The sequence below is a fragment of the Phoca vitulina genome, unplaced genomic scaffold (assembly GCF_004348235.1).
Source record: "Phoca vitulina isolate PV1807 unplaced genomic scaffold, GSC_HSeal_1.0 scaffold73, whole genome shotgun sequence".
Lineage (NCBI taxonomy): Eukaryota > Metazoa > Chordata > Mammalia > Carnivora > Phocidae > Phoca > Phoca vitulina.
This window is the reverse complement of record NW_022589776.1, coordinates 1,285,260-1,357,348: the sequence shown is the minus strand read 5'-3', so window position 1 is coordinate 1,357,348 and position 72,089 is coordinate 1,285,260. Positions and strand designations below refer to the sequence as shown.

The window sequence follows — 72,089 nt, the reverse complement described above, 5'->3', positions numbered from 1 at the left end:
ACCTAGAGAGAGCCTGTCTGGCATGGGGCTGAATTTGGGGTGGAGTGGGCCCTACACTTCTGAGACAAGGCTCGACACTCTGACCATTTCTACTTTGTCTCTCTGTGGTCTTGCTTTACCTTGCTTTCTCTGACAGCTTTTTATACCAGTCTTAATGATCATATCCTCATTTTACCTTTAAAGGTTATTGAAAAGGTACCATTTGGTGACCGTTTGGAAGGGTCACCCCCACTTCAGTTGGCACTGATTTTCCACTGCCGTATTTTCTTACCAGATGGAATGCCATGAGGGAGAAGGGGCATTCTGATGTTAGGGTGTACAATGGGATGGTGGAAGAGGCTGCTGCACCTGGTGGGCTCAGGGAAGGAATTTTCCAGGCATTTAAGCTAAACCTCTAAACTTTGCTAATTTTGGATCAGTTCTTCCTGTGAGGTCAGCATGGGGGAAATGCTCTTGATTACTCTTCACCTTTGGATTTCCGGGATCAAGATCTTTACTGCCTGATTATATCGTGTGTGGTTATTTTTTTTTTTTTTTCACTGAGACAACTAACTTTCCCTGATTAAGGTTGGGACTTTTTCTCTTTGGTCATTTCAGACCCTTTCAGTGGACTTTTTGTATCTTGTCTTTTGCCTCTGATGTTTCCTTTACTCAATCAGACTTTATTTCATGTCTCACTGGCTTCTCCCCTGCCCTAATTTTTAGATGTCAGAGAGTATCCAGGATAGGCTATTGGGTTCTCATTCTGGAATGCAGTCTTAACAGTGAGAGACAAAACTAAGGTCAAAGCTGGAGGCTGATTGGAGGGAGAACATATACCTTCTAAATGGGTTCTTTTAGTAGGAGTAATCCAGGATCATAATGTTACAGTATTTCTAGCTTTGGAGATGATCAACTATAACATTAGCTAACACTTACCACACAGGTATTATATGTTACATCATGCAAATTGCCTATCTTGCCGCACTTGACTTTCACTCAAACCCTGAGCAGGAAACTTTCCATTTTCACGAGGACAAAATCAAGGCTTAGAGAATTTAAGGGCCTTGCCAAAGGGTCACACAACTAGCAAATGATGGTTGTGGGGTTAGGATTCAGCCATCTTAACCTCTACACTGCTGTGTGAAGGAAGATATCACATGGGGTGAGTCAGCCAAATGACCTTAATCTTGTTACATAACCTGTCTGTGTTTTTCCTCATCTGTAAAATGGGAAGAAGAAAATGACTCTTGGAGTCATCTTAAGCACCTCTGTGGTGCTTAAATGAGGAGCTGTCCAAAACAGATCTCTTGATTTGCAAACTGCCTCCTCAAACTGCTTCTCTATGGTCTTCCTCTTAACTCAGTCAATGGCACCAATACTTAGTGACTCAGTCAAGTCATCCAGAAATCATCTTTGATTCCTCGAGTTCCTTCACTTGTCATATTTAATCCAGTAAGCCTTCTTGCTCCACCTGCAAAGTACATCCCAAATCTGATCATTTGTCAAAATCTCTACTGCCACAACCCTAGTAGTCAAGGTGCTTCACATCTTGCCAGGATTACTGTGTCTTACTGCTTATAGAAGTTAGTATTAATTCATCTCCCACACAAGTAGAAAAAGAAAACAAACAGAACTCCCCCCACTTTTTTTCTTAAGTAGTAACTAGAAGACCAATAGAAAATATTTTTTACTAACCTTGCAATAACAGAATCCCACATTTTTTTTTAAATTTTTTTTATTGTTATGTTAATCCCCATACATTACATCATTAGTTTTAGATATAGTGTTCCATGATTCATTGTTTGTGCATAACACCCAGTGCTCCATGCAGAACGTGCCCTCCTCAATACCCATCACCAGGCTAACCCATCCTCCCAACCCCCTCCCCTCTAGAACCCTCAGTTTGTTTTTCAGAGTCCATCGTCTCTCATGGTTCTTCTCCCCCTCCAATTTCCCCCCCTTCATTCTTCCCCTCCTGCTATATTCTTCTTCTTCTTTTTTTCTTTCTTAACATCTATTGCATTATTTGTTTCAGAGGTACAGATCTGAGATTCAACAGTCTTGCACAATTCACAGCGCTTACCAGAACACATACCCTCCCCAGTGTCCATCACCCAGTCACCCCATCCCTCCCACCCCACCCCCCACTCCAGCAACCCTCAGTTTGTTTCCTGAGATTAAGAATTCCTCATATCAGTGAGGTCATATGATACATGTCTTTCTCTGTTTGACTTATTTCGCTCAGCATAATACCCTCCAGTTCCATCCACGTCGTTGCAAATGGCAAGATCTTATTCTTTTGATGGCTGCATAATATTCCATTGTATATATATACCACATCTTCTTTACCCATTCATCTGTTGATGGACATCTTGGCTATTTCCACAGTTTGGCTATTGTGGACATTGCTGCTATAAACATCGGGGTGCACGTAGCCTTTCGGGTCCCTACTTTTGTATCTTTGGGGTAAATACCCAGTAGTGCAATTGCTGGATCGTATGGTAGCTCTATTTTCAACTTTTTGAGGAACCTCCATACTGTTTTCCAGAGTGGCTGCACCAGCTTGCATTCCCACCAACAGTGTAGGAGGGTTCCCCTTTCTCCGCATCCCCGCCAACATCTGTCATTTCCTGACTTGTTCATTTTAGCCATTCTGACTGGTGTGAGGTGCTATCTCATTGAGGTTTTGATTTGGATTTCCCTGATGCCGAGCGATATTGAACACTTTTTCATGTGTCTGTTGGCCATTTGGATGTCTTCTTTGGAAAAATGTCTGTTCATGTCTTCTGCCCATTTCTTGATTGGATTCTTTGTTCTTTGGGTGTTGAGTTTGATGAGTTCTTTATAGATTTTGGATACTAGCCCTTTATCTGATATGTCATTTGCAAATATCTTCTCCCATTCTGTCAGTTGTCTTTTGGTTTTGTTGACTGTTTCCTTTGCTTTGCAAAAGCTTTTTATCTTGATGAAGTCCCAATAGTTCATTTTTGCCCTTGCTTCCCTTGCCTTTGGTGATGTTTCTAGGAAGAAGTTGCTGTGGCTGAGGTCGAAGAGGTTGCTGCCTGTGTTCTCCTTTAGGATTTCGATGGACTCCTGTCTCACATTGAGGTCTTTCAACCATTTGGAGTCTATTTTTGTGTGTGGTGTAAGGAAATGGTCCAGTTTCATTCTTCTGCATGTGGCTGTCCAATTTTCCCAACACCATTTGTTGAAGAGACTGTCTTTTTTCCATTGGACATTCTCTCCTGCTTTGTCAAAGATGAGTTGACCATAGAGTTGAGGGTCCATTTCTGGGCTCTCTATTCTGTTCCATTGATCTATGTGTCTGTTTTTGTGCCAGTACCATACTGTCTTGATGATGACAGCTTTGTAGTAGAGCTGGAAGTCTGCAATTGTGATGCCGCCAGCTTTGCTTTTCTTTTTCAACATTCCTCTGGCTATGCGGGGTCTTTTCTGGTTCCATACAAATTTTAGGATTATTTGTTCCATTTCTTTGAAGAAAGTGGATGGTATTTTGATGGGGATTGCATTGAATGTGTAGATTGCTCTAGGTAGGATTGACATCTTCACAATATTTGTTCTTCCAATCCATGAGCATGGAACGTTTTTCCATTTCTTTGTGTCTTCCTCAATTTCTTTCATGAGTATTTTATAGTTTTCTGAGTACAGATCCTTTGCCTCTTTGGTTAGATTTATTCCTAGGTATCTTATGGTTTTGGGTGCAATTGTAAATGGGATTGACTCCTTAATTTCTCTTTCTTCTGTCTTGCTGTTGGTGTATAGGAATGCCACTGACTTCTGTGCATTGATTTTATATCCTGCCACTTTACTGAATTCCTGTATGAGTTCTAGCAGTTTTGGGGTGGAGTCTTTGGGATTTTCCACATAAAGTATCATATCATCTGCAAAGAGTGAGAGTTTGACTTCTTCTTTGCCAATTCGGATGCCTTTGATTTCTTTTTGTTGTCTGATTGCTGTGGCTAGGACTTCCAATACTATGTTGAATAGCAGTGGTGATAGTGGACATCCCTGCCACATTCCTGACCTTAGGGGGAAAGCTCTCAGTTTTTCCCCATTGAGAATGATATTCGCTGTAGGTTTTTCATAGATGGCTTTTATGATATTGAGGTATGTACCCTCTATGCCTATACTCTGAAGAGTTTTGATCAAGAAAGGATGCTGTACTTTGTCAAATGCTTTTTCTGCATCTATTGAGAGGATCATATGATTCTTGTTCTTTCTTTTGTTAATGTATTGTATCACGTTGATTGCTTTGCGGATGTTGAACCAACCTTGTAGCCCAGGGATAAATCCCACTTGGTCGTGGTGAATAAACCTTTTAATGTACTGTTGGATCCTATTGGCTAGTATTTTGGTGAGAATTTTTGCATCCATGTTCATCAGGGATATTGGTCTGTAATTCTCCTTTTTGATGGGGTCTTTGTCTGGTTTTGGGATCAAGGTAATGCTGGCCTCATAAAATGAGTTTGGAAGTTTTCCTTCCATTTCTATTTTTTGGAACAGTTTCAGAAGGATAGGTATTAATTCTTCTTGAAATGTTTGGTAGAATTCCCCTGGGAAGCCATCTGGCCCTGGGCTTTTGTGTTTTGGGAGATTTTTGATGACTGCTTCAATTTCCTTAGTGGTTATAGGTCTGTTCAGGTTTTCTATTTCTTCCTGGTTCAGTTTTGGTAGTTGATACATCTCTAGGAATGCATCCATTATTTCCAGGTTATCTAATTTGCTGGCTAGAGTTGCTCATAATATGTTCTTATAATTGTTTGTATTTCTTTGGTGTTGGTTGTGATCTCTCCTCTTTCATTCATGATTTTGTTGATTTGGGTCATTTCTCTTTTCTTTTTGATAAGTCTGGCCAGGGGCTTATCAATCTTGTTAATTCTTTCAAAGAACCAGCTCCTAGTTTCGTTGATCTGTTCTACTGTTCTTTTGGTTTCTATTTCATGGATTTCTGCTCTGATCTTTATTATTTCTCTTCTCCTGCTGGGTTTAGGCTTTATTTGCTGTTCTTTCTCCAGCTCCTTTAGGTGTAGGGTTAGGTTGTGTACTTGAGACCTTTCTTGTTTCTTGAGAAAGGCTTGTATTGCTATATACTTTCCTCTTAGGACTGCCTTTGCTGTATCCCAAAGATTTTGAATAGTTGTGTTTTCATTTTCATTGGTTTCCATGAATTTTTTAAATTCTTCTTTAATTTCCTGGTTGACCCATTCATTCTTCAGTAGGATGCTCTTTAGCCTCCATGTATTTGAGTTCTTTCCGACTTTCCTCTTGTGATTGAGTTCTAGTTTCAAAGCATTGTGGTCTGAAAATATGCAGGGGATGATCCCAATATTCTGGTACCGGTTGAGACCTGATTTATGACCTAGGATGTGATCTATTCTGGAGAATGTTCCATGGGCACTAGAGAAGAATGTGTATTCCGTTGCTTTGGGATGGAATGTTCTGAATATGTCTGTGAAGTCCATTTGGTCCAGTGTGTCATTTAAAGTCTTTATTTCCTTGTTGATCTTTTGCTTAGACGATCTGTCCATTTCAGTGAGGGGGGTGTTAAAGTCCCCCACTATTATTGTATTGTTGTCGATGTGTTTCTTTGCTTTTGTTATTAATTGGCTTATATCATTGGCTGCTCCCATGTTAGGGGCATAGATATTTACAATTGTTAGATCTTCTTGTTGGATAGACCCTTTAAGTATGATATAGTGTCCTTCCTCATCTCTTATTACAGTCTTTGGTTTAAAATCTAATTTGTCTGATAGAAGGATTGCCACCCCAGCTTTCTTTTGGTGTCCATTAGCATGGTAAATGGTTTTCCACCCCCTCACTTTCAATCTGGGCGTGTCTTTGGGTCTAAAATGAGTCTCTTGCAGACAGCATATCGATGGGTCTTGTTTTTTAATCCAATCTGATAGCCTGTGTCTTTTGATTGGGGCATTTAGCCCATTTACATTCAGGGTAACTATTGAAAGATAGGAATTCAGTGCCATTGTATTGCCTGTAAAGTGACTGTTACTGTATATTGTTTGTGTTCCTTTCTGGTCTATGTTGCTTTTAGGCTCTCTCTTTGCTTAGAGGACCCCTTTCAATATTTGTTGTAGGGCTGGTTTCGTGTTTGCAAATTCCTTTAGTTTTTGTTTGTCCTGGAAGCTTTTTATCTCTCCTTCAATTTTCAATGACAGCCTAACTGGATATAGTATTCTTGGCTGCATATTTTTCTCATTTAGTGCTCTGAATATGTCCTGCCAGTCCTTTCTGGCCTGCCAGGTCTCTGTGGATAAGTCTGTTGCCAATCTAATGTTTTTACCTTTGTAGGTTACATATCTCTTCTCCCGAGCTGCTTTCAGGATTTTCTCTTTGTCTCTGAGACTCGTAAGTTTTACTATTAGATGTCGGGGTGTTGACCTATTTTTATTGATTTTGAGAGGGGTTCTCTGTGCTTCCTGGATTTTGATGCCTGTTTCCTTCCCCAAATTAGGGAAGTTCTCTGCTATAATTTGCTCCATTATACCTTCTGCCCCTCTCTCTCTTTCTTCTTCTTCTGGGATCCCAATTATTCTAATGTTGTTTCGTCTTATGGTATCGTTTATCTCTCGAATTCTGCCCTCGTGATCCAGTAGTTGTTTTTCTCTCTTTTTCTCAGCTTCTTTATTTTCCATCATTTGGTCTTCTATCTCACTGATTCTTTCTTCTGCCTCATTTATCCTAGCGGTTAGCGCCCCCATATTTGATTGCACCTCATTGATAGCCTTTTTGATTTCTACTTGGTTCGATTTTAGTTCTTTTACTTCTCCAGAAAGGGTTTCTCTAATAACTTCCATGTTTTTTTCAAGCCCAGCTAGTATCTTTAAAGTGATGATTCTGAACTCTAGATCTGACATCGTACTAATGTCCGTATTGAGTAGGTCCCTGGCAGTCGGTACTACCTCTTGTTCTTTTCGTTGAGGTGATTTTTTCCGTCTTGTCATTTTGTGCAGAGGAGAATAGATTAATGAGAGAACAAAATGCTAGCAGGGTAACAACGTCCCCAGAAAATATACTCTAAACAAATCAGAAAAGACCTGAAGCAGTGGGAAAAGAAAGGGAAAGAGAGAAAAAAGAAAAGGAAAGAAAAAAAGAAAAAAGAAAAAGATAAAGATAAAAACAAACAAAAGCAGAACAAAACAAAACAAAACAAAAACAGAATGTGATCAAATATGATCAGGCTGGATTATAGATCAGTGCCACACACTAGATTTTGGGTGTATTTTGGTCTGTTAAAAGAAAGTCCCTCCCAAAATTTTAAAGAAAGAAAAACTTATATATGTACAAAAATAAGGGTTGATATGATGAAGGGATGGAATATGACTGTAACGATGGAAAGTATAAAAAATTTTAAAAAAGGATTTGATAAGTTGTTTGAAAAAAGAAAGAAGAGGATTAAAAAAAAAGAAAGAAAGAAAGAAAAAAGGGAGAGAATGTGATCAGGCAGGGGAGTAGAAAAAAACCATACACTAGAGATTTAGAGTATATTTTGATCTGTTAGAAGAAACTATCTTAAGATTTTAAAGAGAGAACAACTTATATATATATGCCAAAAATACGGGTAACTACTATGAAGGGGTAGAATATGACTTTAAAAATGAAAAATAAAAATGTTTTTTTTTTAAAAAAGGGATTGATAAGATGTTGGTTGAAAAAGGGAAAAAGAAAAATTCAAAAAAAAAGAAAAAAGGAAAAAAGAAAAAAAGACAGTTAAAAAAAGTAATTAACTTTGAAAGACTAAAGAATCATGGTAAAAAAGCCATTAATTCTATGTGCAGTATTCCCCTAGCGCTGGAGTTCTGCCGTTCTCACTGATCGGTAAACTTGGTCTTGGCTGGCTGTTTTCGCTGATCTTCTGGGGGAGGGGCCTGTTGCCGTGGTTCCCAAATGTCTTTGCCGGAGGCAAAATTGCCCCGCCCTTGCCGGTCCGGGCTGAGTAATCTGCTCGGGTTTGCTCTCCGGAGCTTTTGTTCCCTGCAAGCTTTCCGTACAGCTTTGGAGGCGGAGAGTGAAAATGGCGGCCTCCCAGTCTCCGCCCCGGCGGAGCCGAGAACTCGGGGTCCCGCTCCTCAGCGAGCCCCCAGAGAAAAGCAGTCAGTCACTCCCGTCTCCCCGGTCTCCGGCCGCACTCCGCGCTCACCCGGCCTGTGACCGCACGCTTCTATCTCTGGCACCCGACCCCGGGTGGAGTCTCCAAACCCAGCACATCCCCGCGGTGCGCTCCCGCACCTCTCCTCCCGGGGGAAGAAGGTGAGTCTCCCCGGATCTGCCGCTTGTTGGGTCCCTGCTGGAGGAGCAGGGGCCCGACTGTGCCGCGGATCACGGTTTATGGCAACCCCGAGCTGAGAGCCCGCGCCTGGGCTCCGTCTCTGCAGCTGGCTTCCCTGCTCCGATACCTGGGAGCTCTGCCACACTCAGGCACCCCCGGTCTTTCTGTGACCCTGAGGGTCCTGAGACCACACTGTCCCGCGAGGGTTCCACCCCCCACTTCGCCACCAGAGTGACGTCCCTCAGCGGAGCAGACTTCTAAAAGTTCTGATTTTGTGCTCTGTGGCTCTATCACTTGCCAGAAGCGGCTGACGGAGGCCCCTCCCCCGCCGTCTATCCTCCCGAATATCGCCTCAGATTCACTTCTCCGCACGTCCTACCTTCCAGAAAGTGGTCGCTTTTCTGTTCAGAGAGTTGTTGCTATTCTTTTCTTCGATCTCCTGTTGAGTTTGTAGGTGTTCAGAATGGTTTGATCCCTATCCAGCTGAATTCCTGAGAGGAGACGAAATCCAGGTCTCCTACTCCTCCGCCATCTTGCTCCGCCCCCACAGAATCCCACATTTTACACATTAGGAAGGAACTTTATTTAATATGATGTGAAGGTTAGAGGTGGGAGCAGCTAGGAAACATCAAAGGTATTTTTTTTTTTTTTTTTTTGTATGTTAGGGGAATTTTGTTCCCCATGTCTGGGCCAGGAACAGAAGATGAGATCTTCTGTTACTAGAAAGAGAGAGATTGAGAGTGTCAAGGAAGAGGGGGCTACTGTAAATAAGGAGTTTTAGAATTTTTTTCATCAATGGGCATTGAGTTGGCCCTTCCCTTGTCACCTGGAAACTGAGATGAAGCATGTAGGGGCCCTTGAGATAAATATATTGGGTTCTTGGGTGCTGTCAGTAGACATTTGTAGTAACTATGGAGGGGACCTCACCAACAGCCAATAGGAACAGGGATCTAGAGAGTTCAGTATGGAATGTCAAGGTGATTAGATCATGCAAGGGGCCTGAAGACTCAGGAGGAACAATGGTTCAAGGAGAGAACTGATGACAAAGATGAAAACTATCAATCTGGACTGATTTGTGGAGCATCCAAGCTCTCTCTGAAACACCCAGAAATACTTGGGACCACACTGTGGAATGTGACAGGGTCAGGTTATCACGTGGGTTAGGATCTATCTAGCCCAACAGTATCCACTGGAAATATCACAATGTAATCTAAAAATTTTTAGTAACCACATAAAAAAAGCAAATAGAAACAGGTGAAATTAATTATAATAATGTTGTATTTAACCTAATAGATCCAAAATATTGTCATTTCAATATGTGACACTAGTCCAGTGGTATGCTGGTAAAGCAGTTCTCTCTGAAAAAAAGTCCCGGTTTGTAGTGTTTACCAATTTCCATGATGTAAGTACTCTTACTATGCTCAATTTCAAGTTACAATAATGATACTAATAATGACAACTAACAATTATTGAATGCTACTCTGTATCGAACAGTTTCTCTCTCTCTTTCAGCACTGTACTTTATTTGTCCTTTTTTGTTAGCATTTTGTTATAACATTTCTATAAGAAAAAAAAAAGCAACCCAATTTCAAGTTGTCTCTTTTTTTTAAATTTTCATTTATTTTATTATGTTATGTTAATTACCATACATTACATCATTAGTTTCGGATGTACTGTTCCATGATTCATTGTTTGCATATAACACCCAGTGCTCCATTCAGTACGTGCCCTCTTTAATACCCATCACCATCTCAAGTTGTCTCTTAATTCTGATACAACTTTATTTTAGTCATTTGTAAGTCTCTTTATACTGTAGTGTTTTCTACAGCTGCAGTATCCTAATTACAAGGTTATTATCTATCTATTTATTATCTATCTATTATCTATCATCTATCTATCATCTATCATCTATCTATCCATCATCTATCTGTCATCTATTTATCTATCATCTATCATCTATCTATCATCTACTGATTGATCATAGATGACTAAAAAAGGCTGTGACATTAAATAATTTATCAGTAGGAAGTTGTAAAGCTTTTATTTGCATACAGGTCTTTTGACTTTGCCCAGAATGTCAAGAATAAAAGCAAAGTGGGATCAAAGAATGGCGGGGTATCATGGAACTAGAAGGGTAGAAGGATAGAACAATAGAAGCTCCAAAGAACAGGAATAAAACTATAGCCCTCAATCCAATTGAATTCAGTCCCTGTACTGAGCACAGCCATGGACTAGTTCTGGGGGGGAGCAGGGGCATATGACAATGGCTAAGGCTTGTACCCTCTTCCCCATGGGTTGACAGGCACATCTATGCAGAACTCTGACACAGGTTAGACTGTAATTGGTACTAAAAATAGAGCCTAATCCAGCTTTCCCAGACCGAGCCTAGAAAGCACCAAGGAACACAGCAGAAAGTAGGAAGGAGAGGCCTGGAGGAATTCCCTAAACCGATTTGCATAAAGTCGCAGGTTTTTTGTGTGTGTGTGTGTGTGTGTGATTTTTGCAGAAAGGACATACCCCTAGGACTTATTAGTACAGCTTAGGGAGGTGGAAACGAGTGAACAAGCCATATAGTGCTAGTGAGGGTAGGGAGATAAGGGAAAACTACCTTCAAAAAGAGAGAGACTGTTGATCGGACCTAAGCTTTAAGAGGTGGTTAATGAACATATACGTCTGTGGAAGAATAAACACTAAAATGCCCTTACAGATTAAAAAAAAAAATCACACTACAACATTTGTTGAAGGCCTACTCTGTCTAGAAACATTGCTCAGTGTATTTTATAGATTCTTTTACTCTAGCTCCAAACTAGAAGTACATTCAGAAAAGAGTTCCCTAGATGTACATTGAAGATGACAGGATAACACTCTTGTTATCACAGAGTGCATGTATCTGGAGGTAGAAACAAGAGAGAGTTTGAGAAACAATGCTCCTCTGGTACAGTTTTTATAATTTTTAGCTTTCTCAGTCTGTTCAGGCTGCCATAATCAAATACCCTAGACTAGGTGCTTAAACAACGGAAATTTATTTTTTCACAGTTTGGAGGCCAAAAGGCCATGATCAAGGAATCAACATGGTCAGGTTCTGGTGAGAGCTCTCTTCCTGTCTTGTGGCTGTCTTCTCACTGTACCCCTCACTTGGCAGGTAGAGAGAGAGAGAGAGTGAGCAAGCTCTCTAGTGACACTTCTTATAAAGGCCTTACCCTATCAGACAAGGCTCCACCTTCATGATCTAATTACCCTCCATCTCCAAATACCATCATCTGGGGGTTAGGACTTCAACAGAGAATTGTGGGGGGACACAAGCTTTCAGTCTATACCATCAGCTATTAAAGGTTTGGAACAGTTAAACAAACAGACAAACCCAGATGATCTTGGTTTAAATCCCAACACTGCTGTGGTTAAGTTACTCTGAGAATCTGGTACCTCATCTTAAAGATTTGGTTAGTAATGACCATGCACAGTTGTTCCCAGAAGGATTGAATGAAGCTCAGAGGATTTGTTCCTGGCACACAGAAGACATACAAGAAACATAAGCATGTGTTCTATTCACCAACAATTTGGGAAAAAATCAGATCCAGCAGATAAGAAGTTATTTTGCTACTGAATTTGACAATGTTAACATCTGCTTAGATATACTGATTGCTTACTAAGTGCCTGGGCCAGACACAGGGCTTGTATTTTCATTAAAAAAATTAATAGTTTTGGGGTGCCTAGGTGGCACAGCTGGTTAAATATCCGACTCTTGGTTTTGGTTCACGTCGTGAGATAGAGCCCTGAGTTGGGCTCTGTGCTTGGCGTGGAGTCTGCTTGAGTTTCTCTCTTCCGCTCCCTCTGTCCCTCCCCTCTGCTCTCTCTCTCTCTCAAATAAATAAGTCTTTAAAAAAATTAATAGTATCACATAGAGTTTAAGAACAGGCCTCAGAGTAAAAGGATCTGGATTCAAATCCCATATCACAAGGTTACTATGTGACCTTGGCCAAGTTAGTTCATCTTACTAAGCCTCAGTTTCTTTCAATTATAAAATGGGTAGAAAAATAGTACCCTCCTTATAGATTTGTTGTTGGGCAGTGGAGAGGCGTTTCAGGCAGGACAATAAGCAAATGCAATGTTCAGAGAGTGAGTACTGTATTGTTTCATTCATGGTCAATTATGGAAATGGATCTATACCAGGGTTCGTCAACCTCAGCACTCTTGACATTTTAAACCATTAATCCTTTGTTGTAGTGGGAGCTGTTCTGTGCCTTGTGGGATGTTTATTTAGCAGCATCCCTGTGCTCTACCCAGCAGATAACCTGTAACACCCACCCCAAATCCAGACAACGAAAAATGTCTCCAGACATGGCCAAAGGACTGACTCCTGGGGGAGCCAAATCGCCCCCTGTTGGGAATCACTGGTTTACATGAATTCCAATTTACACCCAATTAAACATATTTTGGAAAGAGGAGGGAATTTCTTATGTACTCTGTTTGGATTTGCTTTTGGAATGATTATTTTTGAAAGAAAAATTATCTTTTGGGTGTGAATAAAGGTTCTGTATGTGACGGTGGTTTCATGAGTATCCACAGTCAAAACTCATCTAATTTTTCACTTTAAAGAGATAAAGGTATTTTTGTCTATAATTATATTTCAATAAAGTTGATTCTTTGAAAAAGAAAACTGCCTATATTGTTACGTATTAAAAGATCTACTTACAAATTTTTATATATTCTTGGTGGTGCCACGTTTTGTACATACACAACTTAAAAAGTAATATTGTGTCTAGGAATTTCCTCTCATGATGTTGTAATACTTCCTGGGCATAGTTCCACAGACAGAAAAATTTCTGTGGCTGTTTTGTGCCACATAAGTTTTAGAATCTATCATCATGCTCTAAAATAACTGCCAATGATCAACTTAAGATAAAGAAAAGTAGCAAATTCATATGAATGGAGGGGAAAATCAGCATCAGAAGAAAAGGGGTTGACAAGATGAGGGGCTAATGAGTCTGAAACCCAAATGAAATATCACTAGAAGAATTCACATTTGCATTTGAAATAATGGTGTACATCCGGTTTCAATGAAAAGTACACATTTCAGGTTTGCTAATCTTTCACATAAGACCAAAGTCCAGCTATCAAGAAACTTCTGTATTTAATAGTGCCATTTTCAGTTTTGTTTAGACTCTCATTCTTTCTGATCCTGAAAATAGCACATTTCAGATCTACTGCAAGCAAATTCAATTTAATTTGGTAAATCTTTATAGAAAGATGATTTTGGCCCTGAGAGTGAGTGCTATACAAGACTCTTAACTTTAGGATCATGCAACATCATGGAGGAGCCTGAAATAGATTTAAATTGTTATGACACAAGAGAGATTATGATAAATGCTCTTGATACAGGGGTGGAAACAACTGCATTTTTCTGGGAGGCCCAGGGGAAGCTCCTTATCATAGAAATGTAATAATGAAAGAGACCTTAAGTGGTCATCTGGGGAGATTCACAAATCTTACCGAAAGTTTTAGAAATACAGATTCACAAGGCACTACTCCAAACTTCTCAAATCAGAATTTCTAGAATGAAGGGTTCAGGAATCTGAATCTTTCAAAAGCTACCCTCGTGATTCTGATGATCAACTAGGCTTTGGGAACTACTGTTCATACAACCCTCCCCACTCGATGGATTCCCGGAACAAGATTCCTTCAGGGGTTTTGTTTAGTTTTTTCTGGAACACTGCAAGCTCAGTGCCTCACAAGACAGCCAGCCCTTCATGGAAAATGTAGTGTGTAGGCTTTGATTGTCAGAGATGGAGGGTAAGGATATTTGAGGCACAGCAACTATCAGAAATCACCAGGAAACAGAAGGAGATAAGTTTGGAGTGGAAACATGAAACCGTAGGTCCCATTACGGAGTGACTTGAATATCAAGCCAATGAGTTTCAGCTGCATCCTCTTTGAGATGTAGAACCTTGATAGAATTTAGTCATCACTGGGTTTAAAGAACCTGCCAAAGCAGAATGGATTGGAGATCAAAGAGATTGGAAATAGGGAGAAGAGCTAGAAGTTTCCTTCAGGAGTTCAAGTGAGGAGTAATAAGGACTTGGGTCAGAAGCAGTAAGAAAGGCAAAGTGGAGGAAATTATGAGCCGTGCTGCAGGGATAGTCCTACAGAGCTTGACCAATTGGGGCCAAGGAAGAGTCAAAGCTGATTCTGGGGTTTTGAGATTCTGGAATGCTGGAACATTAACCAGAATGAAGACATTAGGATCAAGATCAGGTTGGGAAGGCAGATGGCAAATCAGGCATTTGACATTTGGAATGCATTTGTTTCCATCACCAACTATCTTAATTCGTCACTTGTCCCAGGACAGAGCTTAGTTATGACTCCCTTTGTATGTTCAGAGGTTGGCATAGAATAGGCCCTCAAAACATTTGGTGAGTTAATAGCCACTGTAAATATCTTTCCCTCTCTGCTTCAGTTTAGGATCTTATTTCTCACTTAAATAATTGCAAGTTCCCGACACCATACCGCTGTCTTTGTGTGAATTAGAACAAGGTGCCCTCTCTGAATTTATGAATTTAAAAAGGGGGCTTTTATTTGGGTGGATGCAGCTCTTTGTCCACTTGGGGCTTGGGAAGCCATGCACACCTTTGCGGGAAGATAAAGGCTGCCCTTCCTATAGGGCGAAGCCTTCCACTCAAGGATGGAGGACAGGGACAGCTCAGGGCAGAGGTGGCTTCAGACCACACTCTTCTCCTCAGATGCCACAGGGTGCCCTGGAAAAGTCCCCCAGCTAGTGCCCTTGATCCTGCTCTGCCATTTCTATTTCACTCAAGGAGATATTTTTCTAAAATGTCACCATATTACACTCTGCTTCAAACCTTTCTTTGTTTCCCCAAGACCTTCAGGATAAAGTTCAAAGTTCTTAGAACAAAAGTCCATTTGTGACTGCAAGCCTCTTCCCCGGTCACTCTCCTTCACAGTCCTCCTCTCTAGTCACAGTTCCCAAACGGGCAATGCACAAGCAGCTTCACCATGTTGCGTTTCCCTCATTCCTTGCCCAGCTATTACTGCTCTTACTTTCCCGCCTGTGACTGTCCTGTCTTCCTGTCTATGACCTCCTTGAGGACTAAGAACGTGTTTTGTTCATGTCATTTCCCTAGCACCAGTATGCTGGCACCCGGCTTATGCTGGTTGAGTGGACAAATGACTTAGAAACCAATGAAAAGCCAGATTTTACCACCATACCCCTCCCCCCAAACCAAACCAAAAAATCAAAATAGAACAACACAAAACAAATACCCCCCACACACCAAACAAATATTTTTTTAAAAAGTTTTTGCTGCTTTCTAAGCATGAGGTATTCTGTCAGTTGTCAAAGCCTTTTATTTTCCATACTTTTCTGTAATCTTGAAATGGCCATTCATTTAGAGGTCAAAGATCTATGGGAAGATAATTGCTTGGAATGAAGTTGAGGCTTCCTTCCAAGGCTGGCTTGCTCTGGAGGGTCTGTGTGTGTGATCTCTGCGAGAAGCTTTACAAAACAGCACAGAGATTCAGGTAACATACTTGACCTCGTTGAAAACATCCTCTTTGAAGCTGGAGGACTCTGTCCATTTGCCTGAGATAGAATGCCATCGGCGATGTCTCAGACGGTGGTTTTACTTGTTCCAAATGCCAGGACAGCCCAACTTTGAAATGTTGATGTAGTCTGTCAATATGGCTTGCCTGGAACTTCCAGGCCAATTTATATTTATTTTTTCTGGGTGTATTCCTCTGCTTCCCACAAAGAATGTGAAGAAACTGTGAGAATGTGTTCAATAAAAAGAGAAATGTTTCGATGTATACCATCACTTGAACTTTAACCTAAACATCACAAGTAGGCAAAATATGACGTTGGAGATCCAGACAGGGAGGTGAGAGGTGCGCTGCACTCCTGTAGACCCACACATTGCAATGGTCGACCCCGCGCTTTTTTGGGACAACACAAAAATGGAAGCTTATTCTGTTGCATAGTTCTCATTGTCTATAACAAAAAACAGTAATTGTAGTTTTTCTTCATAGAAACCACGATGTTAATAATGAGAAGAGATACGGCTCAGGGCACAAGTACACACACTAAATGTTTATTTTTTCCATCCTTTTGGCAGTCATTTAAAAATATTTTCTATAATTTCAGCATTAATAGTTTTCATAGATCTTTTACAGCTAGTCTTTATAGTTTCTTTTAGTATTTTAGGCTTTAACTCTTTTAGTTGGGTTTTGAAAATAAATGAGTAAGTCCTTACCAATTTTAACATCTATTTATGACTATCAACTATTACACAAGAATTGGGCTCTACACACTGATTTTTTTTTTCATTTTTTCCCCCTTCCACACCCTGTATGTTACACATACTTTGCTCATAGGAATAACTAGCTAGAAATAAGTTTCAATGGAACTTGCTTTTTAATTTTGGCTTGGAGTCTATGATAAAGTGTTACCTTATCTTCCAGACAAAAACTTGAATTTCTGAAGCCCAAAGTGTTCTCCAAGTGCAAGGCATAATGATTATAATGAGGATATTAATTTATATCTTCTTTGATTTATGTTCTAATAATAAAAGTATTTTCCATTTTCCACAAACTATTTCTCTTTGGAATATGCCTTATATTCACTTTCTATAAAATTAAGTTGATATAGCATCCATATTATTGATATCAAAATAGTCTTTCCTCCCTCCTTTCTTTAAATAATCTGTTGGATGGCTCATGGGAAGCTTAGAGAGACCTACTTGCCCACAGAAGAAACAGAATTCTGCCTTAAACTTCCCCTCTGCAGCATCCCCATGTCCTCCCGTACAGCACTGGGTTTACCATGTATCCAGTAAATATTTGTCAATCTGGACTTGACTTTATAAATCATTTCATCATTTATTTCATTTTGTCATTTATTTCAGTGCTCAAGGGTGAGTAGTGTCCATCTACTGGTAGAATACTCTTACTTTCTAAGTTCTGAGTCCCACCCCTGACCTCAAAGGAAGGAACGGTCTATTTCAATCTATTCATTTCTTCATTCACACAAAAATTATGTAAGGGGACAAGGAAAAGTGGAAGGAAGGGGAAAAGTTCAGGATACTCTTCTGCTTCTTTTCTGCTATGCTTAAAATTAATCATGTAAATGCTTACTAAATTTGCCTCAAGAGATCAAAGGAGAAAAAGATTGTAAGGCTGTCTATCTAGTACAGTATCTGACAATAGGAGATGCTCAATATTTATTATAATGCAATGTACTAAAACCAGAGGATCTCACTCCTTTATTGTTACATGACCACCATCCCATTTTCTTCTTTTCTCTCTTTCATTTCAAGAACGGTCTGTGTGTGCTTTTATATATCCATGGATATTTGTACAATGGTTCAATGCTTAGTTACTCAATAAAGTGCAGATGAGAAATTAAGTCCAGCATTTCCCTCCAATCTCTTCTCTTACTTAAGACACCTCAGGGAAGGGATACAGGAACTCCTACATCAACGGATGATGATTTTTATCTTTATCAAGTGACCCACAATTTGGTTACTGGTGCAATGAGAAATTAAGAAATTAGCATACTCTTATGACTGTCATTTCACAGTCACTCAAATCAGAACTGGAATGCTACAAAAACAACTCCCTGTTAGCCCAGAGGAAAAAAAAAGAAAGAAAGTAAAGGGGAAATTCAGATTAGTCACAAAGAAGTTCCCCCGCCTGCCTGCAGAAGCTGCAGTGTTAAAACTGAGAGAGTGCGTTCTGCTCTTTCAATCGCCTCTTATCTCTGGTCCTGGGACCTCCGTGTATTTTCTGATTGATAAGCTTTGTTTTCCCTTCATCTCCTTCTTTGTGGAGAAGAGGTCAGTCCCCCTCAGGCTCCCCTTTGCCACAGTTTTCATCTTCCTTGCATCCAAACTGTGAAGATGGAAGGGGTCCAACCCCTGGATGAGAATGTGGGAAACACACCAGGGCGAAGATTCCAGAAGAACAAGCTATTGCTGGTGGCAGCCATAATTCAGGGGCTGGGATTGCTCCTGTGTTTCACCTACATCTGCCTGAACTTCTATGCTTCCCAGGTAAGATGGATGCTCCTGTGGGCACTTTGTTTCCTCCAGCTCATGGTGATGGCAGCTCCAGCAGCTCCAGTCACTTGGAAATAATCTGGTGCCCAAACTGCTCATTGCCCTTCATCTGCCCCCCAGCGATTGTATAAAGTGTGGACAAACACCCTCTTATCTCTCCTTTCCTTCCTTCTTTTCGGTAGTGGCAGTGGTGGGGCAAGTAGAGGTAGGTAGGGCAAGGGCACTGCTTCTGGATTCTTCTTCTTCTTCTTTTTTTTTTTTTTTGCAATGCAAGAATCCTGGTATTCCTTTATGAGCTCTCACTTTGAAGCTTGGAGTCACTGATATACTTGCTTTACCCATTCTGCTAGCAAGCATCTGATCAGGGAATTTATATAAAAAGGAAATAAGAAATGGACCAGTTCCACTTTCCCACTGTATTCATAAGCGCCTTTTCCCACTGTATTCATAAACCCCATAGGCGATTTGCTTTTTGAAGAATGCTGAAGGTATCAATATTAAGTCCTTTAAATAGCTAACCTATGGACTTTAAGGGCAGAGAGGTGTGTGTTCAAGTGTGTATTCACACATGGCCAAATACCCCGATAACTTAATCAGAGATTATTTTTCAGTCTTTCTCTGCCATTCACAACTTACGGACATCACTTTGTCTTTTTCCACTTTTTTTTCCAGTGCACTATGTAGTGGGTGATCATTTTTCTAAGTATTTCTCCCATTTAATGAAGATATTCTTTCCCTTTTTCCTTCTCTTTGTTCTGGTTCCTTCTACATTATTTTTTCTTATTTACTTGTTTATATCTACAAACATTACTAGGTCTTTAAGGATGTTCTTGGCTGCAGGAGATGCCACTGAAAAGAAAATAAATGTATAGTCTTCCCATGTTCCCTTGGTGGGGCTAGTCTGATAATTCTTGTTTCCTTGGCAGGTCACTTTAGGTTAGAAAAGTCTTTCTCTGGTAAAGGTGAGACAAAGGGAACTTATTCTGATAGCCATGTCAGAGACTGGGTACCTCAAATTAGACCAGGATAAGATAAGCAGAGTCCTAACCAATGCCTGGGCTTGTCTTTGTCTACAGGAAGTAGGGGTTTTTGGTGCACAGAGGCTGGTGGGAGTGTGGTTGTGATCAGTGTACCGCAGAGAGTGCTCATGTTCCTAAATTCCACAAGTGTAGCTGGTGTCATGTCAAGTCTGCAGACCAATGAGCACAGCAATGTGTCAGTCCTCTCTTGGTCTTGTCACACATTTCCTTCTCTGTGCAGAGCCCCTTGGATGAAATTAGATTAGGCAATTAGGGGGGAGGGGAGGGGGAGGAGTAATGTGTCCATGGCAGGATGCCTAAGACATAGACCGGAATTAGGCTTTTCTGAGAAGAAAACAAAGAGAATGACCAAAAATAGAACAGCTGAGTGCATTCACCAGGTCTGGGAGCCCTGAGAGTGATTTTTCAGACAACCCACATTGTTACATATTTCCTTACACTGTGGGGCGATAGAAAGACAGGACAGATGGCCCCAGTCAAGGCTCAACAATTGCACTGGGGCTCTGAGCAGGAGAGACGAAAAGGTGAAACAGATATATAGCCAGCTGGTGGCGGGACCTCCCCAGACTGTTAATACCTAGGAGATGCTGAGAAGGAGAGGGGTCCTTTCGGCAAGTCACCCAGTGACTCTGTGACAGAGCCTGGAGGGAAAGCTAAGTGCGGGTTTCCAGGATGCTAGAATTCAGTGAGCCGATCTCTGGGAGAGAATTAGCTTTCTCTGGTCCTGGCACAGAAATGGAAGCAAAGACATAGGAGGTATGTTAGAGCTGTTTGCTCAAGAAATGTGCTCTCATATACTTGGGGTACAGAATTTTTTTGGCACAGATATTTGAAATTCTTCGCTTCACATCACCTTTAATTTTTTTCTTATTTCTTAGCTAGACTGTTGTAGCTAACATAATTTCTTGTACTGTTGTAGGACCCAGGGCAGCACAATGTGTCCTTACATTTAATCTCATGTAGTCTGTTAGGGGGAAGGATAGCATAGATGGGTCATGTGTGTTCTCCCTGGAATTTGATCAAATGGTGGTGGTGGTAGTGTGTGTGTGTGTGTGTGTGAGAGAGAGAGAGAGAGAGAGAGAGAAAGGTGTAGTGTAGCTGTTGAAAAAGGGACATAGACTGGTAGCCTTCCTAAACTTATTGATAAGACTGGAATTTTGGTCGAAGGATGGGGTTGGTGGTGATATAAATCAAACCTCTACTTTTATAAAACATAATATTCCAGTGATGTGCCTTAGGGGTGAAATTAAGCTGAAATGCTGATCATTTGTCCAGTTAAACTGGATCTCTTTTATTGTAGGAAAACATATTTGGAGAACAATCATGGTTTTTCCTTATTTCCTAGATTTAACTTTTAGCTTTATAAAATAACTGCCTACATGTACAGCTCTGTAAAAAAAAAAAAATACAGATGTAACTATTAAACTTCATTTGACAGGAGACTTTCCCTTCAATCAAATTTATTTAATAACCTTTGTTTTCTCACAACTCTGTTAAGTTGTATTTACTTATGTGAAAAGCAGAAGTTTTAGTTTTTGAGATACTAGAAAAAAAGATAGGTCTTACCCACTACTCCTGTAACTTCCCTCTTTGGGCCTTGATTTACTCATTTTAACACAAGACAGTTGGATCACATGGTCAGAAAGATCTCTTCCAGCTCAATATCCTGTGAGTATGTAGTTTATATATATATTTGTAGAACGGGTGTGAGGTTTTGAGAAATACAAAATATAAGTAAATAGATTTTTGTGTCTAAGCTTATGAATTTCCTGCTTCTTAAGAAAGGACTGGAGGAGATAAATTTTGCACATATATATATATATTTTTTTTTTATTAAATATTTTATTTATTTGACAGAGAGAGAGATAGCAAGAGAAGCAGGCTTCCCGCAGAGCAGAGAGCCCGATGCAGGGCTTGATCCCAGGATCCTGGGATCATGACCTGAGCCGAAGGCAGACGCTTAACGACTGAGTCACCCAGGCGCCCCTGCACATATATTTGTAATGTGTACTTATATATCATATATAAATCATATATATATATATATCATACATAAAATATCATATATTTATCTGTATCACCTATTTTGGGTTAGCTAAATGCCTTACTTAGAAAGGGGAAAGAAGTGGATGCCCTAGAAGAATATCCATGATACAAGTTATAAAACTGAGTGTTTCTGTCACCAAAACCAATACACATTGTTTGGATATTTATTGGGACTGCCATTTAAAGTATCAGGCTCCTAGTTGTACCTGTGGTGTCAGCTGGGAACAATGGCAGAAAAGAGCTGACCTGTAATGCGTGAAGCTTTTGTAAATTATATCCATGTGGGGCGCCAGGGTGGCTCAGTCGGTTAAGTGTCTGCTTTTGGCTCAGGTCATGGTCCCAAGGTCCTGGGATTAAGCCGCGTGTTGGGCTCCCTGCTTGGCCATGGAGCCCATGTCTTCTCCCCTCCTCATCTCCCCGCCCCGCCACCGCTTGTGCTCTCTTGCTATCTCTCTTTCCCCCAAAAAAGAAAAAAAATTATATCCACGTGTCTCAGGGCTTTTGAAGCCAAGGCTTTCTAAGATGTGTACCATCTTTACAGTAGCACTTTATATATGTGAGGGCTTTAATTGATAATTCTTCAGCAAATCCCACAGTGAAAGATTTATACTCTTACCACTTTTACTGCTGGGAAGAACAGAAGTAGGGGTACTTGGAAAGTGAGTGATTGATTCTGTACCAATGATGCCCAGAATTAGAACTCAGTTTCTTGATGAAGTTTCAGGCTATAACTTGGATTTTTATTTGTATCAATTAGGAAGAAAAAGAGGTGTTTTTGCCTGAAGAAATCTTATTTCAGATTAGCTCAATTTATTTTTTTATTTTACTTTTTAAAGATTTTATTTATTTATTTGACACAGTGAGAGAGGGAACACAAGCAGGGGGAGTGGGAGAGGGAGAAGCAGGCTTCCCGTGGAGCAGGGAGCCCTATGTGGGGCTTGATCCCGGAACCCTGGATCATGACCCGAACCAAAGGCAGACGCTTAACAGCTGAGCCACCCAGGTGCCCCGAGATTAGCTCAATTTAAATGTGTCCCCCATGTAATTGAACACATTTTTTTTAGAAATTCTTCTTTTAAATGACAGACAGGCAAATAAGTGATTTCCAAAACATCTGAGTTTGCATTTCATAAACAATTCTGTGAGAATGAAAAAGAAACGTCTGAAGTGTTGAACTGAACTTGTCATTAAGTATTTTCAGGTTTTCAGGGTAAGTACTGATAAAAACACAGAATTTTTGGATTTTTGAGCAGGCATTAGACATAGTCTATTTACAGATAAACCCCCAGAAACTCAGAGATGGTAGAAGCTGCAGGAACAGGTAATGCTTCAGCTGATTAGAAGGAGGAGTGGAAATTCTTTAAATGGACAAGAGAGAGGGTGGCCTTGGACAGGGTCAGAAGGCTTCCTCAGTAGAACCGCAATTTGTTCAGAGTGGTTGAAGTTGAGTGTTCATAGGGGAAAGTGGCAAAAGGTGAGGCCAAAAACCTAGGCGGGGGCAGGTCACAAAGGGTCTTGTGAGTCATGCAAAGGGAGCACACTTTATTCTATGCAAAAGAGAATACAGGGCAAATTACTAAAATTGTTGCTTCTCCAAATTTCGCTTCTCTCGTGTGGTCTATGTATTGGCAAATAAGAGAGTGAGTCAAATCTCTTACAGCACTAGGGGGCACCACAGTAAAACTAACCATTCTCAGATTTATTGTTTTTTGTTGTTGTTTGTTTGTTTGTTTGTTTTAAAGAGAGCCTACTCTCTTTTCCTGAGGAGCTAAGATTAGAAAACTTTCCTCAGGAAGCCAAGTGATGATCCATGTCTAAGAGAATGAATACCGTCGGGGGGCCTGATATTGTTCACTATTTACACAGTGATGATATTTTCTAAATAAAAAATTTAGATACATGTTCTGACCCATGTACTCAAAATAGGACAGAGTAGTTTGGATGGAGATCATGCTGGAAAATGCCACATATGTATATGGATATAGAAAAAACACATACACACAGGAGATTTGGGGAGTGAGCAGAAGGGCTCTCGGTATAGACCCAGGAGTATAATCTGGTTCCTTTTCTCTGAGCTCAGCCCGTAGCTACTAGCATGGAGTAGATCCAGCCTTGCCCAGGGTTGACCACCCTGCCTTTCCAATCTATTTCTTTAAATAGCAACTACTTTTGTGCCCTTTACTCTTAGAGTAACTGCACCTTTCCACCCTCTTCAGGGATTCTTTATTCATGGAAAATCAATGTTAATTGGGAGGTAGCTAGGTTAGAGGAGTCATGTACAATGTTGTTTTTAGGTTATATTTAGTGAGTTAAAGGAAACAACAGAAATACAGAATAGAAAGGTTATTCCCCAGTCACAGGTGAAACCTATGGTCCTGACATCCGATAGTTTGTTTTGTTTGTAGTCACCATACTTTGGGTATCCATACTTTTTCAAGCGAAAGAATTAAAACACTTCCTTATATGAAATTACAAAACATCTTCTCAAACTTCAGAAGGAGCCATTGGAGTTGTGTAGACAACAGTGCCCTGGACCAGGAACCAGATGACTCGTTCAGTCCAGCCTTCTAACTTTGTGACCCTGGGTAAATTCTCTGAAATTCCTAGAGTGTCCATTTAATCATTTCCAAAATTGGAACTTGGCTTCTGTGAGGGGCGAATGTTGTGGTACAGAGCTTTGTAAGTGCTGAGATTATTATTCGTGAACATGCTTCCATAGGCAGAGGACCACTGAAATGTTTACTTTGTGGCACCTATCACATGAACAAACACCCCGTAAGTCAATCCTCAGAAAGCATACCACAGTTAAGGTTAACCTTAACTTCATGAAGCTTGACTTTGTTACTGAAATTTTTAGGATTAAAAACAGACAAACAAATCCTTGTAATAATTATAGCATTTTTGAACGTAGAATTCTAAGAGCTCATGACTGCGTTAAAGAAGAAAGGAAGAGTGAAGGGGAGAATTTATGAAGGTATACCGTGTTATTAGGGTTAGTGTCTGAAAATGGTTCGGAGACCTGAATTACACACTTAGACCATGGCCTGTTCCATCTCCCCCCCCAGCTTGATATAGTTCATCCAGTTCTGTAATGACTTGTTTGCCAAATCAGGTAGAAAATTATGTCTAGAAAAGGCATGTCGTCTTGTTCACAATACTGGAAACATTGGGGATCTGACTAGCATAATTAAAAATTATTTTTCCTTTCAGAGACCTTTCATTCTAAAATGTACCTTAGGTGGGTTATGAATTTGTATAAATTTGTCTAGCTTTGATAACATGTAAACATCACTTAAGAACACACTCTGACTGACAGAAAAATGGACAAATAGGCTCAACTTTAATGCTCCCAACACTAATGTAATAAGTAAATAATAAACCATCATTCCCAAAGTGTTGCCCTGTATCTGTGGGGAAGTGAGGGTCCCATGAGTTTAAATGTTGGACCCTCAGAGCTGGGCTTTTCTGTAGCTAGAGCTAGGGCATGGTCCTAGAGAATCACAGAAACCATCAAAGATCTGGATGAAAACAATATCACAAAACATAAGCAAGCAGCAAAACAGTCATTAAGGGCAAATATAAAAACCTGTTGGGTTATAAAATAAGTTGTAAAACACATTTTACAGTTCAGTAATACAAAATATATTTTGAATTACTTGTGTGTTGGGTGCTTAATGTTTCCAGCTTCCAATACCCTGAAAGTTCTTAACCTGACCCTGTCTGTATCTGGTATGATGAAGACTGGGAACTCAAAGCTCTTTTTGGAGGGATGAGAGGTACCACTCCTGCTGTTACTTGCAATAACACCCCCTCATTTTTGCAGATCTTTTCCCTACTTTTGTCCTCTCTAATTCACTACAACTTTGGAGAAAGTTAGATGGATATTTGTGTTCAGTTTTGCAACAAGGAAATTTGAGGCATGGGAGACTTGCCTAGGTTTATGTAGAAAAGTCAGGGTTAAAAATTAAGACCGGTGCGGTGGGGTGCCTGGGTGGCTCAGTCAGTTAAGCATCTGCCTTTGGCTCATGTCATGATCTCAGGGTCCTGGGATTGAGCCCCACATCAGAGTCCCTGCGCATCTGGCTCCCTGCTCAGCGGGAAATCTGATTCTCCCTCTCCATCTGCCTCTCACCCTGCTTGTGCTCTCTCTCTCTCTCTCTCAAATAAATAAATAAAATCTTAAAAAAAAAAAAGAAATTAAGACTGGGTCTAAATTCTAGCCCTCTCTCTTTCCATAATACTTGGCCATGACTCTATGACCCTAAGCTTTAAATATTTTGTCTGGCTGTTTTAAAATTTGTTTCCTTTTCTGACATCAGTAGTTTTTGAAGAAAAATTAAGGGAAAGATTTATGACCTGGTATCGAGGAAGAAGATTCTTTTTCAGAGGAGAGTTGAATCTACTTATGCAGATGTTGATAACATGATCAATGAAGCTTTAACAGTCGCATAACACCTTATAGGTTATTTTTATAAGATGGAGTATTGCATGTGTGGTATAGTCATAGACAAGAAAGGGGACCTCAATTTGGGCACTAAACTCATTATTTCTCTGAGCCTTATTTTCTCTCTTTTATTGCTATTTTTTAAAATAATAAGGAGATTCGACTACATAATCTCCCTGGTCCTTTCTAGTTCCATCACACTCTGAATCAAAGATTTACTTTAATGTGATAGTGTGATTTGCTCACACGATGTATTAGTTTTTTAGGGTGGCCGTAATAAATTACCATAAACTGGGTGTCTTAAAACAATAGAAATTTGTTCTCTCACAGTTCTGCAGGGTAGAAGTTCAAAATCAAAGTGTTGGCAGGGCCATGCTCCCTCTGAAGGTTCTCAGGAAGAATCCCTCCTTGCCTCTTTCTGGCTTCCGGTGGCTCCTGGCAGTCTTTGGTGTTCCTTGGCTTGTAGTTGCTTTACCCCAAGCTCTGCCTCCATCTTTGCCTGATCATCTCCTGTATCAATGTGTCGTCTCTTCTTGCTTTAAGGACACCAGTCATATTGGATTTAGGGCCCACCCTGATCTAGTTGGCCTCATGTTAACTTAAGTAATTACATCTACAAAGACCCTATTTCCAAATGAAGTCACTTTCTGAGGTTCCAGGTGGACATGAATGGGGGGGCACTTATTCAACTCATTACAAACTACTTATTCACTAACTTATTTATCTGTGGAGTAACAGTTACCTGTCAGACACTGAGGAAGCAGCGGTGTGCAACATATGGTCTTTCTTGCCCTCCCAGAGTTTCCAACACAGCGGGGAAACAAGACAATTAAAGAAGCAATCGCGCAGTGTATGAGAAGTACTGGATAACCAAGTAGGGTACAGTAAGAAGCTTCACTAAGAAGTTTCACAGAAAACTACCTACCTGCTTCGATATCTAGTTTCTTGACTGGGATTGTAAAGCAAGCATACTTTTCTTTTGCATTAGGTGCTTTGTTTCTCTTCCACTCATTATCAGAAAGGCTCTAGTTTTCTTTTTTTTTTTTTAATTTTTAATTTGAGTGTAGTTGACACACAATGTTACATTCGTTTCAGGTGTACAACATAGTGATTCAACTTCTCTATACATTTGCTATGCTCACCACCTGTCCCCAAACAATGCTATTACAACATCATTGACTATATTCCCTATGCTGTACCTTTTATTCCCGTGACTTATTCATTCCATAACTGGAAGCCTGCACCTCTCACTCCCTTTCACTCATTTTTCCCATCCCCCCACATCCATCAATTTGTTCTCTGTATTTATTGGTCTGATTCTGCTTTTGTTTATTCATTTGTTTTGTTCTTTAGATTCCACATATGAGTAAAATTATATGGTATTTGTCTTTCTCTGTCTGTCTTATTTCACTTAGCATAATACCCTCTAGGTATATCCATGTTGTTGCAAATGGCAAGATTTAATCCTTTTTTAAAAAGATTTTATTTATTTATTTGAGAGAGAGAGAGGAAACACAGAGAGAGAGTGAGAGGGAGAAGCAGACTCCCCACTGAGCGGAGAGCCTGAGGTGGGGCTCCATCCCAGGACCCTGAGATCATGACCTGAGCTGAAGGCAGACGCATAACCGACTAAGCCACACAGGTGCCCCATATTTTTTTTTATGGCTGCATAATATTCCACTATCTACATCTATGCCTATGCTTATGATTCTATCATCTATCTATCATCTATCTATCTATCATCTATCTATCATCTATCATCTATCTATCTATCTATCATCTACCTATCTATCTTTATACCACACCTTAGGAAGGCTTTAGTTTAAAATTTCATTGTCATTGTCACCACCATCATCATCCCACTGATGATTTTTCCAGTCACCAACCTCAGTTTGCACCAGAATTCGGGTTGAGGATTATTTAGGATCATGCAAATGAGGCTAAGAGCTTCACTGCACAAACAACACTAGAGATATTTTTGATTGTTCACTAACCATCAGAGGGAGCCACTTGGGGAGGAGGCCTGCTGCTTTTTTTACAGTAGAAGGATTTACTGTGTTGAAAAGATCTTCTGTTCAGAAGGTCTTCTTACCACCCAATCTCTTGGGATTTCTCTTTTGAATGTTGTGATTTGCCTACTCTCTGACACGGAGGAGTCTGTAGGCATTGCTTAGTCCACAGTGTGAATAAGTACTTCTTATTTCATATGGCTTATTCTACCAGTTTAACTGAGGTTGGACATCAAGATGAAGAAATTAGAAACTGAGGAAGGGAAAGGACTTATTCTAGCTTAAGACCAGACCCAGGTGTTCCTATTCCCAGACCAATGCCTTATCTGCTCTACTATGTTGCCCTCCCAAAGCAATGGTCCTTCCTTTTTGTACAGCAGGTGAAATGGGAAATGAGTGACTTCAAATAGAAAGATATTGATTGTAATAATTTTGCAACTCCCTTTGTACTCAAGGATGAACAGGGCAATTTCAAAAGACCTTGAGCTATGTATAGTGTTGGCTAGAGCCTGTGTCAGATATTATGTGATTATGGAGTCACTAGCTAAGGTCTGGGCATAGTCTAAGGGGCTAAGTTCCACCTTAGCTCAGTAAACATTTATTTACTATGCCATTATGTTTGAGGCATTGTAAGACTTATGATAATGCAGTGGGTACATTGTAAACTGACCCTTCCAGTTGCTTAGAGACTAACCTGCTACAAAGATATTATGGTGGAGACTAAACCATTGAGGTGAAAAGGGAGTTCTTGGAAATAAGTTGGCAAACCCCTCTGTCAGTGTATTTTGAGGACTTCCCCAGTTAATGTGGAAAGGGAAACCCAGATATAAGAAAATCTTTCCCTTGAGGATATAAAGAATTGGTTGCATTAGGTCAATCATATAATTTTGAAAGTGTGCTCATGTCATATGGATGCTTTTGCTTCTTCATTTGGTTGTTTACCTGAATACCTAGATTCCTTTTAGGAATTTGTTAATTGCTAAGCATTCAGGACAATGAAACCACAGTTCTTGTTCTCTGAGATAGAGAGGACAGGGTCAGTAGAAAGTGCCTCTTTGAGGGATATCCATTACTAAGTAAATTTGGAAGGAAGAGTGGAAGTGGTTAGAGAGTGCAGGCTACATTTAGGATATCATATGGGCTGTGTAGTAGAGAGGAGAATAAACATTAAGAGAAAGATTACAGCAAAACGGTGCTGGCAGCCATGGGAATGGAGAAAGAGAGTTCGGATGAAATTAAAATGGATTTTCTTTGTGTTCATTAAATCACAAAAGATTATTCAAAGAGGTTTTCAAAGCCACACATTTTCATCTTTAAGAAATATACCTTTTTAGATAAGGTTTTCTGAATAGAAAAGCCTCTCTGGCCAAAGAACCAGTTTTTGCCTGTTCTTCCCATTTTTTTTTTTTTTTTTTTGAGTGGGCTTGTGAATTTCCCTGATAAGAGGTGGGCCCTTTGCAAGGAGGCTGTTTCCCCTGAGTACACATTAAATGCACCAGGATGAGAGTCTACTTTCCCAGCCTATTATAATGAGTTAAGTATGGAAAATTCCATCTTTCTTTTCAGAGGCTCTTTGAGACATATCCTGACAGCTTGTGAGGTTGTGCTTTCATGATCTCTCAGGTCTCTTCTATTGACATGAAGCCCAAGGTGGGGGAAGGAGTGGTTCACATCCCAGTGGAAGTGGCATGGTGAACTGGGGAGTCCCCACCAAAGATCTGTTTCCCCACCATCCCACCCCAGCACACTCCCACGTAAAATCTTGACACTATCCTGATATCAAGTGAGGAAGGACAAGGCCCACAGAGTGAATGCAGAGCCCACTTCCTGCTTTCATATTTGATTAGTGTCATTCCCTCCTTCCAAGATGTCCTTCTCCAGGACAATTGCCAAATGAGTATAAAGTTGGCAGCCTCATGCCACATCCCAATGAATCAGAATTAGAAACTCACACTCTCCAAAGATGAGCTCTTTATTTTATTTATTTATTTATTTATTTATTTATTTATTTATAAGATTTTATTTATTTATTTCAGAGAGAGAGAGCGAGAGCACAAGAGGGGGGGACAGTCAGAGGGAGAAGCAGACTCCCTGCTGAGCAGGGAGCCCAATGTGGGACTTGATCCCAGGACCCTGGGATCATGACCTGAGCCGAAGGCAGACGCTTAACCGACTGAGTCACCCAGGCGCCCAAGATGAGCTCTTTAAATAAGCATCACATTTTTGGGAACATGGTACAGACTGCTAGGTAAACACTAGACATCAGACATTTTCCATCCATGTTCTTGGACAAGTCAGTGCTCAAGATGCTAAGAGACGCCAGGAAAGGACCTAATTCTGGCTCTTCTTTGCAGCACCTGCTTGCTGCCTATTTTATACTTATTCATTGGCCTGCTGCTCCTTGCCAGGACAATTGTACCTAATCAGAGCTGAGCTAAAAGTTTTGCCAACCTGTACTATGCAGACAACCTTGTGGAGTTGGCTGAAGAACTTTTTTTTCTGAAGAACTTCTGGATATTTTGAGATATATCTGACTATTTTAACAACTATCTAAAACCTAATATATTAGTCCTGATCAGTATTGATGATGAAAATAATTCAGATTAATCTTGGACCATCAGACAAATGTTTTCATAGGGCTTTTTTTTTTTTTTTTTTTTTTACTCTTAAGATAGTATAAGAGAAGGTTTATTATCAGGAACTTGGAGTTCAACCAAACTCAAGTTAATACCTGTTTATTCGTGAGCAAGTTCTTAACAGCACTGATTCTCATTTTCCTATCTGCAAAACATGGGTAATTATTATTCATACATACTAGGATTGTTTTGCACAGCAAATGAGGTAATGAATCTGAGAAAGTATAACCTAGTTCATGGCATGTTGTAAGTTCTTAATGAATTTTTACTCTTTTTCTTGAATACCAAGAATGCTCTCATTTCTAGACCTTTCTTCCATAGAACGTCTTTTGCTTATCTGGTTCTTTTCTCTCTTTCAAGACCTCTGTCCAGCTCTTTCCTCCTTGAGCTGCCAAAGCCTGCAGTGATTTTTCTGTTCTCTGGAACCTTATGGCATACACTGTCTATTGACATTTACCAAAGGTTTTATATAGAGGGAGGGTTTTATTTCCTCAACTGGCATGTGAGTTTGTCAAAATAAGAATTGTCTGTTCTATCCCTTTGTGTTTGCAGAGCTGAATCTGATGCCTGCCATGCAACAGATACTCAGTAACTGTTGATGCTGTCAAAGCACCAAATAATTCAGTGGACAAAACATTTCTTATTTGCATCAAGGAGATGATTTCTTTTATACTCATGCTTCTGAGACCGCTCCATTCAAACATCAGGACTATACTTTTTCTGATGTGCTTGCCTTGTAGGAGTTTGTATTTCACTTTTGAGAATGATGTGGGCTCTTCAGACTTTCCAGATTGAAGAAGCTTTATTCTATAGCTTGTTCTTACATGGAAGCTCTCTGGGACCTTTGATATTTTCCCATTTTTTTTTTAGTATTTGTTTTTTTTTTTTTTAAACATTTTATTTATTTATTTGAGAGAGAGAATGAGAGACAGAGAGCATGAGAGGGAGGAGGGTCAGAGGGAGAAGCAGACTCCCTGCCGAGCAGGGAGCCCGATGCGGGACTCGATCCCAGGACTCCAGGATCATGACCTGAGCCGAAGGCAGTCGCTTAACCAACTGAGCCACCCAGGCGCCCTTTTTTTTAGTATTTGGAGAGGACCTGAGGATTTTGCTTTTCTTGGTATTAAAAAGACCATGTTTATTTGCATGTGGGTAAAATAAGTGTCTTCTGATTGTTTTCTGGTAATCTTTCTCATGAAGCCCAGATCCTTTTGTACTGTTTCTTTGGGGTACAGAGAGCCAGAGAGCTAATATTTCAGGGACTTTGGTAGTCTTTATTCATTATTTTATTAATTCCTTCATTCTGTAGTCATATATAAGGCTTGAGTAAGGTTGCACGGAATAAATTAAGAACATGATATGGATTTTGTCTTCCATGTGCGCCCAGGAATAATAGCTGACATTTGTCAAGTCCTTTCACTGTTCCAGGACACATGCTGAAAATTCACAAAACATTAGCTCATTCAATCTCACAACAACCCTTTAACATTTAGATTTTACCATTTCCATTTTATAGATGAAAAAACTGAAAATCAGAAGGTAGTACCATTCACCAGGGTCACATACTTAAATAGTCTTGTAGAGCAGATGAGACTTATATCCAACGGTGATAGAATGGAAGTCAATGGAGTGTTTTTGTTTTATTTATTTATTTATTTTAATATTAGGATCCACTCTTGGTGTTGTACATTTTATGGGTTTTAACAACTGAATAATGGCATGTACCCACCATTACAGTATCATGAAGAATAGTTTCCCTACTCTAACACTTTTGTACTCTATTCATCTCTCCCTCCTCCCTAACTCCTGGCAATCACTGATCTTTGTCTCTGTGGTTTTGTCTTTTTCAGAATGTTAGATATTTAGAATCATATAGTTTGTAGCCTGTTCAGATTGACTTCTTTCACTTAGTAATACGTATTTAAGATTCCTCCATCTCTTTCCATGGTTTGATGGCTCATTTCTTTTTAGCACTGAAAGTGCAATGGCTGGATGTATCACAGTTTGTTTATCCATTCATTTACTGAAGAACATCTTAGCTGCTTCCAAGTTTTGACAATAATGAACAGAACTGCTATAAACATCCATGTGAATACAGTGACTTTAAATACTTGCTATGGGAGTGCAGAAGCCAAAAATTAGGAATCTGATTTAGGCCTTGAAGGTGTTGATGTTTTAATGAGTAGACACAGATGGAGGGACATTCTTGGCGGAGACAACAAAGAAAGAGAGTATTTTTCGAATGCTCGCCAGACTAACTGCTGGGCATGTTCACATGTTATCTTACTTAAACTTCATAATCATCTGGAATATTCCAATAGTAATATTATGCCTTATTTTCATAAAGCTGAAAACGAATGCTCAGAAATAATATATAATGTTTCCAAACTGTTTTTCTGGGACAGAAAGGTGCACAGTGCTGCACTGTGAGGCTCTCCTCCAGAGGAAGGGAGTGGGTCTGCACCCTGCCAGGTACTTTAGGATTTGTTGTTTTGAGTCCCAGCCATTGACCAGGTACAAAACACAGGAGAACTCTGACCCTGGGCATGCTGATGGTTGGGCACAGACTTGTTGAGGGCAGGGATCTGATGAAAGCTTGGGACACAGAAGAGGAGATTGATCACTTTTCCGTGAGGGCCTCCTGAGCAGCGGCAGCTGTAAGTTTCCCTCCCTGGGACAAGAGGGTAGGGTAATGCCATCTTCCACATTCACCCACACCCCCAGCCTGGTTGGACTTTAGCACAAAACATAGCACCTCCAGTAAAGGCTGGAGTCACTTACACAGAGCCACGCCCACCTGTACCTCACAGGGTATCTTTATTAGGGCAGGTCTGGCTGTGAATCAGCACAGTGGGCCTCTCCCTCAGACCAACACAGGTCTCCCATATGTACTAAGTCTACTGATCATAGAGTGCTCCAAAGCATCAGCTTCATTTCCAGTGGAAAAAGGAACAGGTTTTTTTTTTTTTTTAAATTAAAAATATTTTTTTCTTTTTCTTTGGCATTAGGCTTATAGTTTTTTGTTCATTTGTTGGCTTGTTTGTTTGTTTCCTTTTCTCATTTTTTGGATCAGTCTTTTTTTTTTTTTTTTCCTCTCTTTTTTTTTTTTTTTTTTTTTTGGGAATCAGGTTTATTCTTTTTTTTTTTTTTTGTTTTCTTGTTCCCTTTCCTTTTCTCTTTTCTTGGATCAGGGTTTTTTTGTTTTTTTTTTTAATCAGGCTTATCTTAAACAAATCAAAGCACATTTAGTTAAAGGTCTAAATATCAAATACTTCCCACTGCAAGCAAGGAGGAACTCTACAGAGGACTGACCTGTGGGAAAGAGCAGCCAAACACAACAGCAGAGGGCACACAGCATACACCAGAAACACTTCCTGAAGTGCAGGCCATGGACAGTGTATGACATCTTAATATAGTATTACTATTATAGTATTATAGTATTACTCTCAGGAACAATAAACATAACAAGCTTTCATAACACACAAAAGACAGAAACTTAGACATAATGACAAGATGGAGGAATTCTCCCCAAAAGAAAGATGAAGAAGAAATCAATCACAGCCAGGGATTTGCTCAAAAGAGATATAAGAAATATATTTGAACAAGAATTTAGAATGAAAGAATACTAGCTGGGCTTGAAAGAAGCATAGAAGACACCAGATAAACCCTGGCTACAGAGATTAAAGACCTAGAAACTAGTCAGACTGAAATAAAAAATGCTATAACTGAGATAAAAAATAGACTGGATGTAATCACATGAAGGTAGAAGAACCAGAAGAACCAATAGGTGATATAGAAGATAAAATTATGGAGAATAATGATGCTGAAAAGAGGAGGGAAAAAAAAAAAACTATTAGATCATGAATATAGACGTAGGGAACTCAGCTATTCCACAAAGTGCAATAATATCTGCATCATAGGAGTCCCAGAAGAAGAAGAAGAGTGAGAAAAAGCTATATTTGAACAAATCATAGCTGAGAACTTCCCTAATCTGCAGAAGGAAACAGGCACTCAAGTCCAATAGGCACAGAGAACTCCCCTCAAAATCAGCAAAAACAGGTCACCACGACACTTGCAAAATACAAAGATAAAGAGAGAATTCTGATAGCAGGGTCCTTAACCTACAAGGGTAGAAACATAAGGTTAGAAGCAGATCTGTCCACAGAAATATGACAGGCCAGAAGAAAGTGGCATGATATATTCAATTGTGATGAATGAGAAAAATATGCAGGCAAGAATACTTATCTAGCAAGGCTGTCATTCAGAATAGAAGGAAATATAGTCTCCAAGACAATTAAGAAGTAAAGGAGTTTGTGAACTCCCAGCTCTGCAAAAAAGATTAAAGGGGACCCATTGAGTGGGAGATACCAAAAGCAACAAAGACTAGAAAGGAACAGAGACAATCTATAGGAATAGTGACTTTATAAGTAACACAATGGCACTAAATTCATATCACTAATTACTCTGAATGTAAATGCACTCAATACTCTAATCAAAAGACATAGGGTATCAGAATGGATTAAAAAAAAAAAAGACCCATCGATATGCTGCTTATAAGAGACTCATTTTAGACCCAAAGACACCTCCAGATTGAAAGTGAGGGGGTGGAGAACCATCTATCATGCTAATGGACATCAAAAGAAAGCTGGAGTAGCCATACTTATATCAGACAAACTAGATTTTAAACAAAATACTGTAATAAAGATGAAGAAGGGTACTATATTACAATAAAGGAGTCTATCCAACAAGAAGATCTAACAATTGTAAATACTTATGACCCCAAATTGGGAGCAGCCAAATATATAAATCAATTAATAACAAACTTAAAGAAACTCATTGATAATAATACAATAATAGCAGGGGACTTTAATGCCCTACTCACAGCAATGGACAGATCATCTAAGCAGAAGATCAACAAGGAAGCAATGGCTTTGAATGACACAGTGGATTAGATGGACACAGTAGATTAGATATATTCAGAGAATTTCATTCTAAAGCAGCAGAATACACATTCTTTTCAAGTGCACATGGAACATTCTCCAGAATAGATCACATACTGGGTCACAAATCAGGTCTCAACCAGTACAAAAAGATTGAGATCACTCCATGAATATTTTCAGACCACAACACTATGAAACTTGAAGACAACCACAAGAAAAAAATTGGAAAGACTGCCAATACATGGAGGTTAAAGAAATCCTACTAAAGATGAATGGGTTAATCAGAAAAATTAAAGAAGAAATAAAAAAATACAAGGAAGCTAATGAAAATGAAAATACGACAGTCCAAAACCTTTGGGACGCAGCAAAGAGGGTCAGAAGAGGAAGTGTATAGCAATACAGGCCTTCCACAAGAAGGAAGAAAAGTCTCAAATACACAACCTAACCTTACACCAAAAGGACCTAGAAAAAGAACAGCAAATAAAGCCTAAAACCAGCAGAAGAAGGGAAATAGTTAAGATTAGAGCAGAAATAAATGATACAGAAATTAAAAAAAAAAACAAAACAGTAGAAGAGATCAATAAAACTAGGAGCTGGTTCTTTGAAGGAATTAACAAAATTAATAACCCCCTAGCCAGACTTATCAAAAAGAAAAGAGAAAGGACCCAAGTAAATAAAATCATGAATGAAAGAAGAGAGATCACAACCAACACTGCAGAAACACAAACAATTATAATAGAATATTATGAGCAATTGCATGCCAAAAAATTGGGTAATCTGGAAGGAATACATAAATTCCTAGAAACATATAAATTACCAAAACTGAAACAGGAAGAAATAGAAAATTTGAACAGACCCATAACCAGCAAAGAAATTGAATCAGTAATCAAAAATCTTCCAACAAACAAGAGTCCAGGGCTGGATGGCTTCCCAGGGGAATTCTACCAAACACTTGAAGAATTAATACCTATTCTTCCGAAGCTGTTCCAAAAAATAGAAAGAGAAGGAAAACTTCCAAACTCATCCTGGGAGGCCAGCATTACCTTGATTTCAAAACCAGACAAAGACCCCACTAAAAAGGAGAATTACAGACCAATATCCCTGACGAACATAGATGCAAAAATTCTCAAGATACTATCTAATCAAATCCAACAACATGTTAAAAGGATTCTTCACCCTGATCAAGTGGGATTTATTCCTGGGCTGTAGGGGTGGTTCAATATCCACAAATCAATCAATGTGATACACCACATTAGTAAAAGAAAGGACAAGAACCATATGATCCTCTCAATAGATGCAGAAAAAGCATTTGACAAAATACAGCATCTTTTCTTGATAAAAACCCTCAAGAAAGTAGAGATAGATGGAACATAACTCAACATCATAAAGGCCATATACAAAAGACCCACAGCTAATATCATCCTCAATGGGGAAAAACTGAGAGCTTTTCCCCTAAGGTCAGGAACACAACAGGGATGTCCATTCTCACCACTATTGTTCAACATAGTACTGGAAGTCCTTGCCTCAGCAATCAGATGGCTGGCTGGATGGCTCAGTCGTTAAGCATCTGCCTTCAGCTCAGGTCATGATCCCAGGATCCTGGGATCGAGCCCCACATCGGGCTCCCTGCTCCAAGGGAAGCCTGCTTCTCCTTCTCCCACTCCCCCTGCTTGTATTTCCTCTCTCGCTGTCTCTCTCTGTCAAATAAATAAATAAGATCTTAAAAAAAAAAAAGAAAAAAATCAATCCCATTTACAATTGCACCAAAAATTGTAGGAAAAATCTAGGAATAAACCCAACCAAATAGGGAAAAGATCTGCACTCTGAAAACTATAGAACATTCATGAAAGAAATTGAGGAAGACACAAAGAAATGGAAAAATATTCCATGCTCATGGATCGGAATAACAAATATTGTTAAAATGTCTATCCTACCCAAAGCAATGTACACATTCAATGCAATCCCTATCAAAATACCATCATTTTTCACAGAGCTGGAACAAACAATTCTAAAATTTACATGGAACCAGAAAAGACTCCAAATAGCCAAAGTAATGTTGAAAAAGAAGACCAAAGGTGGAGGCATCACAATCCCAGACTTCAAGCTGTATTACAAAGCTGTAATCATCAAGACAGTATGGTACTGGCACAAAACAGACACATAGATCAATGGAAGAGAATAGAGAGCCCAGAAATGGACCCACAACTCTATAGTCAGCCAATCTCCGACAAAGCAGGAAAGAATATCCAATGGAAAAAAAGACAGTGTCTTCAAAAAATGGCTTTGGGAAAACTGGACAGCAACATGAAAAAGAATGAAACTGGACCACTTTCTTATACCATACACAAAAATAAATTCAAAATGGATGGAAGACCTAAATGTGAGACAGGAAACTATCAAAATCCTAAAGGAGAACACAGGCAGAAACCTCTTTGACTTTGGCCATAGCAACTTCTTACTAGACACATCACCAGAAGCAAGGGAAACAAAGGCAAAAGTGAACTATTGGGACCTCAACAAGATAAAAAGTTTCTGCACAGTGAAGGAAATAATCAACAAAACTAAAGGCAACCGACAGAATGGGAAGAGATATTTGCAAATGACATATCTGATAAAGGGTTAGTATCCAAAATATATAAAGAACCCATCAAAATCAACACCCCCTAAATAAATAATCCAGTTAAGAAATGGGCAGAAGACATGAACAGACATTTCTCCAAAGAAGACATACAGATGGCTAACAGACACATGAAAAAATGTTCAACATCACTAGCCATCAGGGAACTACAAATCTAAACCAGAACGAGATACCACCTCATACCTGTCAGAATGGCTAAAAATTAACAACTCAGAAAACAACAGATGTTGGCAAGGATGTGGAGGAAGGGGAACTCTTTGCACAGTTAGTGGAAATGTAAACTGGTGTAGCCACTCTGGAAAACAGTATGGAGGTTCTTCAAAAAGTTAAAAATAGAACTATCTTATGATCCATCAATTGTAGTACTAGGTATTTACCCAAAGGATACAAAAATGCTGATTTGAAGGGGCACATGCACCCCAACATAGCAGCAATGTCTGCAATAGCCAAACTGTGGAAAGAGCTGATATGGCCATTGACAGATGAATGTATAAAGAAGATGTGGTATGTATACACACACACACACATATATATACACACAATGGAATACTACTTAGCCATCAAAAAATGAAATCTTGCCATTTGCAACAATATGGATAGAACTAGAGTATATTATGCTAAGTGAAATAAGTCAGTCAGAGAAAGACAAATAGCACATGATTTCATGCGTATGTGGAATTTAAGGAACCAAACAGATGAACATAGGGGAAAGGAAGGAAAAATAAAATAAGATAAAAACAGAGAGGGAGGCAAACCATAATAGACTCTTAACTACAGGGAACAAACAGGATTTCTGGAGAGGAGGTGGTTGGTAACTTGAATTAAAAAAAAAGATCGTGCATAGTACTGTTTTGTATCAAAAAAAAAAAGAAAGAAAGAAAGAAATAGTATATAAAGTTTCCAAATGCACAAACCTAGATAAGTCACAATTTGAACTGAGTCTGACTCCCAAGTCTGTGATCTCTGTCTCGTTTTACCAGGCTCTAGTCAAGGGCAAAAACATTTGAGAAAACAGTTGGCTAGAACATAAGACACAGACAGGATATGTGTGGCAATAAAGCTTGACAAGGAGGTTGGAGCCAGGCCATGGAGGGGCTTGAGCTGGGCACTGTGGAAGGGTTTCAGGGCAGTGGGATAGTGAGCGTGAAGTAATCAAATATGGAGGATGAAGGGAAAAGTTGTGAAAAGGCAGGGAGCAAGAGAAAGGAAGGAACATCTTATTTTATTTCACAACATTGCCTGGATTTGATGGTATTGATGCTAGCAAGAGACTTCTGAGAATATGTAAATGTCTAATACTGGGCAATCTTTAGGAGAAGGAACAGGAAGCCTGAGTCGAGTTCTGTTAGATCTACCCTAGAGAGGAAGTCATGTGTGCTTTCTTTGCTGCCTCTCAGCATTGCGGTCTCAGAGAATGTCCTCTTGGTTACTACCAACCTACTTCACCAGGGTACTTCAAAACATTCAGCAATTTCTTTGATTTGCAGGGACCTTTTAGAGATTTTGCAGAGTCAGTCAAAATAAGTCATGAGGACTTTTAGATCTGAGAGCTGGATGAAGAGGCTTCGTGTTTTTCTCTTTTATTAAAATTGACTTAGAATTGCAACTTTTAAAATCCAAATCTTAGACAGTTAATGCTGGAAGGGATGCCTGTGATCTTCTGGTAATTTTTAAAGATGAAAAACTTGACTTCTAGGGAAGTTACGAGATTTGCCCAAGATGACACCAAATCTGCCTGGCTGACATTAACACTGACGTTGCCATGTGCTGAAACCTGTGCTCTTTGTGCTACTCCACAGGCTGCTTCTGATTTTAAATAATGTGGCCACTCATGCTGGGACCAACCAGCTGGAGAGTAGTGGGGGCATTTATTTACCCAGGGGATTATGGTGATAGTGTAATATGCCCTTTGAAAGGCCCTCTTCCAGAACATTGCCTTAAGCACGAAGGTCACTAATTCAGCCGTCACAAACAGTTCACAGAGGGGAGAGAACCACAGACTCTCAAGCTCTCAAGTCATCCCAAGTCAACACCTCTGTCCATGTGCTCACCACTGAATTAAAATTGCCTCTGAGGTCCACCCACTGGCAGGCCTCAGAAAGACTCTCCCTTCTTCCTATGCAGCCTGTTGGTTTCAGCTTGGTATAAGGCTTGTGATTTGACTTAGAAGGGAAGTAGGGGATTCCTCATCCATGTGGGCAGTCTCAGTGGAATCCGCTTGACTGCAGCCGCTAGTGTGCCAGGAGAGTGGGAAGCAGGGATTCCACACCCCAGGGTATGAAAACAAATCCCTCCCCATACCTTTGATCAGAATGTCTTGCCAAAAATAATCTGTGAGAAGAGATGTTCATGGCAAGAGTAATAGGTGGTGTTTTTTGGTTTTGGTTTTGGTTTTGATTTCCTTTTTTAGTGGGTAACACAAGCATGTGGTAAAAAAAATTTAAAAATATGAAAAAGTAGACTGTGAAAAGTAAGTGTCCTTCCACTCCTGACCTTTGGCTTCCAATACCATTTTCCAGAGGTAACATTTATGACCTGTTTTCTGAGTATTCCTTCAGATATAGTCAATGCCCATACATGCATTATTAATATTTTTTAACATGAATGGTGATATACTTTATATACGATTCTGCCTTTTTTTTTTTTTTTTGCACTTCATATATTTTGGAATTTGCTCCATATTGAACTGCTTTGTTCTTTTAACCATTAAATTACTATAGATATTTTATTTATCAGGCTTCTTTTCTTTATTATTTTACTTCTCTCTTGCTGTTGAGTACTCATTTGATTCAAGTTGTATTTTTCAGGTCATTAAACAAAAGAGAAAGAGACAACGTTAGAAATATATACACTCAAATCTACTGAACTCTGAATGATTAGAACAGTTTCTATTGCCTGTGTGACCTGCAAATAGTACAATCTTACTCCTGTGTTGCATGCAGTGAAAGAACAAGCAGCCAGGAAGCTTCCAGAATTCACTCTCAGTACATTCTAGGAGTTTGTGGCCATGATGGATTGATTGGTCCCAGCCTTCTTCATGAGGGGATCTCTATGACTGAATGGATTTCTTAAGATGGCTATTAAATGCTCCATTATCTAAAGTGGGAAAGTGGGGCTCAGAGAGCCAAAATAATATATCAGAGAAGAGTTTGGCAGAAATGGGGACAGATCTTAGATGTCCCCCATGACAGAGCAGAATATTCCTAATTTATCTTAGGAGATGTTATCGAAAAGCAAGGGGGCAGTAGAAAGTCTGGGTCTAATCTTTGTAGAAAACAGGAAGTGTCTTGTCAAGTCATTCCTTCTATAGTCCTGCATTTTTGCTTCATAGGATATGACTTGTCAATTTCATCTGCTCACTTTTTTTTTCCCTAAAAATATATCCTTTTTCCTTCTTCAGGTGCCACCTCAGTATCCTCCAATTCAAAGTATCAGAGTACAATTTACCAGTAAGTATTGTTCAGTTGATTTATGTTTTTAAAAGAATCTTCCTTCTAGTCTCTTAATTTCTTTCGGAAAACAGAATCTCTCCCTACCCTTTGGGAAGCACGAAATCCTGCAATTGTTAGAGCCTGCATGCTGTTTTCATTAGGCACAAAGAAGGTGTATAAAGAAGACAAGGTTGTAATTAGTTACCAAATATGTGTTTGTCACTGTATTAACACTTTATATGCCTCTCTTAATCCTTCCAGGAATCCTCTGAGTAGGAATTATTCTCATTTTTTAGGTAAGGAAACTAAGGCTTTACTTCTTACAAGGCTGTCTGACTGTATGACACATCATTTCCCACTAAATTGATTATAGAACAAGATTTTATCTTAATGGGGGGGGGGTCTCAGATATGAAGACAAGGTAATCCTCTAACTACCAGGATAGTGTTATTTGGATCCATGATTAATATTAGGACAATAACCAGTAGTTTCTATATGGATATTCATTTGTTTATTAAATTCTTCTGAGCCTGAAGGGAAGTATATCTTGCCTTCCATCAATGGCCCTCATTTTCAATTCAGACTATCCCCCCTGGGCCTGGCGCAAAGTAAGAATTAACTGAATTATGCCGAGTAGTGGAGACCTGTTGTTTCCTATAACTAAGGGACATGGGCCAAAATGGGGAATCTGAGATATGGTTGCTTGGCCATTCAGGATATTGTGAGGTAGAAATAAGAATTATTTAGTCTTTTTGCCTTACACTTGGAATGGCCTTATACGAAACTACCAAAGCCATTAATCTGTGTCCTCCATCACCCCTCATATTTTTTTCTGTGGTAGCAACTCTTCCCAAGGCATTTTCCAGGAAAAACTAGTAATAAGGTAAAATGGAGAAGCAGGTCTGTGTTCTTGAGCTCTTCCACCTGCATCTTACTGAGCAGAACTGAGCCCACAGACGTTCTGTGTATAACCGCATTATTAAGCTTAAGTGACTTCTAGCAAAGGCCAGTAATAAATGCTGTTGAGAAGTCCAGTCCTAAAGCATATGAAAAATTTGCATTTCATGGACAGGTGGAGAGAGGATTGAGAAGTATTAACAAGCTTTGTGTGAAGGTGGTGTGCAGGATCTGGGCAAGGGGCATTCCTGCTAACCTTCACCCTAGTCTCTCCATTGAAAAAGAAAGGAAGCACTGAAGTTACCAACCCCTCCTGGTTTTGAAAAATCAGGGAAACCTCGAAGTTCCATTTCCTGCCACTGGTCTGTTGTGACTACTGCCAATTGCTATAACCTCTCAGTTTTTGAATCCCAACCCCATCTGAAATTCTCTTGGCCTCTAGTATTATGCCTCTTCTTCCACTCCACAGGTGATGCAGACTCCAACCCTCATGTAGAAACACAATGTTCTCTTTCTTTCATTCTTTCCAGAATCTCTCCCTATCACTTTTTCTTAGATGAATTAGAAGGGTGTTGCCTTTCTGTGCTGTGCTAAGGAATCATTTTTTTCTTCTTGCCCTCCCCTCCTTAGGGTGTGAGAATGAGAAGGGTTGCATCATCACATCCCCAAACAAAGATGAAACCATGAAGGTGCAAGACAACTCAATCATCATCAACTGTGATGGGTTTTATCTCATCTCCCTGAAGGGCTACTTCTCTGAGGAGCTCAGCCTCAGTCTTTATTACCGGAAGGGCCGGAAACCCCTCTTTTCCTTGAGCAAGGTCACATCTGTTGACTCCATTGGAGTGGCTTATCTGGCTTTCAAGGACAAAGTCTACTTTAACGTGACCGCTCACAGTACCTCCTACAAAGACATTCAGGTGAATGGTGGGGAATTGATTCTCATTCATCAAAATCCTGGTGGATTCTGTGCCTACTGAGGACCCGAGGGCTGCACCTAAGTTAGGCACCAGCATGAACACTGAACCGGGGTTGGACAAGACTCTGATTCTTCCTTGGGAGTGGAGAAATTGTCCTAGCTTAGCCCCTAAAAATGGCCACACGGGATGTGACCAGAAGCAAATCCCCCAACTCAGGGATATTTAAAACTTATTTTACATACCAATTAACTTTATTTATCCTCATGTCTTCTAAATCACCTACTCCTCATCCCTCATGGTTGCCTCAAGCCTACTAAGCACCTCTACAAGAATGAGAAAATAGGTGCCTCTTCCTTAAGGCACATTATTTCTATTGGTCAGGAAATTGTCATAATAAACTTTCTTTATTGAAAAAGACACTTGACTACCGTTTGCTGGAAATTTGACATCTGGCTTTGTCAAAATGAAGAGGACCAAGGAAGGGGCTATGAATCTGCCAAAGGTGGTGTGGACTAACCCTTGGCAGCCAAAACTGTCTCTCCAAGATGAAATTAGTTGCTGTTTGTGTAGTGTCTAAATATCTCTCTCATTTGGTGGAGTTCAAAAGGAAGATCATCTTGAGAACAGCTGTCAGGACTTGAAGACAGCCAGCTAAGGAATACTTTGTGCTCTGGGCTTTTTTTTTCTTTACCACTTTGCTTGCTTTCCCAGCCTCCAATGTTCTTAATAGAAATTTCCCTTCAAAGAATCATCCTGGGGATGTGATGCTGTGAAAAATCTAAACAGTAATTTCAGGAAAACAGAGAGGTTTTTCTAAACTGGGAGAGTGAGATAATTTATTGTGAGGGTTATCTTTATGGCATGGGAGAGCAGTGAAACTGGACATCTCATGGTAAAAGTCAGTAAGAATTTAAATAGTCTGGGAAGGAAAACACATTCTTTGCCACTGCTAGGCAAAGCAACGCATGTGCATTTTCCCTCTTATGCTGAGATACACATTCAGCCCTATTTCTTGTACATGTATACCACATTGCTAGCTTAAAAAATGAAGCAATTCTATTCTTGAATGCAACTTTAGGCCAAGACACTGAGAAGTTATTATATGAAAAATAATATCTGTCTAGAAACACCATAAAATTGCATATGATCTAATACTGATAAGTGACTAGAATGATCAATAATCAGCAATACCAATAAGGAAAAAGATCCCTTTGTTTTTAGTTTAAATATCCCTCTTGATGCATCAGGCTTATGGCACTGTGGACAAATACCCAGATGATTTGTAAATTCTCAAATTTTTGATAAATTTTTTTAATGGCAGCAAATGGTTTCCTCCCAGTTTAAATAGAGTGCACAACATAACATAGAATCTTTCTGGATGATTCTGTGTCATCACAGTGATTGTACTGTGCTGCAGTACAGTGATATCTCCAGGATCTCCAGAAAGGGGGAAGGCAGTTTGCCCCACACTAAATAGTCTCAATTACATTTGGATTTTTTTCTATTTAACACAGTTTTCCAACTCCTCTTAAGTGTTTATTTATCTCCAACTATGTTCTTGTCCCTCTATTTTAATTTGTTATGGAAAGAAGGTAAACAAAGGTGCATCACGAAAAGAAGCTAAATAAGAGGAATTGTGCATAAGGTAAGAGTAACCAAGCTCTGAGTGGTTGCCAAGGCGCTCACATAATCATAATCATAATCATGATCATGATCATAATCATAGGTAAACATTAATGGAGGGTCTGCTGTGGACCAGGCATTGGGCTAGATGCTTTACATGTATTGTTCTGAGCAAGATATTCTGTGATATTTGTCTTGACTACTCAGAGGATTTAAATGTATATGTGTGTGTGTGTGTGTGTGTGTGTGTTATTGACTATGGTCTGCAAAGTTGAAGCTACTCAATGGGTGATATCTAATAAGTAAATGTTTATGACTATAGATAATATTTAAGAAAATATATATTTACTTTTTAAAGTTTGGAATTTCTAACTATATTTCTCCTGAACATGCACATTCCTGGCCTCAGCATAGTTGTTCTGTGGGTTGTCTGTCTTTGTTGTCATGGTCCTTCTTCACAGATGCCCACTCCCTTTGGGTACACATAGTTTGCTCTTCCCATGCTGGCTTCTTTTGGCCACGCAGGGATTTTTTTTTTGTCATGCACCAGCTTCACTCCCCTCCCCCCACTTCCACCCATCAAAATATGCATGTCCCCTTTAAGTCATTCCTCCAGAAAGATAATTAAACCTTCTCCAGGCACAACAAAGTTTTGTGGAAAGAGAACTGAATGAGAAGTCAAGAGATTGAAAATCTAATTTGATTCAGTCACTAACTAGCTAAGTGACCTTGGGCAAGTAATTTCCCATTTTTGGATTCTGCTTTCCTCTCTTGTTAAGTGACTGTTTTAGAATCTTATGTTCATAGTGCTAACTGTGAATGTTCATACTAAATGTCTAGGTACTGGTTGCTGTGAGTCAAGTTGTAGAGCCTTCTCTTACACTGTGTGGAATTTTTTTCTTAGACAAACATCTTCCCTCAGCCTTCTTGACAATTCCTTCAAAAGCAGTTCCAATTGTTACTTAGTAACTTTCTATTTAGGGGATGGCATAAAGGATTCTAATCTTGATCCAAATCATAATTTGTTCCTAAGCATACTGGGCAGGTCCCTTATTTTAAGTCATAATTTTGTAGTTAGTGCTTTTCTGGCTCTCAGGAAGTATTAATATTGATATTAATAATAAAGCTAATAATAATATTGATATTTACATAGAAACAAATAAAAGATTTCAGAATTCACTACTGGTTAAAGTGCTAGAGTTTTTATTTATCCCCTCTTCCTTTCCTTGTTCTTTTTTTTTTTAAAGATTTATTTATTTTTAGAGAAAGAGAGTGAATGAGCAGGGGCGGGGGGAGTCGGGGGAAAGGGCAGAAGGAAAGAATCTCAAGCTGACTCCCCACTGAGCTTGGAGCACATTGTGGGGCTTGATCTCATGACCCTGAGATCATGACGTGAGGCAGAATCAAGGGTTGGACACTTAACCACCTGAGCCACCCAGGATCTCTTCCTTTCCTTGCTCTGATCAGCTAATTCCCTGATGAGGGAAGGATGGGGCAAGTATTCTGGTGTCCTATCTGCCTCCAATTTCAGCCATCAGAACTATGTCCAGGGCATAGTCAGCCTGCCAAACTCCATCTCTGCTTTTGAAAAGACATTCACTAGAAGTCCTCAGAGCTCCTCCTCATGGTTCAAAAGACCAATTCAAATACAATTCTACTATGCACTATTCTTCTTTCCCTCAGGAATTCTTGCCTCATTTCTAAACCTGGGATGATCTCTCTGAGTATTATGTCCCCTTTCCTTAGTAGTAATTACATCCTAAACCTTACTCTCCTTATCTGTAAAGTGGGGGATATTAATACATACCTTCTGGGTTATTGTGAATATGAAAGTACCTAGTATATTGCCTGAAACATGGTTGTTCTCAATACCTAATAATTATTAATTTACAAAAGTCACTTACTCTATAAGGCAAAAAGTAAATACCAAACAAATAAAAGAATTATGGAGATTTAGGATGGAGAGATCACTGAAGCATAATGGAAGAGCCTTATAGGATTGAGACTGGAAAAGAGATAAGGAGAACATAGCTGGAGAAGAACAGTATGTGCAAAGGCCTAGGGGTAGGAATTCTCATGGTGTTTTCTGAGGACAAGGAGCTACCATTGTGGATATGGCTCTCATTCACTTATTTCTTTATTTGAGCATATTCTATTTTTCCAAGATAGGAATTTGTGTTTGGTCATGGTTGGAGATAGGATTAATGGGTAATTTGAGGATAAATTATTGAAGGCATAAAGACAAAGCTAAGAATTTTGGATCATGTCCTACAAAGGGAAACACTGAAGGTTTTGAATAAGAAGAATTTATCATGGTTTGGGAAAAAGAGTAAGCTCTTGTCAATATCATTTTTCATTTTGACCCAATTCATATGAGTACCTTACTTTCTGTCAGTTAAACAAAAGCTTCAAATTACTTTTATTAGAAGAAAATGAGAAAGACATCATAAGAGCCACATTTTTAATACTTTTGGGAAAAGACATATAGAGAGCTTCTTATTAAACTCAAATTAAATGTTTAATAAAGGCTCCACTGGATGGTTTAAAAAATATTAAATATTTTCTAAAAAGTAGTATTTTAAGATATCAATCTGAGATGTTATGAGCACTAAAAAATAATCCCTGAGGATTTCAGTCACTCTTACACATTTATTTCTTTGTTTATGTCTTAAATATATCCTGTTTCTCAATTTAAATTTTTGGCAGCGCTTTGGAATTGCCTTTCATCTATCATCTATCATCTAATCTATCATCTATCTATCTATCTATCTATCTATCTATCTATCTATCTATCATCTATCTATCTATCATCTATCTATCTATAAATAATTTTCTCTCCCTGGCAGTAGCCTCACTCACAGAGTATGTGGGTGTCTAGGAACCTCTCCCTAGCATCCCTAGTAACTAGCCATAGTGGCTGATAATCCATGATCCATGGGATCGAGACATGAAAGGATATTTAAAAGTAATTGTTACTTAGGAGAGCTGACACATGAAACCTTTTAATGTTTTACCACCACCACTCCCTCCCCTGTCCAACAGAATTTGGTCAGATGGTTTGTTTCAATCTTGAGGGCATGGGATGTAAAGCCCTTCAGTTCTGACCAGTGTCTGGGGGACAATTAGGGTAGCATTCCATCCAAAATCAGGCAGGAAGTTGACATAGGAAGAGGTTGCTAAGCAGGCAGGGTATTCTAGCATTCTGCCACAGTCCTTGAGAAATCTGAAGCCATTATGCATGGGGCACAGTTAAACATGGTCCTGGCCAGCATTTTGATTGATGGAACTCGTTGACTTTGTTCATCTTTTTAGGGCCTATCTGTGAGATAAAACAGAGGGAGCTAAGAGCAGTGTGAGAATCAGTGGATTTCTTATATAACATCCCTTATATAATTAAAATATTCTAACCACTCATCCACAGATAATTGTTGAATTCCTACTATGTGTTACCATGTGCCTACTGTGCTATGTACTAGAAATATAAATACAAATATAAAATAGTTTCTTTCCACTAAGTATTGAGTATAGTGTGTAGTATTAACTAGAGTGGGGAGAAGCTAGAAGCCAGGATATCAGGTAAGAAACTAAGTGTTGATGACTGTAAAGGAAAAAATGGATTTGAAAAATAACAAAAAATTAATCAGACCTACTGACTGGTAGGATATCGGTGGTAGATAAAGGGAGAAATTAATTTGTTTGTTCATTAAAAATGTTGTTTTGAGAGTCAGGAAGAAATAATTAATGTATATGTTAACCAATGTTTTCCTTCCACTCTCCATTCCTTTGCCATCTGTTAATGGTAGTTAACTTTACATCATATCGGATTTTATTTATTTATTTGACAGAGAGACAGAGAGCACAAGTAGGCAGAGTGGCAGGCAGAGGGAGAGGGAGAAGCGGGTTCCCTGCGAAGTAGAGAGCCCAATGTGGGACTCGATCCCAAGACCCTGGGATCATGACCTGAGCCGAAGGCAGACACTTAATGACTGAGCCACCCAGGCACCCCAACATCTTATATTTTAAGTAATAGAATTTCAAAGAGGGAGTGTGACTCAGTTGAAAAGAAAATGAACATCACCCGAAGATGGATGAATGAATTTTGGATCATATTTGGGGGAGAGCCAGCATGTTGTACAAGGGACAGCTGCATCATTGTGTGGAAGTATCATTTTGACGTTATCTTTATTTGGAAGTAAATTATGATTAAAGGATACTATGGGGCCAAGGGGTGAACTGTGGTGGGGTTTGCACTAGTACAAGTTAGCTAAGATAGAAGCATAATTCCTAGAATTCTTTTACCCCTAGAGTTACAGGGAGAAGTCTGCATGAGATTTATAAGGTGGAAATAAAGAAACAGCCATTTTTATACTCAAAAGCCTGGAATACAGTGTCAGGTACTGTGGCAACTCATAGTTATTGTTGTGGATCTGTCGACTCACTATGTTGCTGTGGAGCAAAACCAGAACCTACAGCTCATCTTGCTTCTTCCAGATCTTCTAAGCTTCTCCAAGTCCTGAGGCAGGCATTTATGCAGCTCTGTGGTGAAGGGATCTAATTTCTCCTGCAAGTCACCAGTGTCCTCAAGGTTGGTGGTGCCTAGAGACAGGTGTGTGTTCCAGCTTATTTTCATGGGTTCAGTGTTCAAGAGAAAGTGACAGTATTGAGATTAGGCAAAGAAGATCCAACAAATAAGATAACAGTAGTCCTCAAAGAAGAAAATTAAGACAGAAAACAGAAGAAATGCTAAAACTATAATTAAAAAAAAATCCTTCTGAAATAAAAAAGATTTGAAACCACATATTAAAATGCATAATACATAACCTTGGGAATCCTGACTCTGAACGACTAAATTTTAAAAATTACTGAACTTAAAAAAAGATAAAGAATTCAGTTATTGTCTTGGCAAAATATTATCACCAGACTAACACTCTATTATTTTCCCATCTGCTATAACAAATTGCCACAAACTAATCAGCTTAAAACAACAGAAATTTTCTTGTAGTTTTAGAGGCCAGAAGTCTGTAAAGAGTCTTACAGGGCTAAAATAAAAATGTAAAAAGGGCTGGATCCTTCTGGAAGCTCTAAGGGAGAATCCATTTCTTTGCCAGCTTTTAGAGGTTATTCTCATTCCTTGGTAAATAGCCCCATATTACCTCACCTTTTCTCCTCTTGCTTCAACATTCACATTGTTTTCTTTCTTTTCTATAGTCTGCCTCTGCCTCCCTCTTATAAGGATACCTGTGATTACATTTAGGGCCTATTTGGATAATCCAGGATAATGTCCCTATCTGAAGAGCCTTAGCTTAATCACATCTGCACCATCCCTTTTGCCATATAAGGTAACATTCATAGGTTCCAGGTATTAGGACATGGATATTTTTGGGGTAGGAGGCATTATGCAGCCTACCACAAACACTTTAACCAGAAGAAAATAGAAAAAAAAATATTTAAAATACCCAAAGGAAAAATAAATATGAGCCAAGGATTTTATATTCAGCAAAACTGACATTCAAGTATAGTTGGCATGGATAAATTGTTTTCAACTTTTAAGAACTCAGAAAATCTTGTTCCTATGAGCACTTCATGAAGAATCTATTAGAAAATGAGCTCCAGACAACTAAAATAACTACACAGACATTGACCTAAGGACTTGTGGTGATCATGAAACACCTGGTTTTTATAAAAATAAGGCTTAAAAGGAGGAGATTATAGTATATAATGGCTATATCCTCTGACAATGTAGGTATAACTTTAAAATGGGTAGGGGAGAATGAGGACGATATATTAAAAATATGTTTTAAGTTGTTCTTACTAATTGTATTGATGGTAGTTATATATTAGATTGCTATTCTGAAACTGTTGTGTATGAAGTGGAGTAAAGTAAATGTATAATAATCACTCAAGGCTCAGCTTGAAGAAAATTCCTGCATAAGGCCTTTTTAAATTCTACTAGGCAAAAGAAAGCTTTTCTTCTCTCTGAATTCTCATTATATAATTCTTTTATGACCTTATTCTTTTCATGATGATGAGTTTCTATACTTGGCACAGTGATAAGCATATAAAGTTGGCCATTATACATTTTTATTTTAGCCCTGTAAGACTTTTTACAGACTTCTGGCCCCTAAAACTATAAGAACACACATTTCTGTTGTTTTAAACTGATTAGTTTGTGGCAATTTGTTATAGCAGATGGGAAAATAATAGAGTGTTAGTCTGATGATAATATTTTTGCCAAGACAATTATTGAATTCTTTATCTTTTTTTAAGTTCAGTAATTTTTAAAATTCAGTTATTCAGGGTCAGGATTCCCAATAAGAAATTTATTAGGTACAGAGGTAAAACATTGATATTGCTAATAAAATTCTTATACTGGGTCCACATTTCTTTTTTCCCAAAGTGATGCTATAGCTGAAAGATAAAGTATCTTCATTAATAATGTCTCCTCATTAAATAGTGCAAAGTTCCTTCTACCATGTCCTGCCCCCAGTAAATGTTTTTTTGTTTTGTTTTGCTTGGTCTAGATTGGTAGTATGAAAATAGTTCCCCAGGGACCCATAATTTTACTGTTTTCTGAAGGTAATTTCTCTCTATGGGTATAATTTATTAGATAAACATCATAAACCATAATTACCTACCCACAAAAAAGCAATTACACTATTACTAATTACCTACTCACAACTTCCTTGTACACAGAACAAGATACCTTGTACAAGATATAAGGATGCTGTAGTATTCATTCTGAGTCTCTAGCCCAGCCATGTGCTTACAAGCAGAAGACATTTGTAAGAGGAGGCTTTAGCCAGCTGGTCTTAGACCAAAACCAAACCAAACCAAAACAAAAAACCAAAAATACCCCACATGACTTTCTCCTAGCTTGGCAGATTGTCTGTTAATTTAGTGTCAATTGAAAACAACTCAGATACCATCCAATAGGAGTCTTCCTCAAAGAGGAATAAAATCTAGCTGAGGAGCCTGGAGAAAAAATATTGTCCCAAGCTAAGCAGACAGATGTGTCTAGATTCACATTCCACAAGAAGGTCTTAACTGTTTTTTTCATAAAGTTAAATAATACAGGAACATTTTTCAGATTACAGAAAGTTATGCTCTTCATAAGACTTTTGCCAGAAATTCTCAAGTGGCTAATTGTGGTTATCTGTGCCATAACTTCCTAAATAAAAGCTTCCTTCTTGGGACTTTGAGGTGCTGAGATAGACCTTAGGAGCATCAACAAAAGGAATGATGAAATGCAAGTGAGGGAAAAAGAAAAATAAAGCAGGCATGGAGAGGACAAGAACTCAAGGAAGGGACAATATGTTTCCTTCAAGAGCACAGGTTTACACTATAGGTTTATTAAACTTGAGGATATATAAAATTCATTCAATTTATTTGAACAAGTATTTGTTCAATTTTTTTTCACCAGGTGCCTTGACACTGTGCTAGGTGTTCTGAGGAATCTGAACAGAAAGAAGTAGAAAGGTAGCAGAATAATATGATTGGTATAAGCCCAATACTTGGAATCAAAGGAGGTTTGAGTTCAAGTTGAGACTTTACCATCACTTATCAGCTGTGTTCTTTGGCTGATTACTTACTTGTAGGTCCCCTACTTATTGCCTTCCTTGCTCCACCATCATACAGATAGGGATAATGAAACCTATTCCATTGGATTGTTGAGAGGATTAAATGAAGCAGTTCATGACATTTTCAAGATGTTTAATAATCTTTAGTTGCCACCTGTAGAAAGCACAGCTCCTGTCCTATAGGAAAATAATTCACAGAAACAAAAGATATAAAAGCCTCTAAAAGAAGTAGAGAAATATAGAAGTTTATATGGGCTTGCAAGAAGGATGAATAAGATAAATGGAATATTTTGGACGATTAGCAAATGGTGAAGACTCTTTGATCTGTGTGAAGTGGTAAGCCTGTAGGTTTTTGTTTTATTATTGAAAATCCTACAGGCTTAAAAAACTTTTTTTAAAAAGTCAGCCTTACCATTTTACAGGTGAGAAATGTAAGGTTTGCAATAGCAGAGACTACTAGCTAATCAACAAAATTGTTTCCTCTTCTTCCTGGGACTCCCAGCCTCCCTTGCAGTTAGTAGTGGTCATGTGACTGAATTCTACCCAATGAAATGTGAGTCATAGCCCCTGCCACTTGCAACCCTCCATGTTCTTCTCTTATCTACTGGTGGATATTAACCTCCAGGGCAACTTTGAAGCCTTCTGCAACTTGTGTCTGCAACCAACTGCATGGAATAAAGCCTGTTTTCCCTCTCCTGTTACCAATCAGAAAACACCTATCTCATCTACAAAGCAAGAAATTTCCAGTATTTTATGTCATTGAGATTTGGGGATTTTTCTTTTACAGTAAGCAGGATTGCTCAACTAAAACACTTCGAGAAAATAAGAAATTGATTATATATAGAACTACTCACAAAGCCAAGTTTAAAACCTCAGAGCATCAAGGAATTAGTTGAGAATGTTAGAGACAGGTGAAGTTCTAGAGACTATACTCACATTCTAGTAGAGAAGCAGCCATGTTTAAGGGGAAAAGATATCATCAACACTACCACCAGTACCGCTATCATCATCATTGTCATGATTCTACAGGCAATAGTATGTGCAGTGGCTAGGGACAGGCTATGGAGCCAAATTACTTGTGTGAATCCTGGTTTACTGTTCACTACTTGTGCGACCTTGGGCAAGATACTAAACTACTCCATGCCTCAGTTTGTTTATCCATAAAATAGGAATGAGGATATTAATATTTATTTCACTGAATCACTGATGGCATTGTTATTTCATATGTGTAAAGTATTTAGAAGAGTGCCTGGCACATAATAAGCACTAATTATGTAGGAGCTATTATTGTTATGGTTTTAGGATAAGTCAAGACACTGGGGAAAATATGAGGCCACTGAGACCTCATATTGTTTTCACCTTTCCCTATCTATGTGTCTACAAAGAACATGGTCATAGGTAGCTGGAAAGCATGGCTATTTAGACTCTATGTGGGTGATGGCTTTTATTTATTTATCATTATTAATTAATTAATTATTTTTGGGGGTGATGGCTTTTAAACATGAGGAAGTATAGCTAACCTTCTGATTCTTAAGTTGTATAGTGGATAATGAGTATTCATTTTATTATTGTCTTCCATAATGTTCACATACATATATACTATTTTGCATGCATCAAATATTTCATCAAAAACAGGATTTGTGGAGTCCTACTTATGAATTTATGGAAAATTATATAAATAGTTTACAAATGTAATGAGAATCAACTTTTCAATACTTTTAATTTTTTTTTTACTTTTTTCTTTAAAGATTTTATTTATTTATTTATTTTTCAGAGAAAGAGAGAGAGAGAGAGCACAAGCAGGAGCAGTGGCAGGCTGAGGGAGAAGAAGTCTCCCTGTTGAGCAAGGAGCCCAAAGTGGGACTCAATTCCAGGACCCTGGGATCATGACCTGAGCTGAAGGCAGATGCTTAACTAGCTGAGCCACCAGGAGTCCCTACTTTTTTTTTTTTAATTAAGTGGGTTCCATACACAATGCGGGGCTTGAACCTATGAGCCCAAGATCAAGAGTTGCCTGCTTTACCAATTGAGCCAGCCAGGTGCTCCACAAGTCCTGAGTTTTCCAATGAACCCAGTTTTAATATATGGTACTTTTGTATGCCAAACTGATATCTTGTCCTTTGTATATATGGTAATGTTGATTTTATGACTACTGTTAAAAACACATTTGCTATGATTAAAATTCATAAAATGATTTCAAATAGAAAAAAAGAATGAATTTTTAATATTTAAAAAATAATAGGACAAACACTCTGATTATGCCAGTTGTAGCATAACATCCCAAAGAGATAAGTTGGCTTGCTTTGCTCAGAAGAATGAGGCTACATGAGTGAGGATAAGTCAAATCAAATACAATGGTAAGTGGGTGAGATTTGTCTTTGATGTCAACAGGATTCTTGTCTTTACTCCTTTATGCTCCTGGTTTTCTCCTGTCTCACCTTCTGTCCTTATCAAATCACACTTTTTAGCTACCATCACCTATTGCCTGGTTTTATTTAACATCTTCTTAACGGGTTCCCTTGGCCACTAATCATGTCCCCTCCAATCCTATCTCTACCCTGCATTCAAGAAGTCTTTTTGCAAACACAAAATTTGACCATGTCACTTCTTGACTTGAAATTCTTGGATGACTCCATTGCCTTCAGGGTAGAGTTAAGATGGTGTGGCAAAGCAAAGATTACTAGTTGCCTTCAATATTTTCTTTTTCTTTCTTCCTTACTAACAGACCCCGATTTTGTTAGGGAGAATTGTGCTCAGCTAAGAAACGATATGTCCTAGTACCCCTTGCATATAGATAGGAACGCTTGTTTGACTAAGTTCTGGCCAATGGAATAAAAGCCAAAGTTTCAAGTGTAGCATCTAGAAAAGGAACTGACTTGGGGGGACTGTAACCAGTTTTTCTTTTTCTCTTCTTCCATCTCCTTGACTGGAGGAAATAGTGGCTCAAGCTGAAGTGGCCATTTTGAGACCTTGAAATGGTCTTATGGAGAGAAGTCCTACACTAAAGATGGAAGAACTGAAGGCAAGAATGAGCTGAAATCTTTAATGGTTCCTCCATCATGTAGATAACTTGGACTGCCTATTCCTGGATTTGTTGTACATGACAGAAAAATAACCCCGTGTCTTATTTAAACCATTGTTTGGCGACTTCCATCTCTTACAGCCATACACAACTTCTAAATGATAGATGTGACTTTAAGGTCTGGTGCCTACCAATCTCTTCAGCCCTTTATAGCATGTCTACCTACTTTTGCCCTCAACCCTCAAAGACCTACATCTCAATCAGAATTAATTACTTTTGGTTCCTTAAACTGGTTGCTCTATTCTGTCTGAAATATTGTCTTCCCTCTCTTTGATTAGTTTAATGTCTACCTTCTCTCTAGTCTTAATTATTACTTATTCCAGGGAGACTTCCTTTTCAATCATTAAATCTTATACTATCTTGTCTGTTATCAACTGTAATGGATAAATTGCTTCTATGCTTCCTTTACTGGAACTTAGGTTCAGTGAAAGCAATAGCTAGGTCATGTCTACAGTTTTATCTTTAACATCTAGCAGCAATTTGGGCATCTCAGAGCCAGTTAGTAAATGTATGGTGACTGGTGAATGAATAATGAATAAATTAGTGGATAAATTCACACCAAAGTGAAAATTATGGATTTATTCAAATGAGCTGCTAACAGGGCTATTTTGCCTATGAAAAGAGGTCAGAAAGTAGCTCCTCTGAAAGAGATGGATGGTCCTTTTTGTTTTCCTGTTATCACATGACATAGCCTCCTATTCCACAGGAGGAAGAAAAGATGGCAGATTTCCATTTTTGTCTATAATTTGCCATTATCAATATGTACTCCTCACTCTTACTCTTACTCCTCCTCCTCCTCCCTTCCCACACACCATGGCTTAGAGGAAGATTCAATCAAGGATGAATATTTCTTCAGAGAAAACATCATCTCTAATTTAAACCAAACAAAATCCAAGGAGTCAGTTTGGCTCTTTTGAGTAATGGGCTTGGAGGAATGTGTCACCATGTGCCAGATGCTACACTGATACCATCAACTCTTTGCATAAGTTTGAATTTATTTTCCAGTTTTTATTGTTACTCACATCTCCATGTTCTTTGTTCCCTTTCTAAAAAAAATAATTTGTCAAAAGTTAGCTTATCTTAGGGTCTATGTCTAGGGAGAGACTGAAACCTGGCTGGAAATATTTGTCGGCCAAGAGACAATTACACTGCTTATGATTTACTTGGATGAGTCTGTGAGTCTAAGATAACTAACATAAAATTGTTACTTAAAATAGAGTACTTACCTGGGATTCCCAAAATTTCTTATGATTTGGGCAAGTAATGAAACACCCACCCTCAAAGATTGACCAAATAAAGTAGCTGAGTTTCAAGAGTTTAAAAAGTCAGTTCTTTATTTCCCTTGGCTTTATGTTCTGTCACTGAATACAGGAGTACTTTCTAAGTTATCTCCTTTTAAGGTACTCAGATGGAGTTCTGAAATTCTAAAAAGGAGGTTTGGGACCAAGGACCAGAGAAGCTGCATTTCTGAGATTTATATATCAACTTTTGTTTGTGTTTGTTTAAAAATTACTTAATGAAATTACTTACACATATTGAAAATTTTTTATCAATAGTCACCTACTCCTACCTTCCTGGTCAGTGTCAGAATAGATTGAAATACAAATAAAATTCACTGCATATCTGGATTCTTTTTGTAACTGTAGCAAATTTGGTCAAAGTCAGCCAAATCCTTTAAAAGTTGCTGTGAAACAAATAGGTAGATACTCTTGACAAATCAGAAATATCTTGATATAAGTATACAGGTATATAATAATATATTGAGTCCCATACCCACTAAAGGAAACTTAGCCAACAGAAAAGACAGGTGATGGTGAGGAGAGATGCAGACAGAATAAGTGGGGAAATTGTAGGTTTAAATGTCTCAGAGGCTGTCACCATCCCCTCCACTGCATGGCAGACATCACTCATTAATCTAGACATTCTCTTCTGTCATGCCTAAGTTAGCTTCATTATTTTTGTTAACCTGGTGTTCCAGGTAGATGCTAAAATTAACTGGCATTAGTAAGATAAAGAAGGGTTCTTTGTAACTAAAGTATTAAAAATGTAAGTACTGGATGTACTTAAAAGTTAGTGAAAAACTAACCATGGAGATGGGCCTAAATCATGAGTTCTAGTCAACATAAGTAAGAGATTGAGTTGGGATGTGAGTCCTACAGGTAGGAGGGCTATTCCAATGGGGAGAGAGGATGTGGAGGAAACTTTCAACACTTTGTAGGAAAACTGAGCATCCTGTGACCTACTTATATGGCATAGAGTACACAGATCTCATTTCCTTCATTTATGGTTGTATGACTTTGCACAAGTCACTAAACTCTCAAATTGCTGTCTTTATTTGTAAAATTTCAAGACAAAATTGTAAGAATTAAATGAGATAATCATTAGAGTTTTGTAAATTATCAAGTGTTATGAAAACCTACTATTAAGGGACTATTGATTTGTAATAAACACTAGCCAGTTACTACCTCAGTGAATGTGAAATTTTAAGAATAATGAATGGATAAAATCACACTAGAGCCAATCTACAGAGAAATCAACCCTCCAGAATGATAAACCAAATCACAAGCAGGAGAAAATAACGGTGGAGGTAGAAGTGATTGAGGGACTTTCAAGCCAAGAGTCCACAGATACAAGAAGTGGGAGGGGACCCTGGAGCCTTCATCAGGGTGATGAATTGAGTCACTATATCTGGAGTAATTTGGCTGTTGTGCTATGCAGTGGGCAGTGGTGTATGTGCATGCTAAAAGCAGAGAGTAAGACTAAGGCCCAACTTCATGCCCTTCTACCCTCCCACAATGACCAAAGGCAGGTAACCAGAATAGGCTGGTCCAAAACCAGGTTCCTCAGTACAAAAATGCACAAACACTGAAAGAAAACCTGTACCATGAAAAAGAGGAACTAAACTTAACAGACAGAACTATTCCCTCTGGTTAAAAAACAGTGTTAGAAGAAACTCATATGAGGAGGAAGGGAATGGTTTTCACAGGAGGGGGTCATTGATGCTAGTCCAGACCAAGTTGTTTGCAAGAGCTCACCTATGCCCCAGAAGCTCTTCAAGAGCCACTGACCTACACCATACATCACAAGTCACACAGCTTACTTACGACATGTCCTCATTACTCACACTGGTGAAGAAACTTTCTTAAGAGAATTGTGAAGAATAACTTGGAAGCCAGCCATGCTTTTGGGATGATTGACACTGAAGTGGACAGGGACACTGAATGGGGATGGAAAACAAGCATTGAGTTAGGTATGTTGTGTGGGCAGTCTCCCCATAAGCCACAGGTAAAGATGGGTACATACTGAGAAAATGGCAAAATGTTGATTACATCACTTTGGATTGTTTTTCAGAAGCTTACTATCCATTGGTGTCCTGACTTCTAAATGTGACAATTATACAAATACTTGCTAAAGACTATACATGTATCATGTATAAATGTCAATAAGAAATAACCACTGACTAAGTTCTCTTCACTCCTTTCCAGCAGCCTTTACAAACAAGATACAAGATAATAGTTAAACAACAACACAGTGAAAGATGTTATGAGTGCAGATGAATGGGGCAGATATGGACTGCTATTGTACTGGAAAAAGAAGTCCTTGTGAGTTGGAGCTCCCTGAGAAGTTTGCATGGACATGGTGGTCCATAGCTGAATGTTAAGGTTGGGTAGCAAAAAAAGTAAAAATGTTAGGCAGTTAGCCTGGTAACTTGGAATCTTTGTGGATCCTAGATAGGCACAAGCCTCCTATAACCAAAAAGAGCTATGAAACCTAGATATTTCTCCAGGCTTTGGAAAAAAGTCAAGAAATACTCCACAGTGCAATGAACAGGATGAGAAACCAGAATAAAGGGCATACTAAGTACTTATGCTATGAATTAAAGACATCTGTCATGTATGGCCATCCAATGTCTTTTTTTTTTAAGATTTTATTTATTTATGAAAGAGAGAGAGAAGGCAGGGGGAGGAGCAGAGGGAGAGGGACAAGCAGACTCCGCACTGAGTGTGGAGCCCAATGCGGGGCTCAATGTCAGGAACCTGAGATCATGACCTGAGTGGAAACCAAGAGTCAGATACTCAACCGCCAGAGCCACCCAGGAGCCCCTCCAATGTCTTTTGAACAGACTCTATACTTTGATTGTTCTCCTATTATGGTTCCTACTTTTGTTGGGTAGAATGGCGCTGGCAGGTCATCTAGGTTCTACCACATAGACATGGGACTTCAGAGTGAGTTATGTGAGGAAAAATGCTATGTGTAGGTGGTTGTGGCTTGGTTCTGGGGTCGGGGTCAGTGGTAGAAGCATTGTTCTGTGGTGAGTTTCTGGGAGGAGTTTCTGGGAACCCAGCCATAAGTTTATTTCTCCAGCCCCTTGAGCTACTTAATATCCAATAATAAATTCCTTTTCTGCTTAAAGTTGCCAGAGTAAGTTCTCTTTTTGGGATTAAGAGGCTTAGCTGACATTCCATTGGTTCTAGGTAGCCTTTGTAACTCTTGGCTCTAGACTGCCCTACATCTTTGACTGGGGATGGATCACATGAAGTCTAAGCAGTGGAATGACCTTGTGTAACTCATTATATAAGAAGAGTACAAGTCCATTGTCTTCCTCCATCCCTTTAATGTTTATTCAGAAGAAGTAATCTTTCCCTACTCTGAAAACTCTGGTAGACCCCAGGACTTTTCTATTCAGGATGTATGGTCACTTCAGTAAAGAACATAGTCATGTGTTCAATAATTACAATATCTAGGAGAAGATATTAGAGAGATCTCAAAATGTGATTTATTGGGTCATTTCTCATTTCCTCCTACTTATGGATCAGCCTGTTTCAGCCTGGAAGCTTCTAGTGGGAAAGAGAGTCATGGTTAACTTCTTCCCTAACTCTCGGTCTTTTTATCCTTTCTTACCTTGCTGGTGTGGGAATGTAAAGGATTAGAAAAAGCATCAATTGGGGGCAGAGCGAGATGGCAGAGGAGTAGGAGACCTGGATTTCATCTGGTCTCAGGAATTCAGCTGGATAGGGATCAAACCATCCTGAACACCTACGAACTCAACAGGAGTTCAAAGAAAAGAATAGCAACAACTCTCTGAACAGAAAAGCGACCACTTTCTGGAAGACAAAATGATAAGACAGAAAAAATCACCTCAACGAAAAGAACAAGAGGTAGTACCGACTGCCAGGGACCTACTCAATATGGACATTAGTACAATGTCGGACCTAGAGTTCAGAATCATGATTTTAAAGACACTAGCTGGGCTTGAAGAAAGCATGGAAGTTATTAGAGAAACCCTTTCTGGAGAAAGAAAAGAACTAAAATCTAACCAAGTCGAAATCAAAAAGGCTATTAATGAGGTGCAATCAAAAATGGGGGTGCTAACTGCTAGCATAAATTAGGCAGAAGAGAGAATCAGTGAGATAGAAGACCAAATGATGGAAAATAAAGAAGCTGAGAAAAAGAGAGATAAACAAGTACTGGATCACGAGGGCAGAATTCGAGAGATAAGCAATACCGTAAGACGAAACAACATTAGAATAATTGGGATCCCAGAAGAAGAAGAAAGAGAGAGGGGCAGAAGGCATATTGGAGCAAATTATAGCAGAGAACTTCCCTAATTTGGGGAAGGAAACAGGCATTAAAATCCAGGAGGCACAGAGAACCCCTCTCAAAATCAATAAAAATAGGTCAACACCCCGACATCTAATAGTAAAACTTACGAGTCTCAGAGACAAAGAGAACATCCCGAAAGCAGCTCGGGAGAAGAGATATGTAACCTACAATGGTAGAAAAATTAGATTGGCAACAGACCTATCCACAGAGACCTGGCAGGCCAGAAAGGACTGGCATGATATATTCAGAGCACTAAACAAGAAAAATATGCAGCCAAGAATATTATATCCAGCTAGGCTGTCATTGAAAATAGAAGGAGAGATAAAAAGCTTCCAGGACAAACAAAACTGAAAGGAATTTGCAAACACAAAACCAGCCCTACAAGCAATATTGAAAGGGGTCCTCTAAGCAAAGAGAGAGCCTAAAAGCAACATAGACCAGAAAGGAACACAGACAATATACAGTAACAGTCACCTTACAGGCAATACAATGGCACTAAATTCATATCTTTCAATAGTTACCCTGAATGTAAATGGGCTAAATGCCCCAATCAAAAGACACAGGCTATCAGATTGGATTAAAAAACAAGACCCATCGATATGCTGTCTGCAAGAGACTCATTTTAGACCCAAAGACACCCCCAGATTGAAAGTGAGGGGGTGGAAAACAATTTAACATGCTAATGGACACCAAAAGAAAGCTGGGGTGGCAATCCTTAGATCAGACAAATTAGATTTTAAACCAAAGACTGTAATAAGAGATGAGGAAGGACACTATATCCTACTTAAAGAGTCTATCCAACAAGAAGATCTAACAACTGTAAATATCTATGCCCCTAACATGGGAGCAGCCAATGATATAAGTCAATTAATAACAAAAGCAAAGAAACACATTGACAACACTACAATAATAGTGGGGGACTTTAACACCCCCCTCACTGAATTGGACAGATCATCTAAGCAAAAGATCAACAAGGAAATAAAGACTTTAAATGACACACTGCACCAAATGGACTTCACAGATCTATTCAGAACATTCCACCCCAAAGCAACAGAATACACATTCTTCTCTAGTGCCCATGGAACATTCTCCAGAATAGATCACACCTTAGGTCACAAATCAGGTCTCAACCGGTACCAAAAGATTGGGATCATTCCCTGCCTATTTTCAGACCACAATGATTTGAAACTAGAACTCAATCATGAGAGGAAAGTCGGAAAGAACTCAAAATACATGGAGGCTAAAGAACATCCTACTAAAGAATGAATGGGTCAACCAGGAAATTAAAGAAGAATTAAAAAAATTCATGGAAACCAATGAAAATGAAAACACAACTGTTCAAAATCTTTGGGATGCAGGAAAGGCAGTCCTAAGAGGAAAGTATATAGCAATACAAGCCTTTCTCAAGAAACAAGAAAGGTCTCAAATACACAACTTAACCCTATACCTAAAGGAGCTGGAGAAAGAACAGCAAATAAAGCCTAAACCCAGCAGGAGAAGAGAAATAATAAAGATCAGAGCAGAAATCAATGAAATAGAAACCAAAAGAACAGAAGAACAGATCAACGAAACTAGGAGCTGGTTCTTTGAAAGAATTAACAAGATTGATAAACCCCTGGCCAGACTTATCAAAAAGAAAAGAGAAATGACCCAAGTCAACAAAATCATGAATGAAAAAGGAGAGATCACAACCAACACCAAAGAAATACAAACAATTATAAGAACATATTATGAGCAGCTATATACCAGCAAATTAGATAACCTGGAAGAAATGGATGCATTCCTAGAGATGTATCAACTACCAAAACTGAACCAGGAAGAAGTAGAAAACCTGAACAGACCTATAACCACTAAGGGAATTGAAGCAGTCATCAAAAATCTCCCAACAAACAAGAGCCCAGGGCCAGATGGCTTCCCAGGGGAATTCTACCAGACATTTCAAGAAGAATTAATACCTACCCTTCTGAAACTGTTCCAAAAAATAGAAATGGAAGGAAAACTTCCAAACTCGTTTTATGAGGCCACCATTACCTTGATCCCAAAACCAGACAAAGACCCCATCAAAAAAGAGAATTACAGACCAATATCCTTGATGAACATGGATGCAAAAATTCTCACCAAAATACTAGCCAATAGGATCCAACAGTATATTAAAAGGATTATTCACCACGACCAAGTGGGATTTATCCCTGGGCTACAAGGTTGGTTCAACATCCGCAAATCAATCAACGTGATACAATACATTAACAAAAGAAAGAACAGGAATCATATGATCCTCTCAATAGATTCAGAAAAAGCATTTGACAAAGTACAGCATCCTTTCTTGATCAAAACTCTTCAGAGTATAGGGATACAGGGTACATACCTCAATATCATAAAAGCCATCTATGAAAAACCCACAGCGAATATCATTCTCAATGGGGAAAAACTGAGAGCTTTCCCCCTAAGGTCAGGAACATGGCAGGGATGTCCACTGTCACCACTGCTATTCAACATAGTATTAGAAGTCCTAACCACAGCAATCAGACAACAAAAAGAAATAAAAGGCATCCAAATTGGCAAAGAAGAAGTCAAACTCTCACTCTTTGCAGATGATATGATACTTTATGTGGAAAACCCAAAAGACTCCACCCCAAAACTGCTAGAACTCATACAGGAATTCAGTAAAGTGGCAGGATATAAAATCAATGCACAGAAGTCAGTGGCATTCCTATACACCAACAGCAAGACAGAAGAAAGAGAAATTAAGGAGTCAATCCCATTTACAATTGCACCCAGACCCGTAAGATACTTAGGAATAAATCTAACCAAAGAGGCAAAGGATCTGTACTCAGAAAACTATAAAATACTCATGAAAGAAATTGAGGAAGACACAAAGAAATGGAAAAACGTTCCATGCTCATGGATTGGAAGAACAAATATTGTGAAGAAGTCAATGCTACCTAGAGCAATCTACACATTCAATGCAATCCCCATCAAAATACCATCCACTTTTTTCAAAGAAATGGAACAAATCATCCTAAAATTTGTACGGAACAAGAAAAGACCCCGAATAGCCAGAGGAATGTTGAAAAAGAAAAGCAAAGCTGGCGGCATCACAATTCCGGACTTGAAGCTCTATTACAAAGCTGTAATCATCAAGACAGTATGGTACTGGCACAAAAACAGACACATAGATCAATGGAAGAGAATAGAGAGCCCAGAAATGAACCCTCAACTCTATGGTCAACTAATCTTTGACAAAGCAGGAAAGAACGTCCAATGGAAAAAAGACAGTCTCTTCAACAAATGGTGTTGGGAGAATTGGACAGCCACATGCAGAAGAATGAAACTGGACCATTTCCTTACACCACACACAAAAATAGACTCAAAATGGTTGATAGACCTCAATGTGAGGCAGGAGTCCATCAAAATCCTAAAGGAGAACACAGGCAGCAACTTCTTCGACCTCAGCCACAACAATTTCTTCCTAGAAACATCGCCAAAGGCAAGGGAAGCAAGGGCAAAAATGAACTATTGGGACTTCATCAAGATAAAAAGCTTTTGCATAGCAAAAGAAACAGTCAACAAAACCAAAAGACAACCGACAGAATGGGAGAAGATATTTGCAAATGACATATCAGATAAAGGGCTAGTATCCAAAATCTATAAAGAACTTATCAAACTCAACACCCAAAGAACAAATGATCCAATCAAGAAACACCCAACTGAGGCAGAAGACATGAACAGACATTTTTCCAAAGAAGACATCCAAATGGCCAAGAGACACATGAAAAAATGCTCAACATCGCTCAGCATCAGGGAAATCCAAATCAAAACCTCAATGAGATACCACCTCACACCAGTCAGAATGGCTAAAATTAACAAGTCAGGAAACGACAGATGTTGGCGGGGATGCGGAGAAAGGGGAACCCTCCTACACTGTTGGTGGGAATGCAAGCTGGTGCAACCACTCTGGAAAACAGTATGGAGGTTCCTCAAAAAGTTGAAAATAGAGCTACCATATGACCCAGCAATTGCACTACTGGGTATTTACCCCAAAGATACAAATGTAGGGATCCGAAGGGGTATGTGCACCCCGATGTTTATAGCAGCAATGTCCACAATAGCCAAACTATGGAAAGAGCCAAGATGTCCATCGACAGATGAATGGATAAAGAAGAGGTGGTATATATACACAATGGAATATTATGCAGCCATCAAAAGGAATGAGATCTTGCCTTTTGCAACGATGTGGATGGAACTGGAGGGTGTTATGCTGAGCGAAATAAGTCAATCAGAGAAAGACATGTATCATATGACCTCACTGATATGAGGAATTCTTAATCTCAGGAAACAAACGGAGGGTTGTTGGTGGTGGGGGTGGGAGGGATGGGGTGGCTGGGTGATAGACATTGGGGAGGGTATGTGCTATGGTGAGCGCTGTGAATTGTGCAAGACTGTTGAATCACAGATCTGTACCTCTGAAACAAATAATGCAATATATGTTAAGAAAAAAAAAAAAGAAGAAGATAGCAGGAGGGGAAGAATGAAGGGGGGGAAATCGGAGGGGTAGACGAACCATGAGAGACGATGGACTCTGAAAAACAAACTGAGGGTTCTAGAGGGGATGGGGGTGGGAGGATGGGTTAGCCTGGTGATGGGTATTAAAGAGGGCACGTTCTGCATGGAGCACTGGGTGTTATGCACAAACAATGAATCATGGAACAATACATCAAAAACTAATGATGTAATGTATGGTGATTAACATAACAATAAAAGATTTAAAAAAAAAGTATCAATTGGACTGACCAAATAAAGTCAGCTTAAACATGGCAGGTGTTTAAAGCAGAGTCTTTCATGAAGCACTTCGTTGGCTCTTTGGAAGCTAAGATCGTCTCTCAGACTTCAGTTCCCTTATTTTGAGCAGATACTTCTCTAATCTCGATGGTCACTTGAGCTTTCTGTAGTTACTTGAGTTTTCTGTAGTTACTGTGCTTTCTGCAGGTATTTATTTCCAGGTTTTTGCTGCTGGGGTTCCACTGCCTCTTTACGTGGCTATATAGGACAAACACCCAAGGTGAGTTCTCACACCTGGTTCCCATCAACATCTTTGCCTTGACAACCTCTAGTAGTGTTGGCCAATCTCAATATAATAGCATGTCTGTTTCCTTACCACCAGAGCAGTTAGCTCATATTCGAGTTGAGATTCTTTGGGTGAACATTATTTATTTTATTTTAATTTAATTAATTAATTTTATTTTAGAGAGAGAGAGTGCATGTGAGAGTGAGAGTTAGGTGGGGAGCAAAGCAGGGGAGAGGGAGAGAGAATCTGAAGCAGCCTCCATACTGAGCACAGAGCCTGAAGCAGGGCTCAGTCCAACAACTGGAAGATCATGACCTGAGCTGAAATTAACAGTCGGAAGCTTAACTGACTGAGCCACCCAGGCATCCCACCTTTGGGTGAACATTAAACCTCAAATCTTTATGACATATAGTGATCACAAATTAAGCTTTTTTCAGTAGCCCAATGGAAAGCCACACTCCTATGAGTGAGATGAAGGGGCAAGCATCTCTTCCAAACATCTTGTTCTAGAAATAAAAGACAGGTATGTGTTTTGTTTTGTTTTTTAAACAAAATGCTTTCAAAATTTGATAAACTGAACTCAGCAAACATGTATGCAGTGGGAAGTGAGTCGCTCTGAAGATGCAAAAATAAACAAAAAATGGTACTTGTTCCCTGTGTGGCAGATTAATAATTGCAAACAAATAATTGCAGAATGGCATGTGTCAGGGAGAAATGATGGTATGCAACCAGTCTGCTGAAATGATGTGATCAGAGGAGTAAATATCTAAAAAATGAGTAATATTTTTAAGAGGAAGCAAACCACACTAACTCAATGGAAAATGTCTCGATATATGAGATGGACAAGAAAATATGAGAAAATTCGAAACAGAGAGATTAGGCTAGGGATTTGGCTCAGTGGGGGGAGGGGAGTTTCCTTTCAATTTGCTACAGAGCAGTTTTAGATCGTGATGTCTTATCTTGTGGATACACCTCAAGTGACATCTGGGAGGCTCCTGGCTTCAGAATCTGCATACTTTGTTTGGCTTTAGGTACCTATATAAGTTGTTTGAGAACATCAGTGAATATCAATAAGATAAGTATCAGGAATTTCTAATGAGTAGAATTATTTTCCTTGGATCCAAATAAAAGAGCAACAGAAGAAATTCTCCAGGTTGTGTTCTTTGGTCACAGTGCAATAAAATGAAAAATAGTTATCAGTAACATCTTATTATTATTAAAGGAAGAATTCAAATCAATAACAACAAAAATTATACGAAAAATGTTTTAAAATTCTCCAGTACAATCACTAAAAAAGACACAAGCCAATGACTTAATAACAGACTTTAGATAAAATAACAAAAATTAGAGTTCCTCATAATACAGAAAGCCTTTGGGACGAAGTCACAGAAATACTCAGAGGTCAATTCTCAGTCTTCAATGCTTTTACTGTTAAAAATAATGAGAAAATAAATAAATAAAGCACTTAATTTGATTATATAGGGGGAAAAGACACATTAAAAGTCCTAAGGAAATTAGCAGAAATGAAATAAAACAAAACCTAAAAAAAATAAATTGGTAAGCAAAAAATGTTACAGCAGAACTAACAAACCCAAGAGCTATCATTACTCTTATAAGGCTGCAGCTTTAACAAGGAAGAAAAAAATGAAAATGAAAAGGAGGAAAAACACCACAGAAGAAACTGTTAGCAAGGGTTCTCTGAAACAAGAGAGCAGAAACCTGTCAGAGAACATGATGGCAGAGGTGCAACATTGCAGCAGATGATCCAGGTAATCAGATGGCAGTGGCTGAAGCAAAGCTTCTTGCCCTCTTGCCAATCAGGGACGCTTCTTGGGCAGGCACCTGGAATAAGGAGCTCCATCTGATACAGAGACAGAGACAGAGGCAGAGGAGTGGAAGCTGCTCCTCAGAGTGAACCCAGAGCATTTGGGAGTGATGATTTTCTATATCTTTTTATTTCTTCTCTGCTAGTGGGAGACCCGCACAGTCTTCCTCAGGGTTAGGAGTAAGGAGAGTGAGACTTAACACAGGGAACACATGAGATTTAACATGCGGGAGGGGAGGCAGGGTCTGTCCTCATTCCTGGGTCCAGAACTTACTGATGCAGCTGCAGTTTAGAAGTCAGGAAGCTCCACGAAGTGAGTGACCCAACGGAGAAATGCTGTGCCCAGCAGCTTAAATGCCTCAAATGCCTGTGGACTTGCCATGCTTGTGCCTGTCAGGAGCTGGATCGCTGAGTACAGTTGTCACAATTGCCTTGAAACACTCATATCTCAGGACCATACTCACCAGACAGAGCTGTAGCAGGGAGATGGCCTTGCCTCCCTTTTGCCTTCCAAGTTGTACAGGAGAGCATGGGCAGAAGCTAAGTCACATCCAGGACTTCAGCTGTGGAATCTGGGAAATGTAGTCTATAGCATTCCCGATGAACAACAGAACTGAATAGATCCAAACCAAACCAAACCCACAGAAGGGGATTGGAAAATGATGTCAAGTGCAGACGAGCATATTCAGCACAATGCATCTGGATGTAAGTTTCCTTTCACTTACCTTGTTTGGGGTGTTGTGAACCTGAGAGTAAATTTTTAGCAATTCTGGAAAATTCTCAGCCATTATGTACTCAAATGTTGCCTGTCTTCTTTGGGTTCCTACTTTCTCTTGGTTTTTAGCCTCTGAAGATTCATCATTACTTTCTCTCCATCGATTCTTGACTGTTCTCTGTTATGGTTTCAGGTCTCACATGTAGATCTTTCATCCATTTTGAGTTTATTTTTGTGTATAGAGTAAAAAAGTCATCCAGTTTCATTCTTTTGCTTGTAGTTGTCCAGTTTTCCCAGCACCATTTGTGAGAGAGGACTGTCTTTTTCTCATTGCATATTTTTGCCTCTTTTGTCATAGATTAATTGATCATATAATTGTGAATTTGTTTTTGGGTTCTTTTTTCTTTTTATTTTTTAATTTTTTTTTTTTTTCAAAGATTTTATTTATTTATTTGAGACAGAGAGAGAGAGCACATGAGATGGGGGAGGGTCAGAGGGAGAAGCAGGCTCCCTGCCGAGCAGGGAGCCCGATGCGGGACTCGATCCAGGGACTCCAGGATCATGACCTGAGCCGAAGGCAGTCGCTTAACCAACTGAGCCACCCAGGCGCCCCAGGGTTCTTTTTTCTTTTCCATTTATCTATGTATCTATTTTTGTACTGTCTTTGTCAGTTTAATTTTCACGCCCAGCCAGGAACCCTAAGAGGGTTGAGAAAAATTTTTTCCTCTCCTACACTTAAGTAGGGATGCTTCTAATGTAGTTCCCAAACATGCAATTAAAAATAACTTTCTTCCTTTACTTGAGGGCCATGATGACTCTGGGAAGAGCAATGAAAGCTGTTTCCTATTACCATAATCCCTCAGATGCATTCTCTCACAGCAAGCAGGGGCAGAGAGAGTGTGGTAAAAAAGCTTCCTTGGGAGCAGAACCCATGAATATTCTCTCTTTACCCTGGGTCAGGACCAAGTGTGTTCCACTAGATTCTGCCAATCCAATTAAAAGGGGCAAGGCATCTTGGCTGTTAAGTCTGGATAAAGGCTAAAGGTGGGGCCCAGGTCATTGCTACTCTGGGACTGAATCTCGCATGAGTCACAGATGTGCAGAAAGGAGACGCTTGTAGTTCACAGGCGCTGATGCATGGCTGCACCCACCCAATACCCTTCTAGTCTTCTCTTCCACATTACAGTGTGCTTATAAAATATACTCTTATCCTGCCTCTACCCTGTTTAAAATCCTCCAATGACTCCTTCATTACCTTCAAAGTAAAACTCAAATATGTGATAGAAGACCATTCATGATCTTAGCCACTAGCGACTTCCCCACTTGAGCCATTCAAAACATTTTGGTTTTCTATGAACATATCTCATTGTTCCAAATCTCTGGTCAGAGTCAACCATTCTCTGGGTCTCCCAAACTGAATCAATGAACTCTCTGCCAAAGGACTTTTGGACTTGAGAAGAGAGAGAGAGAAATTGAGGGTAGGGGGAGAGATACCATCTCAGCTGGTAGAAGTTGCAAAAGGTCAAACTCAAGAGTTGTTGGTGACCATGTTTTGTCCAAATGTGTAGAGAGGATGAGACCCACATGGCGATAAATGAGAAAAAGACTGAGAGTCTTGGCAGCATTGAGTCTCCAGTTCCAACTGGGTTTTATTATATTGCTAACCTGGCTAACTCCTCCTTATCCTTAAGAGTTGCAAGTACTGAGACAGTACACAAAAATAAGGGAATGAGTTTCTGGTCTCCAGTGAAAGTGCCATATAGAGCGTACCATCCAGAGCACTCCCTTTAGTTTGTCTGCTTGGAATAGCGTATGACTGGGAAAGACGGGTGACATCCAGTTATTTCTAGCTTTGTCCTTAAAGAAAGTGCCCAAGGCTTTTATTTATAAAAACATTCTTTGGGACTAATTCTCAGCAATTAAGATGATATCCTGAGCTTTGTGAAAATATCTGATAATCTGAATTTTATAAAGGTATAAAAATAAAAATTTTATACCCTTTATAAAGGTAATGTGTTTAGAGGTTTCAATGGAAAAAATATGCCTTGTTAAATAGTTTTCCTTCTGCAAACTGCCTCTTAGGTACATCCAGGCCAGCAATATTTGGAATGCAAGAAAGAATCCAAAGAATTAAGTTAGAACATACTGATTATCTGCAAAACATTCCTTTTAGGCTTCAACATGGAGCAAGTTTGTGCTGATTGACGGTGAGGTGTGGAAATCTATATCTAAGAAATTTCCCTTTCATTGTTAGCACGAGTTAATACCTGGGAAGCTGCTTGGGAAAAGATGCAGTGGGGTGTGCCTGTGATGATTCCTTCCTTTTCATTCATAAGAAGCTGGCTCAGCTCTCTCCATGTCTGGGCAGGCAGTGACTGAGTAGTCTGCAGGATGCCAGTGAACAGAGGAAGCCCATGACGTAGCTCCACAGACTGCAGCTGAAAGGGGTGCCATTAGTTTAGCAAATTCAAAGTCAGACAGAGAAGTGGGTAAAGGTAGAGGCAAGGAGCTGGGGCACCTGATGAGTATAATAGGATGTTTATAGCTGGAACTTCAAACTGGAGTCCCCCTCAACCTATAGGTACACCAAAGATGAAGGAGAACATGTTGGGTTTTCCTCCCTCGCCTTTGTTTATTCAAAAAACCAAACCCCAAAAAACCTTCTTAGGCTTTACATGACAAGGAGCTCAAGAACAGGGGAGGGAATAAACTCTTGGTACCTGCAAAGCTGCCTGAATTAGGCACTAGTCAGTGCCTCCTGTGCCTATTTTGCATGATTTCGAGAAGAATCGTTATTACAAATTCTCAGGTGCCAGGGTCATCGTGGCAATGAACACTGAGCCCAGTCTCCTCCAAGCCCTTCAGTCTCTCCGAGAGCAGGACTCAGCCTGGATCTCCTTATTTGGGTATTAGGATGGCAGGATGTCTTCAGACCACTTAAAGAACCTGACAGTTGGGGGGAATTAAAAGCAGATTAACAGAGGTTTGAGCTGTACCTGGGCTCTAAATCATGAAAGGAAGAAGCTGGGCCTTCACTTCTGAGCCCAGGCCCCCTCCCTTGCCTGGCTAATCTAGCACGTGGCCACAGCTCCTCAGGAATGTGCTAAACGAAGGAAGCAGATGGTTGGTTTCACTTTTATAAGTAATAACAACTTAGAGAAACTGGCAGAGAAAGATCCCTCCAGGGCTTCCGCTTCTCAGTGATGCAACTGGCCCTTTGCAAAGCAAAGGGGTGATGCAAAT

The 72,089-nt window shown here is 39.3% G+C and overlaps 1 protein-coding gene across 1 annotated transcript; it reads left to right on the top strand.

Moving 5' to 3' along the window:
- Positions 1-17,858: 17,858 nt before the first annotated feature.
- TNFSF4 (TNF superfamily member 4) lies at positions 17,859-44,006 on the top strand. Its single transcript, XM_032393361.1, has 3 exons — positions 17,859-18,348; positions 41,508-41,556; positions 43,066-44,006. The coding sequence occupies exons 1-3, from the start codon at positions 18,196-18,198 to the stop codon at positions 43,413-43,415; spliced, it is 552 nt and encodes a 183-aa protein (XP_032249252.1). The 5' UTR covers positions 17,859-18,195; the 3' UTR covers positions 43,416-44,006.
- Positions 44,007-72,089: the final 28,083 nt, after the last annotated feature.

Bases quoted from the DNA above. Each gene is read 5' to 3' on its own strand.
- TNFSF4 (XM_032393361.1), top strand. From the start codon at position 18,196: ATGGAAGGGGTCCAACCCCTGGATGAGAATGTGGGAAACACACCAGGG. The intron at 18,349-41,507 runs GTAAGATGGATG...TTCCTTCTTCAG, and splicing joins TGAACTTCTATGCTTCCCAG to GTGCCACCTCAGTATCCTCC. The intron at 41,557-43,065 runs GTAAGTATTGTT...TCCCCTCCTTAG, and splicing joins TATCAGAGTACAATTTACCA to GGTGTGAGAATGAGAAGGGT.